General features: G+C 35.2%; 2 protein-coding genes and 1 long non-coding RNA gene across 5 annotated transcripts in view; all 3 read left to right on the top strand.

Annotated features, from left to right (window-relative positions):
- The window catches only part of LOC144956693 (uncharacterized), an 18,274-nt gene extending 3,044 nt beyond the window's left edge, over positions 1-15,230 (top strand). The window contains exons 2-6 of the mRNA XM_078887349.1: positions 1,155-1,374; positions 7,315-7,432; positions 8,175-8,326; positions 10,661-10,761; positions 12,969-15,230. Coding sequence (XP_078743475.1) covers positions 1,178-1,374; positions 7,315-7,432; positions 8,175-8,326; positions 10,661-10,761; positions 12,969-15,097 — 2,697 coding nt within the window. The 5' untranslated portion in view covers positions 1,155-1,177 and the 3' untranslated portion in view covers positions 15,098-15,230. The remainder of the gene's footprint in view (positions 1-1,154; positions 1,375-7,314; positions 7,433-8,174; positions 8,327-10,660; positions 10,762-12,968) is intronic.
- An 11,259-nt stretch (positions 15,231-26,489) lies between these two features.
- Positions 26,490-59,295, top strand: LOC144957250 (uncharacterized). Of its 3 annotated transcripts, XR_013642103.1 has the most exons (9): positions 26,490-26,666; positions 38,023-38,227; positions 38,618-38,727; positions 43,150-43,206; positions 43,599-43,709; positions 44,847-45,020; positions 52,787-53,339; positions 54,148-56,971; positions 57,522-59,295. XR_013642103.1 is itself a non-coding variant. In XM_078888332.1 (7 exons), the coding sequence occupies exons 2-7, from the start codon at positions 38,059-38,061 to the stop codon at positions 52,853-52,855; spliced, it is 690 nt and encodes a 229-aa protein (XP_078744458.1). In that variant the 5' UTR covers positions 26,518-26,537; positions 38,023-38,058; the 3' UTR covers positions 52,856-53,304. The 3 variants fall into 3 exon arrangements, 2 of the variants coding, with proteins under 2 accessions (XP_078744458.1, XP_078744457.1); XM_078888332.1 differs by lacking the exons at positions 54,148-56,971; positions 57,522-59,295 and having other exon boundaries at positions 26,518-26,537; positions 52,787-53,304; XM_078888331.1 differs by lacking the exons at positions 54,148-56,971; positions 57,522-59,295 and having other exon boundaries at positions 26,518-26,540; positions 52,787-53,304.
- A 3,557-nt stretch (positions 59,296-62,852) lies between these two features.
- Positions 62,853-72,089, top strand: part of LOC144956713 (uncharacterized) — a 224,672-nt gene continuing 215,435 nt past the window's right edge. Inside the window, exon 1 of the long non-coding RNA XR_013642003.1 lies at positions 62,853-63,063. This is a non-coding gene — a long non-coding RNA (uncharacterized LOC144956713). The remainder of the gene's footprint in view (positions 63,064-72,089) is intronic.

The following is a 72,089-nucleotide window of genomic DNA, read 5'->3' as shown; positions in this document are numbered from 1 at the left end:
TATACTTATAGGAAAAACAAACGACCTCTTGCTATCCCTAATACAACCCTAGGACTTCTTTGCACTGCCTTTCATTACCTCACAAATCAAAATGGCGGCCGAGAATCAAAATAATGGTCAAATTAGGAAATTTTAAACTTTCACAAATCTATCAAGGTTTGTTCTATATGATGACAAATTGAATAAATAAACGTCTGACTAAAGGTCCAAAGTGAAAATACAAATTAAAAGAAATGCTATAACGAGGAGCTTTCGGGAGGCCTCCCTAGCTTTTGTTCTCGGCAAACTTTGTCTTATTTTTAACTCGTCTGCACGCAGGAAGAAAATTAATATCGGATCGAATTCTAATGGTCCGGATGCTGAGGCTACTACATCACAGTTCGTTTCCTGGCTTCTGATTGGCTAATACATACGGTGAAAATTGTCTGTCAGGCTATTATCGCCGTACAGTGAAAATAGCCTGAGACACTATTTTCACCGTACGGTGAAAATAGTCAGTCAGATATATAGTAAAAAAAACAAACCGAAAAGAATATTCGCAGTAGTCATAGCATATTTATAGAAAATTGTCAGATGGATATCAACTGCCGTATTGCTATTGTCCATTTCATGTTGTAGAAACATTGATAAACTCAAGCACCTTGGGCCCATTAGCTCTTTAAGGACTAGACTATCAAAAAAGTTCCATAATTTTTCTTGGATAATTTCGTCTGTTACTGTTACATCATTTGATGGAGTTTGTCAGTTTATTTGAAGAAGAAAAAGAAGAAGAAGAAGATTCGTTTATTTTGGTTTTGTTCTTTTTTTTATTTTAAAAATTTTTTGGCTATGTGGTCTTGTGGTATGACACTTGCTTTTGGATCGGTAGGTCCTGGGTTCGAGCGTCGCTCGGCGCATAGTTGAGTCCTTGGAAAATGCTCTTTACTCACACTCTCTCACCGTACTCGGGTGTAAAATGAGCACCTGGCTGTCAACAGCGTTGTCTCTGTCCAAAAAAATTATAATATTGCCTACAGTCATCATGTCTTGTCCTAAATGTTAAATGTTGCTGTTGGACTGGGACCATTTGTAAAGCACTTTGAGCATGTTTAGTGGATATTGCGCAATATAAAAGCTAATTTTTTTTTTCTCATTTTCTTTTTGTTATCCTACAGGGTCATAGCATGTTTGTGGGAAAATGTCAGATGGATACCAACTCCCGTTTTCATTCAATGGGACATCCACTATGGATGATCCTAAAGAAGTCAAAAGAATGAAAGGAGAAAACAAACACCTGATGCAGGAAGTGATCTGGTTTTTAAAAAGGCAAGATCAGTTGTCGAAGAAATTGAAGGGTTTAGAAGATAAGGTTGAAAAACTGAAGAATGACCAAGAGTGAGTTAATTTTTTTTCTTCTCCTTTATTTGTTGTTGTCCTTTTTAGTGATTGTGATAATGATAATCTTTACATGGTTATGAATGTTTATAATAGTAATAATAATGATAATAATAATAATAATAATAATAATAATAATAATAATAATAATAATAAATAATAATAATAATAACTATATTGATGCTAATAATGATAATAACTATATTGATATTAATAATGATAATAACAACAATATAATTGATAATGATAATAGTGGTGATGATGATGTTGTTGATGATGATAATAATAATAGTAATAATAATAATGATAATAATGATAATAATAATAATAATAATAATAATAATAAAATAATAATAATAATAATAATATAATAATATAATAATAATAATAAATAATAATAATAATAATAATAATAATAATAATAAAAGTAAAAATAATGATATTGATAATTGTTGATTGTTTTTAGGATTGCTGTTGTAATTGTTTTCCCAAGACTTAGTTGTAACTGTTACTACCGTTTGGGACCAATTGTCCTCAGAGGAAACTATTTTAGTCACTTAAAAAAACAACAAAACACTGTTGTTGTTTTTTCATTATTATTATTATTATTATTATTATTATATTATTATTATTATTATTATTATTATTATTATTATTATTATATTATTATTTATTATTATTATTATTATTATTATTATTATTATTATTATTATTATTATTATTTATTATTATTATATTATTATTATTATTATTATTATTATTATTATTATTATTAATATTATTATTATTATTATTATTATTATTATTATTATTATTATTATTATTATTATTATTATTATTAATTATATTATATATTATTATTATTATTATTATTATTATTATTATATTATTATTATTATTATTATTATTATTATTATTATTATTATTATTATTATTATTATTATTATTATTATTATTATTATTATATTATTATTATTATATTATTTATTATTATTATTATTTATTATTATTATTATTATTATTATTATTATTATTATTTTTATTGGGCATGTCCATTGTCACTGACGTGGCATTCAGAGACATTAAAAGGCCCGTAGATTTACTTTGTAGGAAACCATAAAGAAAAGAATGATGGTCTGCAAAGCCACTCCACACTAATAACAAGTTCCCCTGGAATAAATTTGCTTTTACTCAGTAACAAGAAAATGCTGGATCAAAATCACTCTATCACTGACGTGGCCATTTTTGTATGCCATACTTTGGATCACTTGCTTCTCTTGTAAATTTCTCTGATTTATATAAAGCTAGGAGCTTGGATTTAACTGAGTAAGTCCATTAAATCATATTGATTGAGTTGATAACAAATGAACGATGCTGCCTACATGTTAGAAGTTTGGTCTGGCTTTGTTCTATCACGGATATGTGGCAAAAATGAAAATCCAATTTTTAACACATTTCTTTTGAAATATTAACATAATTTTCAGTTTCACAATTGAATAAAGCAATACCAACAGTTTATTATTCCTTCAGGTTCAATTTCAAGAACAAAAAATGTAATTTTTAACAAAAAAGATATTACAAACATTTTTCAATAAATCTATACATAGCATATAATTATAATAGATTCGTACTCTGTCCAAAACAAATGGCAAAAAGCATAAAATTAACCTTAATTAATTTCCAAAGCCTGTTATGAAATTAATACTAAATACTCTCTTTCCCTGTACTGTAAATATTAAAGTCGATGAGCTTTAGGAAAAATATAAGTGATTTGTTTTGGACAGAGATCTTTGTCATTAACATGGCACAATTAATTCTTCCTCCTCCTCCACCTATCAGCAACTAGTTTGTTTTCATTAAAGATTTCCTACATTGCCAATGGAGATAGTAAGATTGTTTTTGAACTGTCTTTTAGCTACGTCAGAATAGAAATACACTTCATAAATGCCATTTGCATCACCTTTCACACAAAATTCCTTAAATTAAGAATCAATTGGTTGTCTCAAACCACAGCTCCATTGTCGTGTGTATTACATCATCTGACATAGGACGTTGAATTTTGCTCTTGTTATCAAAGCTGTTAAGACTGTTATCCTGCCTGCTCCTTATGTGTCATCATAATTTCATTTTGGTATTTCACTGCATAATTCTCCAAAAAAAACCTTCATGAAGAATAATTTATCCAGAGCTCAAATTTGCCTGAAGTTTAATTCTTTTGTGAATGCTGTGTGATTGAAATGAATTCTTGTTTTCTTGAGAGCTTAAGTAACGTTTTGCGTTGCAAATTCTTTATAAGCATCATCCTCTCTTTCTTCCTCCTTGGCTTTATTTCCCCATTAAAAGAAAATGACAGAAACATAATAGTCTTCAGGAATCAGTGCATCAGCAACAAGAGACGATGGTTTTTCTGAGCAAGCACTACAACTGTCTAAAGAACAGGATGATGAATTTGGCTTGCAGATAGAGTCACACAACAATTGTTTGCTGTTGATGTTCCTTGAAAGAATTTTCTTGATTCCACTGAAATGTTTGAAGTTTTCATGATACACACAGCAGCAAACATTTTGAGCTAACTATGTGCTAGACACTGGGCAGCAAATTTTGATTTGCCTATCTTGAAATCAGGTTTTAGGTTTTACACTGAGCACGAACTTCTTTCACAGTTGAAAGCAACAGCTTCTTTTTCTTCCATTATTTACCATCTTTAGTTCTATCTATCGTGACATTTTTCACCAGTCTCCAGGAGATCATATCTGATTCACCGAACTTCAATGTCTAGGGTCTATCCACGTGTCTTAGTCTAAGTGGCTGAACTGTCTGCTTTTAGACATTTATCAGCAAGAGCAAAAACAATGGGTAGTAGCTGGGTCTGTTAGATCTGTCAGAAAGTACTTTACAATAGATAGACTAGCATCCTATCCAAAGGGTATTGCTATTGTTTTGCTATTAACGATTTTCTACATGAATTGCTTGGTAAACTGGATTGAGCTTTTGATAAAGCACGTTCAAATGCTTGTTCAGAGTTGAAAGCTTTTTTTTGAGAGTCGGTGATTTTTAATTTTTTTTTTCTTCTCTTGTTGCTCTGTGTGCCATTTCTTTTTCTTTTCACTACTTTGCTTAATTCTTTATTTTTAAAAAATCAGTCTGATTTAATCTGGAGTTTCTCTGCTGCTGTTAATTCGTTTCCCTCATTCTGAATTTCTCCTCCTCCATCATGCTCATTCTATTTTGTCTCATTCTTACTGTTGAGGTAGTTGGAGTCATAGTTCGGTTGAAATCTGGGAAAGAGGGGCAGACACACATTTTATACTTCAATAACTAGCAGAAACCCAACAATTATCAATACTTTTAAAATTTCAATGACTCCCATGCATTGTTGTTAATATCTTATGCATACTTGTTAACAAACCAGATGTTTCGTTATACAGTGCCATATCAGTGACGGTCCCATTTATTTTTCAGATCACTTTCTTCTTATCATTTACTGGTAATCAAATAGTAAGATCGATAAATTAAGGGTACACAAAAAGATAAATCAATAAAACCATTTCATCAATATGAAAAAAAAATGATGTTCTTTTTTTGTCATTGACGTGGCATTCATATCTAGGGTAAGTTGTCTAGACTGATAAACCAGGAACATAATAAAATCTCAATCTTTTGTAAAGCTGTTACCAGACCAATTACCAGCAATAGGAAAACAAAATCAATAGAAATTCACTTAATTTAATGTCTGCCATATCTGCTTCACGTTCATTGAGTTTTGGAGATGAAAACGGTAGGACAGCTCCATTGTTTTTTAGAAAATTAAAAATTCAACTATCATGGATGGTAAAAAGTACAATTACGATCACCAGTGAACAGATTTATTTTTTGACATTAGTGATGATTTTTTTTGGACTTTCCCTATTATTATTATTATTATTATTATTATTATTATTATTATTATTATTATTATTATTATTATTATTATTATTATTATTATTATTATTATTATTATTATTATTAATATTATTATATTATTATTATTAATATTGTATTATTATTATTATTATTATTATTATTATTATTATTATTATTATTATTATTATTATTATTATTATTATTATTATTATTATTATTATTATTATTATTATTATATATTATTAGTTATTATTATTATTTATTATATCATCATCATCATCATCATCATCGTCATCATTATTATTATTATTATTATTGTGCGGCTTTATGGTCTTCTGGTATTGGACGGTCCTGGGTTTGAGCCTTGCTCGACACATAGTTGAGTCCTTGGAAAAAGCTCTTTAGTTACACATTCTCTCACCATACTCAGGTGTAAAATGAGTAACTGGCTGTTAACAGCGTTGCCTCTGTTGGGGAAAAAAATATAATATTGCCTATCAGGCGCCATGTCTCGTTCTACATGTTATGTTTTACTGTTGGCCTGGGACCCTTTGTAAAGCGCTTTGAGCATGTTTAATGGATATTGCGCTATATAAAAGCTCAAGGTTTTTTGTTTTTGTTTTTGTTTTTTTATTCTTATTAATATTTTTTGTGAAAGACTTTATAATTTAAAAAAAAAATAGTAGTTCTTCTGAGCCACTGGGCCCATGGAGCCGGAGTTTATCCCAGTTTCTGTAGCTTGAAACGGATAATATCCAATACCTTTGGATAGGACGCTAGTCTATCGTAAAGCAGTTTCTGTCAGATCTAACAGACCCAGCTACCCAATCACTACTGGGTGGACAGGGGGATCCAAAAATTTGTAAAAATTTGACTGTACACGGGGTCGATCTTGGTCCCTTTGCTTGTGAAGCGAGTGCTCTACCAACCGAGCTCTTGGGATCCCTAAAAGAAATTATATATATATATTTAGAGAGAGAGAGAGAAAGAGAAAGAGAGAGAGAGAGAGAGAGAGAGAGAGAGAGAGAGAGAGAGAGAGAGAGAGAGAGAGAGAGAGAGAGAGAGAGAGAGAGAGAGCAGATGTTTGTTCCCACCTGTTTCAGATTTGAATTTTGAGAGGTTTTGATGTAGTTACAAATTTTCTGTCTTTAAATCATGCAATACAGTAGTCAGTGCATGACATAATCAGTCGGATTTTGGATTGTTTTGCATTTTCTGAAAGAAGTTTGAAGTGAATCGGGTGATTTTTCATGAAGTTATGGTCAGATGTATGGAAAAGGTCTCCAGCTACTTTTTTCAAATTTCATATTTTTTCAACTTGACTAGCTGTAAAAAAATATTTAGAAGTGAAATTAATCTTAGATATTTCCCAAAGAAGTACAAAAAGGGTTGATTTAATCATTTATGACAAGAACTCATTTTTTATCAAAACTGACCTTCTAATTAATTTTAGCAATATCTCAGTCAAAGTCTTTTCACCATCGCACTGATCATGTCATTCACTGTAACAAATGTTTTGTTTCTTCTTTAATAAAAAAATAAAAATAATAAGAGATGAAGTCAATCCAGAGCTGCCAACCTACTGCAAAAAATGCGGAATTGTACGCATTTTTAGTGATTGTACGCTTGGACACATTTCCCCCAAGTTTGTACCCATTTTCAGTGTTCAGAGTCACTTCAGTTTTCTTTAGTTGTAATTCATATTATTACTAGCCTATTGAGAAACCTTGGTGACCAAGTGGATATTCATATATTTTTTGACCAATTATGATCTTCATGCTGGGAGGTAGAATTCTGAAAGGATTGGATTATAGTCTTGGGAACATCATTGTTGCTGCAATTGAGCTTGTGTGGTGTGACTTTATGTAATTATACCTTCCTCTTAGTTTCACAATGGTTATTTTCCGTCGATTTCAGGATTGTACCCATTTTTATGAAATCTCCCCCATTTTGAGGTCCCATTGTACACATTCTCTTCAGATGGGGTTGGCAGCTCTGTCAATCATTGACTATTATTATTTTTCTATATTTTCATAGTTACAAGGTAGATGCCGGTGTGCTGAAGAAATGCTTGACCATCAGAAAATACAGGAAAGCTTCTCCGGAGATAAAGAAGACCTTTTCTCTTCTCGGAGCCCTCACAGAAATAACTGAGGTGGGGATTTTAACCCTTAAAAAGACTGGCCAGGCTCAGTTTTTTCTCGTTATGTAATCTTTATAAATATAATAATGTGAGGCTAATGTGGTCATGTGGTATGACACTCGCTTTCGGATCGGAAGGTCCTGGGTTCGAGCCTGGCTCAGCGCATAGTTGAGTCCTTGGAAAAGGGTCTTTACTCACATTCTCTCAACATACTCGGGTATAAAATGAGCACCTGGTTGTTAACAGCATTGTCTCTGTCTGACAAAAAAAATTGTGATATCGCTAACATGCATCATATTTCGTTCTACATGTTATGTGCTGCTGTTGGTCAGTGACTCCTTGTAAAGCGCTTTGAGCACATTTAGTGGATATTGCACTATATAAAAGCTCAATTAAAAATAAAAACATTTGAAAAATGTAATTTTAAATTATTTATTATTTATTTGATTTTAATCATATGTGTCACTGGGTAGATAATTTGAAAATGGTATGAGACCAATTGGCTTGTCTTTCGTCCAACTGTTGTTGCCGAGGTCTTTCAAGTCTGGGCTTGCTTAATTATGTTTGGTATACTTTTTGAGACTGGGCTGGCATCTTGTGCACGGTCAACAAGTTCAAGGGTTGGTTCTGGTTCTGCCAGACCTTCTTTCAATTATATCATCATCATCATCATCATCATCATCATCATGATATTTATAGTTTGTCATTATTTTCATCATCATCATATCATATATCTTCATAATTGCCTTTTCAGGAGTCTGATTCAGAAGTGAAAGCAGAAAATGCAGAGGAGAATGATGTCACAGATTCAGAATGGAATGATGATAGGAGCTGTGATGAATGGCTATCAGCTTCTGTTGATGAAAGTAGTTCACGTGTTACTATGGCTATGAACAATTCTTCAAGGTCAGTAATACATACCTGCCAACCCATAGTGATAAAAAATAGGATGCTTCTTCAAAAAAAATAGGATGCTTCTTAAAAAAAAATAGGTTTCTTCTTTAAAAAAAATAGGATGCTTCTTCAAAAAGAATAGGGTGCTTCTTCAAAAAAAATAGGAGTCTGGGGAAAAATATAGGGGTAAGCAATGTCCCTACAGAAACGGAAACTACTAATTATCGATACTGACTTTTTAGTTCGCCTATCTGCAATATGATTACTACCTTCCCGCATAGAAAAGTAACGCTCATCGTAAAAATTCATTTTCGCCATTATTTTTTTTTTTGCAAAAATAAAAATTTTGAAAAAAAAAAAACAAAAAAAAAAACATTTTAAAAATTAATTAATAAAAAAATCGGAGTTACCCAAAATTCGGTGGGGTGAGGTAAAATCAAGAAAAAATCGGGGTAAATCCGATTTTATCGGGGTACTTGGCAGGTATGGTAATGATAGTTTGCTTATCTAACAATTTTTGTGCAATGATTGCCATGTCCTATTGGCACTTGATTGGGTGATGAAAGAATCGATGAATGGGACATAAACAGGAATCAGACTTTTTCAGAGATGTTGGAAGATCTGAATTTTGCAGATGACATTGTTCTCTTGTCCCAAAAATTTCAGGACATGGAAACAAAGACATAGAAGATCGCTATTTTTGCCCTGAAAGTAGGCTTAAAGATAAACATAGCCAAAACAAAAAATCTGAGAATAAACGCAAAACAAAAAGAACCCATCAAACTATTGGGAGATGAGATAGAAAACGTGGACGAATTTTGCGATCTTGAAGTTTAAAATGTCCGAAGATGGGGCCTCAGTATAGGAAATAAATGAAAGGTTAAAAAAAACAAAACTTTTGACACTCTAACAACCTTTGCAATGCTAAGAAAATTTCGACACAAACAAAAATGCGCATATTCAAGATTAATGTGTTATCAGTTCAGCAGAATCTTGGAAATCAACAAAAACCGTTTGTTGCATAGATATTTTCCAAAACAAATGTCTACAAAAAATCTTCCACATTTTTTGGCTCGACAAAATAACAACTAAATATCTTTTACAAAAAGCTGGCATGACCCCCCCTTTCTGGAACAGTCAAATAAAGAAGATGGAGGTGGATTGGCCATGTTTGTCGGATGAAGGAGGGAGCAATCCCAAAAACAGCGCTCAGCTGGATTCTGCAGGGTAACCACAATAGGGGCAGACCACTGGAGACTTTGAGATGATCGGTGGTTAGAAAGTAACTCATTCTCACTGTTTAGAAGTTTAGCCACACAAACCTTGTATCTCCACCCCTAAAGAAGTTTAGCCACACAAACCTTATTAACTCCACCCCTAAAAATCTGTTGGTAGCATGCGTGACTTTTAATCAGAGGGTTGAGGTTTGATCTCCAGTCCGACCCCTTGTAAAGCAGTTTAGCACATTTCGCAGAGATTGTACCAAAAAGAAAAAAAATTTGAGCTTTTATATTGCTCAATATCCACTAGACGTGCTCAAAGCGCTTTACAAGGGGTCCCTGGCCAACAGCAACATTTAACGTGAAGGACAGGATATGATGCCTATTAGGCAATATTTCAATTTTTTTTCGGACAGAGACAACACTGTTAACGGCCAAGTACTCATTTTACACCTGAGTATGGTGAGAGAATATGAGTAAAGAGATTCTCGGGGGACTCAACTATGCGCCAAGCAAGGCTCGAGGTTCGCACCCAGGACCTTCTGATCCAAAAGCGAGTGTCATACCACTAGACCACATAGCCATACTATATACAGTGCAGCATGTATTCCTCATCGGTGCTCGGAAAAAAATTTTTAAGATGAGGTCCGTGTGACATTTATACAAAGAAAAAGTAAGATATTAAGATTTATACAAGGAATCCATGAAAATAAAGAATGCCTACGGTACTGCACTGTGCAAGCTCAAGTTTTCATTGTTTTTTTTTTATGATTAGGCTATGTGGTCTAGTGGTATGACACTTGGTTTCGGAACGGAAGGTCCTTGGTTCGAACCTCGCTTGGCACATAGTTGAGTCCTTGGAGAAGGCTCTTTACTCACATTCTCTCACCGTACTCAGGTGTAAAATTGGTACCTGGCTGTTAACAACGCTGTGTCTGTCCAAAAATTTTTTGATATTGCCTAACAGGCGCCATGTAACGTCCTACATGTTAAATGTTACTGTTAGCTAGGGACCCCTTGTAAAGCGCTTTGAGCATGTTTAGTGGATATTGTGCTATATAAAAGCTCAATTTTTTTTGTTTTTGTTTTTTTTAAATGAATTTTCATTGTTTTTTTCAATTATCAGGAAAAAGTCAACTTTTGTGAAAGAAGGAAAGGCTAGGCAGGTCAAGAATACAAGGAGGGAACCATCTCTGAAAAATTCCAAGAAGAATATCTCAACATCTGGTGAGACTGTTGTAATGGTTGTTGTTGTTGTTTTTAGTGTTGTTTTTTTTTTTTTTTTTTTTTTTTGGGGGGGGGGGGGGGGTTTGGTATTGTTGGTATTACATGTCAATATTTGCCTTTGTTGAGGTTTGTAATTTAAAAAATAATTTCATTTTATTTTCATTTTCCTTGTTTGTTTGTTTGATAATGATGCACTGCAGTCTGCTTGATAAGATAAACTCCTGGGAACCAGAATTTTTTTTTAATCTTCTCCAAGGTTTATCTTATCCAGAACTCAAGGTGAACAACTCTTCAGTGGCCCAAACATGTTTTTAATCTATTTGTTACCTCCCCTTAATGACTACCCGGAAAGAAAGTCCACATTTCTGTTCACTGTTATGCTTTGCTAATTTAAGTGTGACTTTTTTATTCCTATTATTGTTTGTCTTTAGTCATCTTTCACAATGTAACTGGCAAACTATGATCTAAACGATCTGAAAGATAGAGTGAGAATGGAGTTGAGTTGAGACGCTGTGAGCACAAGCCCCCTAGTCTAGGCTAATTGTGCGTTGAGTGCCAGTCTTGATTGGCTAGCTCTTGAACTAGCTTTGTGAGGGTTAAGTAGGGGGGGGGTGGAGGAGAGGGAACAGTTGACAACTACTAAGATGCCTATTTCACAGTGGAACATGGTGTGGATGAGTCAATGGGGAGGGGTGATAGACAAAGTCCTTGGCTCCCATATCCATGATTTCATGTGTGCTGTGATGAAGGCACAAACCCACATGTTCACGTGTGTGTGTGTGTAAGGGTCATGTAGTGACATTTTTGTGTATTTCAGTGAATCTTTGCACACACACATAATACACACTCGATTGATATTGATATAGCCCATAGTGTTTCTTAATTGCGGAAAGTGAATATTAATATTGCCCGATGAGGAGACTAAAAGATGGGAGAAAAGGGTGAGGGGGGTGGGAGTGGTGGAGTGATTGAAAGATTGACTTTCATTTCCCTGTCTACCCCAGTCGTGCAAATCCAGATTGATAAGTTTATCTTATCTGTACTAACTCACCTATGGAGTTTATCTTATCTGTACTAACTCACCTATGGAGTTTATCTTATCTGTACTAACTCACCTATGGAGTTTATCTTATCTGTACTAGCTCACCTATGGAGTTTATCTTATCTGTACTAACTCACCTATGGAGTTTATCTTATCTGTACTAACTCACCTATGGAGTTTATCTTATCTGTACTAACTCACCTATGGAGTTTATCTTATCTGTACTAACTCACCTATGGAGTTTATATTATCTGTACTAACTCACCTATGGAGTTTATCTTATTTGTACTAACTCTCCTATGGAGTTTATCTTATCTGTACTAACTCACCTATGGAGTTTATCTTATATGTACTAACTCACCTATGGAGTTTATCTTATCTGTACTAACTCACCTTTGGAGTTTATCTTATCTGTACTAACTCACCTATGGAGTTTATCTTATCTGTACTAACTCACCTATGGAGTGTATCTTATCCGTACTAACTCACCTATGGAGTTTATCTTATCCGTACTAACTCACCTATGGAGTTTATCTTATCTGTACTAACTCACCTATGGAGTTTATCTTAAACGCTTTAAATAACTAATGGTTTAGAGACGAAGAATCAGGACCAGTCTCAGAGTTTATTTTAAGCGAGATTTTATCTTAAGCAGACTGCAGTGTATTTAGAGTCTTTTCTTATTTTATTTCCTTCATTCCCCAAGAGATAATTAGGTAACTGAGTCTTATCAGATTGGGTGAACGTAAATTTCGGTTAAGACCAATATCGAGTGCTGGATGGGGTCTTCTGCTCTTCCATGGTGGGCAGGAGGTCGCTTGCCATAGACTTGAATAGCACTCACTCAACTCTCTCTAACGAACTACCTATCAACAATGGTTACACAAACTTTTGTGTGTTGGTCTTGAAGGACGAATAGACACTCCATTAACTCATATACATGCATAGCATGAATAGCACTCACTCAGTTCTCTCTAACTACCTATCAACAATGGTTACACAAACTTTCGTGTGTTGGGTCTTTATTATTGGTTACTATTAAGGTTGAGCTTTACTCATACACAATGCAGTCCATGTATATGGACTTGCGCAATACAAAGTCATTTGCACCCGACCAATTTTTAATTTTCTATTATTATTTATTTTTTTATTTTTTTTATTTTAGGCTCATCAGTCACAAAAAAGAGAGGAAAAGGGAAAAAGGCATCAATTGGTTCACCAAAAAATAAATCAACCGGTGAGTTAAAGCAGGAAGGTGATATCAATCTTGCCAGTGACGAGGATGTGAAGTTGGAGAATGACTCGGATAGTAAAACAAATTCTAAGAGGAAGAAAACAACTTCACGATCCTCACTAATGCAGCGGGAATTTATTTGCGATCAGTGCGGGAAAGTGTTCACTGGACCGAAGGCAAGAGGCCAGTTGAACTCGCACGTCAGATACCATAATACACCCCGTCTGATGGAGGAGTGTGAGATCTGCGGTAAAAAAGTGAAAGGAAAGTACAAATTAGTCCAACACATCAAAGATCACTCGCGGGAGAAGAAATTCAAGTGCTCCATTTGTAATAAGGCTTTTCTCTACAAGTATAATCTAGGCCGGCACATGCTGCTTCATTCCGGTGAGAAGCCTTACAAGTGTCAGATCTGTCACAGAACATTCCGTCAGAAAAACCAAGCGGAGCAGCACATGGAGAGGATCCATGTGAAAAAGAGAATACCTAGGCTGAAGGGGTCTCAGAGTAGGATTTTCTTGTGTTTGGATTGTAACGCTTCCTTTAAATATTTTAATTGTCTAGTTTTTCATCTCAAGAAATCTCATGTCGAAACAAATTTGGAGGGTGGTGAAGGAGAAGGGGAGGTAATTCTACTCAGCAGTATCGTCCAACGACATCTGCTCCACTACATGAAGGAACTTCCTTTGCTTAAGGGCTTTGCGAATTTGCCTTTTGAAAAGCAGCTGAAATGCTTCGAACATCCGAATCACAGAGGCGACTGCTGCGCGGGGGATAAGAAATTTGAAAAGCATTATGGTTTTAAATGCAGGAAGAACTTTCTATGTACCATCTGCGGACAGGTGTACGCCCATCAGGCTGCGCTGCAAGTTCATATGAGGATACACACCGACGAGAGACCGTACCAGTGTATGGTCTGCTCCAAGAGGTTTCGACAACAGACCCATTTGGCAACTCACACGCGGCATCACATGGGAATCAAGCGGTACAAATGTCCCCTGTGCGGCAAGGATTACAGTGGGAAACCCGATCTGGTGAAGCATTTAGGGAAAATTCATAACAGTAGGCAAGTTACCTCCGCCATCTCTAATATCTCTTCCGTAGCAGACCCTAACAGCGTTGTTAAAAATGGAGGAGGTCTCCTTCACCAACAAGGAGAACAACAACGGAATGATCAACAGCCTGGAGAGCATCATCAACAACAAGAACAATGCCAACAACAACAACATCATCATCATCAGCAGCAGCAGCTACAACAGCAGCAGCAGCAGCAGCAGTTTCAGCAACAACAACAGCAACAACAACAACAACATCACCAACAACAAATACAACAACAACAACAGCAGCAGCAGCAAGAACATCATCATCATGAACAACAGCAACATCATCATCTACATCAACAACATCATCATCATCAACAACAACAGCAGCAGCAACAACAACAACAACAACATCATCAATTTAAACAACACATTATTCTGCCTCTTATTCCCACAGCAGTGTCTGCCACTGCATCACCATCGTTACCATTACCATCATCAATGACACTAACACCATCTTTATCATTGTCCCCTTCTAAATTCCAGCACCACACATCTACCTCTTCCTTGTTAAGCCTCATGCACAAACCCTTAGTAGAAGTAGGAAAGCTAGTCCCTAACCAAAGCGAAATGCTAGGTCACCAACAAGACAATCATCACCACAACTTGATTCCGGTTAGTAACACAGTTACAATGGTCAGTCCAGAAAACAACACAATCACAATGGTAAATCCGGAGAGCAACACGGTTACAATGGTAAACTTACAGTGTGATAACAACAACCTCACCATCAACAATACAATGACAACCACCACCACCATTGCCACAACACTAGCTCAACAACCACAACAACCACTACCACCACCACTACCAATACCGGAACGACAGCCTCCCAAGCCCAATGAGGCTTATGCCCCTACAGATTTCCTCTCGGAAGAGTACAACAATCAGAGATACCACACCATCGTCACGCCTGTATATAACCTAGATGAAAGAATTCATCCTGCTCAAGGGACGTAACCTACTTTAAATCTAATGAAATTGATTCTGCTCGAAGCTCGAAGAAATAAATAACAATGTTAAATTGAATGTAAGCTTCAATTTAATATTCGAAAACAGATAAAATGGACATTTCCGGTTTCCCCTTCATCAACAAAACAGGATGAACGAAACACTACAGACGAATGAGATAATGTGGTAGTGGCGTTGTTAACAACACTTTGGTTAGGGACTAGCTTTCCTACTTCTACTAAGGGTTTGTGCGTTGTTAACAACACCACTACCACATTATCCATTCGTCTGTAGTGTTTCATTCATCTTGTTTTGATGATGAAGGGGAATCCCAAAACGTCCATTTTATCTGTTTTCGTATATTAAATTGAAGCTTACATTCAATTTCACACTTTAATCTGGCACTCTGGTCAACTCCCTGTATTTTTTCATTCCCCTACAGGGAATCCCCATCAATGGCAACGCTCATAAAATCAACTTCTGCTTAAAGTCAACACTTTTAGTCGGTCCCAAACTTTCTATTCTTTATCTAAGTGTTTTCCGTTGATAATGGATTTTTTTTAAAAATTGAGATTTTATATAGCGCAATATCCACTAACATGCTCAAAGCACTTTACAAGGGCCAACAGCAACACTTAACATATAGGACAGCAAATGACGCCTGTTAGGCGATATTATAATTTTTTCGGACAGAGACAATGCTGTTAACATCCAGGTACTCATTTTACACCTGAGTACGACGAGAGAATGTGAGTAAAGAGTCTTTTCCAAGAATTGAACTATGCGCCGAGCGAGGCTTGAACCCAGGACCTTCCGATCCGAAAGCGAGTGTCATACCACAAGACCACATAGCCGCATAAAGTCAATCTTTCTGGTCCGGCAGTGTTGGCATTATCAAGATTCATTGTATTTTTGTTTTTGGTCAAGGTGGTGGTGGGGCGTGTGTAGTTTTTTTTAAATAAAAGAAATCCTGATGGTTTTGGGTTCTTTTTAATTTTTTGTCTATTTTCCTTGATAGTGTAATGTTTTACGATTTTGACACCTGATATATAATAATAATCTTTATTGTCCAAATTAAAGGCAATTCATGTGAGGTAAACAATGCTCAGTTTGGTTCATGGTATGAACATCAACACATTTACAAATACAGACACAGCCATACTCGAACATACACGCTTGCACATTGTTTCTACACATGTATACAAAAGAAATGAGCGTACAGTGCACTCTGGATACGTCGAGTCGACGTTGCCTAAGTCGATTTTTACCCAAGTCGATTTTTTTTCTTGGTTCCTCCCCCTTCTTCCTTTATAACATTAGTAAAAAAAAAAACAAAAAAACTCCACATTAGTCGATGTCGATGTCGCTTAAGTCCATGTTCTTATCACTCATGACTACAATAAAATCACAAATAAACAAGTATTTCCATTGGTTAAAAAAGAGCTACCAGTAAGAATTTTCAGTGGTTAAGAATATCCGCGAACGATTGGCGCACATCGATGTGATGTAGGTGCTTTGCCTGACGTCCGTGTTCAATGTACATGAGCAGTATTGGAATTATTTTAATTTCTCCATCTCAAATTTGACTTTGTCGCAACTTCAAGTTCAAGAAATTTTTTTTTGTTCTAATCCCAGGCCATCCTATGTAATGGCCCTCTTAATTAGTATCAATTTTATCAAGAATTCAAGTCAAGTCTACAACTACAATGGCAGACCTATCGCGGAAAAGGAAGAATCAATGCATTTGGAAAGTCTGGCATGCGACAGAAAATCAGCGCATAGGAAATTGGCATACCAGCTATTTCTGTCTCGACGATTTACAAGAAGCATGACCTTGACATAAAGGCTCCTACCCTTCCGCTTTTCGCGGAATAATTTCACTTAATTGGTATCCATTCCGCATTCAAAGCAAAAATTCCGCTTTTCACCTTTCCAATCGATGAAAATTAAAAAAAAAGAATCTCTAGTGAAAAAAAAAAGTGAGCGATGGCTTATTTCGTCAGCATCTCCTACTCCTATGGTCAATCAGCACACATTTTGTGTGTCTGATTAGTCCCTTCAAAGTATGTGCTGCTGATGTCGGATAATATTATATGTTTGGGAGGGGGGTTGACCGAAGTATTATTATTATTATGGTGTCTCCAATTTGTGATGTCAATGACCTTGGTAATATTATATGTTGGCTTCAATCGGTAATATTATTGAGTACGGTCAGCTTCTTTCCCGATTTAATTTTATTAATTTTAACCCTGTGTAGTGTGTGTGTGTGTGTGTGTACCGGCACGCGCGTTTGTTTGATTAGGCGTGTGTGTGTGTGTGTGTGGGTTGGGGGGGGGGAGGAGGGTCCTGACAAGGTTAAATCCATCCATTCAATGCTTTGCTCTCAGACGGCCAGGACCTGTGTGTTCTCTATTATTATTTGACCCCATTCTTAGTCTTACACAATCTGTACATTTTTACACATTTTATATTTTATCATTTGAGTACTTTTGGATTGTCTATTACATTTTCTGTTGCAAAACATGTCATAGTCAATAACAGTAAGTTGATTCCGCTTTTTTATCTCAAATTTCGATTTTTATGTATTCTGATTCCTCTATGGGGCTATTGGGGGTAGGAGCCTCTGATGAACACTACAGAGACCGCGCGACATGAAGGGCCATACTTATTCTAGATTGGTTTGCTTTGTTCACATGCGTTTTTGCTCATTTGGTTACACTCCGGTTAAGTTGATTTTCGGATAAGTCGATTTTTTTCTCGGTTCCCCTGGGCATCGTCTTATCCAGAGTCCACTGTATATACATACACACAGTGTATACAGTGTCTGCAAAGCCTGGGATCTGCATAGAATGCATAGAGGTGGGAGTTGGGGTGAGAGGAGGTAGAGGAGAATAGAGAGGGAGAGTGATAGTTGAAGATAGAGAGGGATTAGAAGAAAGAGAGACGGGAGGAGGGTCTGAGATGGAAAGAGGAGGGTAGAGAGTAGAAGTCCAGAGGGGGAAGAGAGAGCGAGAGACTCAATATGTCTTTAAATGCTATTTATTGACGATTTTCAAAGATTGTATTACCAATGTTAAATCTTTGTCATTATTTACTCTCAAGCTCTCATTTTCTTGACATACATATTTACAGAAAGCTTTTTTTCCATCTTCCTCTTCTTCTTCTTCCCTGGCCTCCCATAGTGGGCAGGGGGGTACATACTGTGTCTTCTATCCACTTATATCTGTTTTCCAACATGCTTTCCGTCTTTGTCTTGGAATGAGATTACTTGGTTTTGTCCTGGCCCTGGCCGGAGTCCTAGCTGGGAGGGAAACAGTCAAATGCATAATTCTTGTTTTGGGAGATGATATTTTTTTCCTTGTAAATCATCTCTCTGTTATGTATTATTATATTAGTTATTTTGAAATTATAATGTAAGCATTTGAGTGTATTCCTCTTTGTTGGATTTTGTGCTTGTGTCATGATGAGACTTGTAGGTGGTCTCAAACTAAGTACTTTGATAGTGTGCTATTGGAATCTACATCTGATTCCTAGTTGTTCCCAGTTCCCCTATGTCTTACCTTTTTCTTGGGTGCTTTATGTGTAACTCTTGAACTTTTTACTATCCCATTTTCTTCCTTTTTACTGGTGCTGATATGACCTTAATGTGTTGCAAGCGCCGTAAAACCCTTACAAACAAACAAAAAACAAACTTCTTCTTCTTCCTCTTCTTCTTCTTCTTCTTCTTCTTCTTCTTCTTCTTCTTCTTCTTCTTCTTCTTCTTCTTCTTCTTCTTCTTCTTCTTCTTCTTCTTCTTCTTCTTCTTCTTCTTCTTCTTCTTCTTCTTCTTCTTCTTCTTCTTCTTCTTCTTCTTCTTCTTCTTCTACTTCTTCTTCTTCCTCCTCCTCTTCCCCCGGACATAATGCCAATTTGAGACGTTGGGTCATATATGATCAGGTATTAACCCTCCTTACCAACTATAGGAAAATCGTAACATTCGTTACTATACAACAACAAAATTTTATGATTCAAATTTCTCTTTTACATCATAAGATTAAAAGAAAATGAACAGAGTGATGTAGAGCATGTTTTGCTAAAGAAACTTTATCGCAAGAAGTTACTAGTATTGTGTTTGAGTGATAAAAAATATATTTTTATGTTAGTTAGGTGTGAAGTTTTGGGGGAAGTCCTGAAAATTGCTGGTAAGGAGAGAGTTAAATATACCAGAATAATGAGTTTGATTCTGAATATCATATTTGAAATCAAAATTATGAAAGCTTCAGCAAAATCAGATATTACTATTTAAGGGGCAGCATGGCTCAGCAGTGCAGTCTTTGCTTTATACCCGAAAGGTACCGAGTTCGATCACCCGCCACTGTGCTGTGTGGCCTTGAGCAATTCACCTCACCCTGACTCAATTTACAGCCCTGCACTGTGGCTGACGCCTGGGTTATTCCCGTCTTCCCTTGGAATGGACCCTAAAGACAAATTTCCTCTATGGGATGAATAAAGGGAATTTTATTTTTTATTGTTTATTTTAATTTTAATGTACTTCTGTTTTTAATTTAAAGTAAACTCTCTTTAACGGGTTCAAACTGACATTTCACCATACAGGATGGTAAAATCAGAGAAGTGAGTGGAGCAGGCATTTGTGTTAATTGTCGGTAGTATATTTTATTATCGTGAAATGAAATGAGTATAGATGTGTCAGACGACAATAGTGGATAAAAAACTTTTTGCAGTGTTGGGAATGGAAGTCAGGTGTAAAATGAGTACCTGAGCGTTGTCCCTGTCTGAAAAAAATTGCAATATTGCCTAAAAGGCGTCATCTCTCGTTCTACATGTTATGAGTAGCTGTTGGTCAGGGACCCCTTGTAAAGTGCTTTGAGCACGTTTAGTGGATATTACGCTATATAACTCCTGGATTGATGGATGGCATTGTTTGTAGAGCATTCCACTGGCTGCAGAGGGTTGCCCCTATCTGGTCCAGACATGGACAGCGTAGATTGTAGGGCATTCCACTGGTTGCAGAGGGTTACCCCTATCTGGTCCAGACATGGACAGCGTAGATTGTAGGGCATTCCACTGGCTGCAGAGGGTTACCCCTATCTGGTCCAGACATGGACAGCGTAGATTGCAGGGCATTCCACTGGCTGCAGAGGGTTACCCCTATCTGGTCCAGACATGGACAGCGTAGATTGTAGGGCATTCCACTGGCTGCAGAGGGTTACCCCTATCTGGTCCAGACATGGAAAGCGTAGATTGTAGTTGTAGGGCATTCCACTGGCTGCAAGGTAGAGGGTTCTGGATCTCTGTCTGGTCCAGACATGGATGGTGTGGATTGTAGAACATCCCACTGGTTGCAAGGCAGAGGGTGCCATACTAGTCAGGACCTGAATTTGATTCCCATCTTTGCAAAAAAAAGTTTTTATTTATCAGCTATTGACGTCTGACTCAACTTTTTTCATATTTCAAGTTAATATTTCCAGGTTTTGACATCTAGTCAAAAAATGGAGTTTGTGGGGAGAGGTGCCCACTCATTACAAATTGAATTCCCATAGTCACAGAATATTTGATTAACCGTTTTCAAACGTATTTTATATTATTATATACAATATATTTTAATTGAATTTTATTTTCATGATACAGACTATTTACTTGTCAAGTTGATGGAAATATGCCATAGAAATGCAATTCATTAATATCATCATCATCATCGTCGTCGTCATCACCATCGTTATCATTATTGAAATATTTTAACATTATTAAATGAAACTTAATAAACCTCTGGTAGGTCAATTGTCATTGTATTATTTATCACAAATAATAACAATAAATATACTGTTGATGTTCAGTTGCTAGAAGTCCTTATTAAATCATTCAGTACTTACCTGATACTGAGTTTCTACATATTATGTGACCTGCGGTATTATGTTGGGATGAACTAGGTTATGGAAATTGAAATAATAGCTACAAATGTGTCAGTGCATGACATAATCCGTTGGAAGGTGAACATTTTGGATTTGCATTTTTTGTGTATGTTTTTTGTTGTTCTGAAAGATTATGCTCCCCAGATCATTTTAATCTTTATTTGAAGTAAATCGGGTGATTTTTCATGAAGTTATGGTCAGATGTATATGAGAAAGGTATCCAGCAACTTTTCTCAAATTTCATACTTTTTCAACTTGACTAGCTGTAAAAAAAAAATATTTAGAAGTGAAATTAAGCTTTGATATTTTCCGAAGAGGTACAAAAATGGTTGACAAGAACTCATTTTGGATTAAATTGACCTTCTAACTAAACTTGGCAATATCTCAGTTCAAACCTTTTCACCGTCCGACTGATTCTGTCATTCACTGTAACTTTAATATGAAACTTTGGGTTGATTTCTATACGTTATGGTGGGGACTAAATTAATAAATATAATTTCTTACATTGCAAAATCACTGGAAGTTGGTATTTCTTATCATTTCAATGATCTGTGCAGCTATGTGGTCTTGTGGTATGACACTCGCTTTCGGATCGGAGTGTCCTGGGTTCGAGCCTCGCTCTGCGCATAGTTGAGTCCTTGGAAAAGGCTCTTTACTCACATTCTCTCACCTTACTCAGGTGTAAAATGAGTACCTGGCCGTTAACTGCATTGTCTTTGTCCGAAAAAATTATGATATCGCCAAACAGGTGTCATGTCCCGTCCTACATGTTAAGTATTGTTGTTGGCCAGGGACCCCTTGTAAAGCGCTTTGAGTGGATATTGCGCTATATAAAAGCTCATTCTGAACAAGTGTGTATGAAAGGTGTTAGTGAGACAAAGCAGGAAATAAAAATACAAGAAAAAAAAAAAACATCCCAAAAAAATCAGTCTACCTTGAATGGGGATCGAACCTCAGACCTTCTGATTACTTGTTATCACACTCGTTCAGATCTTTATCTTACACCAGTGCCTGCTCCTTAGTTTCTTATAATTTCAATGCTAAATTCTCTTTTTGGGCCCCTATTCATCGCGACATAATACCATGTTGAGATGGAGTTGTCACATACGGTAGGTAATATATATTGCAGTGAGTTTTGTTCATATACTTACTCTCCTATCCTGGGTGGGGTTCCTGACCTCCCATAGTTGGCAGGGAGGTACACACTGTGTCTTCTATCCCCTGTATATGTTTTCCAACATGCTTTCTGTCTTTGTCTTGGAATGAGATTATGTTTTGTTTATGTATATGATTTGTAAACATTTGAGTGTATTCCTTTTGGTAGGGACATGTGCTTGTCTCTGGATAAGACTTTTAGGTGATCTCAAACTAAGTATACACTGATATTGTGCTCTTTGAATCTAGATCTGTTTCCTATTTGAAACAATTCCCCTTTGTCTTGCCCTTTCTAGGATGCTTTAACCCTATTTTCATACTTGGGAGCCAAAAAGACCCCAGGGGTGTGTTTTTTATTCACAAAACAGTCAATTTTTGACGCAGAGACCTGAAATTTGGTGACTTTTCCTAAAATGAAGAGGTCCATGACCATGTCAAGTTTCATGCTTGTCACGTGCATAGTTTACTCACACTGAGCATGCTCGTCTGGAATTTGAGATTTTCCTATCTGGGGGCCAAATGGCCCCCATGACTTTCAAAGAGATAAATACAGAAAGTACGATTTCCTGATTTGGGGGTCATTTGGTCCCCATTACTTTATAGAGAAAACGGAGTGATATTGGTCAGTACTGACTCACGAGCGCTGGCACTTGTGGGTGGTTTTCCCATGCCAGGGACGAGCATTAGACCGATGCACATTTGACCCGCGATTCCTCGAAATCTTGGGCTAGGGACTTGAAGTTTATCTATGGTTGTCATTGGTATTATAGGGTGGGAAGAGAGGCGGGGGGGGGGGGGGGGGGGGTCAATCTTGCACGTTTTTAATAGTAAATCTTTTTTTTTTTTTTACTATTTCATTTTCTTCCTTATTACTGGCGCTGAAATGACCCGAATGTTTCGCAAGCGCCGTAAAACCCCTCATAACAAAAACAAACAAACAAACATACGGCTTCTAACTCTATCTAATTCTGCGTTGACCACTCTTTCCAGTTTCTATTGTTGCCGTTTTTGCTTGATTCCTGTCATCCATCCAACAGCATTTTATCTCTCCTTTTCAAACAGTCCGTTTCAATAAGGTTTTCAACTTCGCTTTCTTTTTCTTTACCACCCTTCGAGGGCGCATGTGATTGACTGGTTTTTTTTGGGTATATATTATATAAAGCGACCAACCATTTAAAAACGATTTTGTGTTGGGATGAACATACCTAAAATTGAATTTTAAGCTTGACCCAAAAGTGACTTCGTTGAATGGAGAGAATTTAATTTTTCATGCCAGATCATTTAATATAAACTCCAATTTTTCACGGAGTTCAATCCGACGTGTATCAGATTGGGGTATTGAGTTCATCAAGATGTGTTCTTTCAGTTCTCTGATCTTCAACAGTCCATCATCATCATTATCATCATCATCACCGTCATCATCTTTTTAAAAAGTTATTTATTTATTTATTTATTTATTTATTTATTATTATTATTATTATTATTATTATTATTATTATTATTATTATTATTATTATTATTATTATTATTATTATTATTATTATTATTATTAATATTATTATTATTATTTTTAAATTGTTGTTGTTGTTGTAGTAGTAGTAGTAGTAGTAGTAGTAGTAGTAGTAGTAGTAGTAGTAGTAGTAGTAGTAGTAGTAGTAGTAGTAGTAGTAGTAGTAGTTGTTGTTGTTGTAGTAGTAGTAGTAGGAGCAGCAGCAGCAATAGTAGTAGTAGAAGTGGTAATAGTAGCTGTTGTTGTAGTAGTAATAGCAGTAGTAGGTGGCTTTAAACTTGATGTATCCAAAAATGATAGACGTATCCAAGATACAAATAAGGAAGAATTATTGGCCACTTGCTGCGTGTTATAGTTGAGATAAATAAATTCAGACAATTCCTTTGACAGAATCCAAGGCTTTATAATAGAACGATTGCGTCAGTGATGTTCTCAATTTATGTATAAATACAACAATACAACACATGGTTTAATGAACCCAATCGAAATTCTGGTATAGATCTAGATCCAACCGGATTGGGTTGACCTCTTACGTTGTAAATGATAATATGACTGAGCATTTTTTTAAAAATCGGCCAGAAAACGTTTACTCTTTGTGTCAATAGATTCAAATGATACTGAATTATCAAAAAGTCCGAAATATGGGAGTCCAAAAGAAGTCTTGGGTTCGTCACATGTAATTTAGACATGTTGAGAGAGTTATCTTTATTGGTATATAAAGTGATTTGTATTATTATGACGTCCCTGTTTTCTGGCCAAAATAAATGAAAAAAAAAGGCGTTTTAGCATTGTAGGACTGTGTTGATATCGGTGATTTTTTAACCATGACGACATAAACATGGAAATGATGTACGTGCTCTTGCATAGATTTAACGTTTTAGCTTATCTTAAATGCAGAATTTTATAGAGAGTCCGTATTTCATAACTAATAAAACATTACTAAATCACAATCATAGAATAACTCTGTCATGCCCTGAATGTCTGTATTATTATTATCATTATCATCATCATCATCATCATCATCATCATCATCATCATCATCATCATCAATTATTATTATTATTATTTATTATTATTATTATTATTATTATTATTATTTATTATTATTATTATTATTATTATTATTATAATTATTATTATTATTATTATATTTGTTTTTAAGTTATACCCAGAAAAAGTTTACTTGGAATACCGAAATCTATTAAAATTATGACCTTCAACTTGTCAAAAAGTCTGAAACCTGAGAATTTTAATAAGTGTCTTGGGCTTTGAGTGTTTACGAGACGTGGATGATCATTCTAATCCATTGATGTTTGAAGCAAACGTTTGCTGGCTAACATGAAAAAAAAAACAAAACAAAACAAACAAAACAAACTTGAGTTTTTATAAAGAGCAATATTCACTTAATGTGCTCAATGCGCTTTACAAAGGGCCCATGACCAACAGCAACATGTAATATGTAGAACGAGACATGACGCCTGTTAGGCGATATTGCAATTTTTTCGAGACAACGCTGTTGACGGCCAGATACTCATTTTACATGGAGATAAAGATAAATGAGTCATTTTACACCTGAGTACGATGAGAGAATGTGAGTAAAGATCCTTTTTCAAGGACTCAACTATGCGCCGAGCGAGGCTCGAACTCAGGACCTTCCGAGTATCATACCACAATACCACATAGCCGCACAAGTAGGGATTAAAAAAAAAAAATGAATATCAGAGTAAATCATGGCTTGCCTGCTCTTGTAAAATTCATGATGAAAGCTGAGGATGTACTAAAGAGCAACATCATTACCCAAGAGTCCAATCGGATTTGCCTGACTTTTTCCGTCCCGACGTGTACTTTTTTTTCAGATCTGATAACCCAAATTATTATGGGCTGATTGTTGTAATGGAAATACTCTCAAACCAACACAAATAATGTCCATGAACTGCTAACATAATGTTTTTCGCTTTAGTGTGATAATTTATTTTTTTAGCAAGCCCTTTTAAATTACTGCCCGGTAACGAATTACGTTATCTCAATGACATAATAATAAAGATGGAAAGACCAAACTTTACTTTTCCTTCTTTTAAAAATCATACCGATTTAAAAAGTGCTATATTATTTATTTTATTATTATGTTGGTAAGGATTCATGACTGGCCAAGTGTTTTAAACTGTGTGATTCCAAGTCCATAGTGTTACCAAAAAAAAATATATATTTCTTTTTTTTAAAAAACACACATACACAACACAAGAGAGAGAGAGAGAGAGAGAGAGAGAGAGAGAGAGAGAGAGAGAGAGAGAGAGAGAGAGAGAGAGAGAGAGAGAGAGAGAGAGAGGAAATCACATGACTTTTTGGTTGATCTAAAAATAACAACTTGACTCAGTCGTCAATCTATAACTACCAGATTGGTTTTGTTTACCTATGATGACAAAATTGTAATTGGTTCACTCAACATAAATAAAGTAATCTTTTTATTCGATCCTGTCTTAAACGACATGTAAATCATTGAACATTTTTGCTCAAAAACCGTAGTTCAATGAAAACTTCGGGCTTTAACATCAAAAGACCCATATTACACATTTCCCTATAAATAACTAATTTGTGGGCCATAAGCCTTCCACTTACCTAGTTATTTTAATGTTACAAATATTTTTATTGATATTTGGATTCTTAATAATGAGCAGAAGTTTTTGATGTTTTCAATGCTATTCGGTTTGAGTCAAATATTACAAAAAAAAAAAAAAAAAAAGGCTTAAAGAAAGAGAACCAGACATGACTTATATACAAGATATTTTAGCACCTTTCTTCAAGTTCTTTGTTATTTTTATCTGGCATCACAGCCGATCGGGCGAGACGGCGAGATACACGGCACGAAGAAGCTATGGTGGTGAATATAAGTAGAATGTGTTAATTTAGATTAGAAGAAGTTATCTCGTGTTCATGCTTTGGAACTATTCTTTGGATGAAAAGGTTAATCATTGAGTGACGTAATAGTTTGTGTCAGAACAATCAAGTGAGTGACTAGGGTCGACGCACTAGAAGTCAATTACTCGCAGTCAAATTGACGGACACCAGTTATTTTTCATTATATTTTATTTGTTTTCCACGTTTATTTGTGTATTGTTGTGCTGACGAAGGGTTTGTACCCGAAACGTCCATTGTCTGTTTTGTTCCCATACGAAGCCTTTCCATTTTCACTCTTTCGTTAGTATTTTACGATCACCGGCTTCAGGCAGCCCTTACCGTTTTCTACTTTTTACTGTCTACTGATACTGATAGGTACACTCCTTAGTTTTTATTCATACGAGCTGCGTGCCTGTGTGCTTTCATCCACATCCTCACAACAAACGCCTCGATGTTTATATTTACTCAGTTATAAGGACGTCTGCTGAGTTAAAGTCAGAGTTAAAGGTAACACTCCAACAATCACGTCCCAGGCCCAGTCCCAGTTCTAGATAAGGCGGAAAACAGACAAGATCTGAAATTATCTACTTTGACAGGCCCATTTTTGTCAATTTCCATCTTTTATCTACAAATAAGTGTCATATGTCATTTTAAAGCTTGAAATATGAGGATTCTGAATTTGTAAAAGTTATGAGCAGGAGACGATTATGTAACTTTAAAAAGTAGGTCAATCAACGGTGACCCCGGTTTATTTTTTTGTTTGTTTGTTTGTTTGTTGCTTTAGGTCTCTTCCAACACAATTGAGGTTATATGAGAGACCGCTGAAACAAAAAAACAAGCAATCTAACACTAACAAAAATAGTACAAATGTAAATCAAAATCATAACCTAAAGATATCATAAGCTAAATTATAAATAACAAAGAACAAACAGGCAGAAGATTTACAGAAAAAAAAATATCCCCTGTCAAAAAAACAATCACAAACCAAAGAAGCAGGATAGGCTAGTAAAGAGAAGAAGAAACGACATCACTATCGGATCGTACACCCATGCGAACATCATAGGTATATGATTCAAGGGTGATGCTCCCATCCAACCACCCGTGACCCCGGTTTACACGGAAAGGCAAAATGAAAAGAAATTTTAACAACCTGAAGTGACAAATGACTCAAAATACATGTACACAGGTCCAATTGTTTCAAATAAATAACAAACAGAATATCTTTTGTATTTTGTATTGAGAAACTAACTTTATTATACAACAAGGGGGATAATTACATGAGACAAATAACGAAAAAAAATTTTTTGTAATATTTTAAACTTTCATTTCAACATTGAAAAAAAAATGGGTCCTTGTTTTCAATTGTATTGACAAGACGGGTGACAACAACCCAGGAATAGATGTCTGGAGGGTCCTTTTTTACCAATCACACTCTGCTCTGCACATATGCATAATAAATTGTACCGCTATTCCTTGGGAGAACTGCACGGTGAAACTCCCTCTCCTCCAGTACCTGGTATAAAAGCAATATATAAAGACATAGTTGATGACAAGAGCACTACTTACTTTAAGCATATTTGATTTCCACTGCTTTAAATAGATTGGATTACTCTGTTGAGAAAATAAGGCTTATAATTGCGCATAAGAAAGGCGTTCTTAAGAACAACTACTCACACTTACAGCTGTTGTTTGCTACATCACAGAGGTTCAAGTGTAAGGATATGAAATAATTTAGCATATGAATCTAATAAAGCGATATATATATAAATAAGTCTATAATCGCATTACAAATTTTTTCTAGAACATTTTGGCAAGTCGTACGGAATGTTTTCCTTTCAACATGTAATTCAGTACATAGGTGCTATTACGGATTTTATCCCTATCGGTTAGCAAACTCACAGTTCTGGAGTAAAATCTCTCAAGCCTGTGTATCTTGTACTGCAGCTAATCAAAATTTTCATACTGGATAAAATTCTTTTAGATCAGATGTCCAGATCCCATCGCTGCATCCTACCGGAAAGCAGAGTGAATGTTGTGGTGACACAAAAATTATGAGATAAGAGAGCGAATCAATATATTTAATATAAATTGTTTACAAAATTCAATTGATTAGCAATTTGTGTTCTTAAACAGCTAGAAATGTTCATATTTGTACTTACATTGAAATATTCAGCATATGTTACCAAAGTTTACATTTATAAACTGTATATTCATCACCAATGTCCAAGTTTACACATTTCAGAATTTCTGGTGCCCATGCAGATGGTGCCCACGCAGGTGACACCAAACTTTATTTTGCTAAAAAAAAACTTTTTCTAAACTTTCAAGTCAAAAATCAAAGTTTAAAACACAAAACCAGAACAAGATTAATGTCTCCAATCAATTTTCAAACACTTTCTTTCATAATTAATTATAAAATAGGATATTGAAATTTGGTGCACGGGCAGAAAATTGAAGACACGAAATCTCCCATACCCGATTATTCACTCTAAAAACAACTAAAAATGTAAATTTTTTATTTTTTGTTAATTTTACAAGTTTCCTAGACCTAGTTTTAGTCACTTGAACAAATTTGTAGTTAAAAATTTCAAAGATTGCCTGATATATAGAAATAAGTTTCCTTTGTCACATCGGAGACACGAAAATAACACGATTACATAATATGCAGAAAATAACTTATAAACAAAGATGGAGATAATTTTTTTAACTTTTTAAATCATACAAATTGTAGTTAATACATCTAACTTTTGTTAAAAACAAAACATAAAGTTAACTTTAAATGGAAACTGTTGATTCACTTACCTCATTTGATCCATTCTAAAAACGAAAGTAAAACCTTCGTGTCTTCAAAACGCCACTTATGCTCGGTAAAAAATCCTTACAAAATATATAGGAGCAAAATTTCGCCACCATTTTGCTACCACAGCTCCAGGAAGAGTTGATCTATCAAAAACAGCAACTATAGTCACCAAATCTCAATTAGATTTTGATTTATTATGTTGCCCATGCAGAAAATGCTTTTCCTGTCATTATTGTGTTTTCCGCCATAATTCTTCTTCTTTTTCTTCTTCTTCTTCTTCATCTTCTTCTTCTTCTTCTTCTTCTTCTTCTTCTTCTTCTTCTTCTTCTTCTTCTTCTTCTTCTTCTTCTTCTTCTTCTTCTTCTTCTTCTTCTTCTTCTTCTTCTTATTGTTATTATTATTATTATTATTATTATTATTATTATTATTATTATTATTATTATTATAGGTGTCATTGTTGTCCAGGTTAGATAATCTTATACTTATATCTCCTCTAGTAGAGGAGATATAAGTATAAATATATCTAACCTGGACAACAATGACACTTATAATAATAATAATAATAAGAAGAAGAAGAAGAAGAAGAAGAAGAAGAAGAAGAAGAAGAAGAAGAAGAAGAAGAAGCAGAAGAAGAAGATAATTTGATATTTTATTAAAACATTATTCGGTTTTTATATTCATTGTGAAAGATGCTCGTTGCTGTGTGTACTGTAACTATTTATTGTAATTTAAAATCTACACGTAATTATGTTTGATGAACCTACTACTAACTACTACTATACTACTAGTTAGTACTACTATACTACTACCACTAGGGCCTACTACTACTACTACTACTACTACTACTTCTACCAGGGCTGGCGAGTCGGAGTCGGTTGTTTGAGGGTGGAGTCGGAGTCGGAGTCGGTTTTAGAAGTCCCGACTCCGACTCCTTACCACTTTCAGACATTGCATTTTTATATCATTCAATGTGTAATATTTTAGATACTAGATATAGATAGTATCCAGGCCTATAGAATTTGAAAAAAATTACATTGGTATTAGCTAAAGGTGAACTATGCTTCCAAAACCCCCTTTCCTACCCAACCTTCATAATATTATTTAATGTGTTTATTCGAAATGAGCTAATCAGTCTGTAGCCAAAAAATGATGAAGAGCTTTTACTTTTAATGATGCAATATCAAATATGAAGCGGCTTGTATTGTAATACATATACTGGGGAAAAGCTAAAAGTAGCTGCGAGTGTTGGTTGCATATTATTACCTATTAATACTATGCTTGAGGAGTCGGGAGTCGGAGTCGGAGTCGGTTTCAAGGCTGGAGTCGGAGTCGGTTTTAAAATAACTGACTCCGCCAGCCCTGACTACTACTACTACTACTACTACTACTACTACTACTACTACTACTACTACTACTACTACTACTACTACTACACTACTACTACTACTACTACTACTACTACTACTACTACTACTACTACTACTACTACTACATATATCCAGATACATTTTTAAAATTTATATAATAATATAGTCTGTCACAGGTGTCTGGGGATAACCAAATTTCGTTATCCCCAGACACATATTTGCAACTCCGCTCTTTTAAACAATTATCCACATTCCAGAATATGGAATGTTTCCGAATGCACATAGAAATAAGGAAAGTTAATAAAATATCTATAAAAACATAACATTAACCAACATTAAATCAGTTGTTACTACATATGCACAATATACGTCAACTTCGAAGTGGGTGTCATGGCCGAATGGTTTAGTTGTCTGCCCTGGAAGTTTTACCAGAATCGAAGTTGTGGGTTCGAATCCTGGTTCCGCCACTTGTTTTTTTTTTTTGTGCGAGTCTATTCTTTTCCCATTTTTGTTTGGCCTTTTGTTCCGTTTCTGAGCATGAATTTCTAAAAATTGTTTAAAGGAGCGGAGTTTCAAATATATGTCTGGGGATAACGAATTTTCATTCTCCCCAGACAAGTGTCTGGAGATAATCACAGCGAATACTATAACCCTTTGCCAATGAGTCTCATATAAACCATCTTTTCCACGACCACAATCATCATAATACAAGTAAAAGGAGGTCTCTCATAATCACATAAAAACTCCCTAATGATAAGACTATTATTAATAGTATTAAGACGGTTACACTCTCATCCACACTATAATATTAAATGTCTCTTCTCTTAGTATGTGCCTAAAAACAGTTTGCAAATTTATATAATAATATTAGATGGAATATGAATCTCATTCTCATTCATATACACCAATCTTTCCCAGTTTCTATCCTGTACATCATTAGATAGTATCACTATCACCACATCTACTCACCACAGCATATGTCATCTACACTACAAGCAGATGTCACTCATCCCTTATGATCCAAATGAATTGGACACCAAAGTTGATTCAGACTAGTATTGTCACTTGTTCAACATAAAAAATCAAGGACAGCAAAAATATCCGAAGCTGAGCAAGCTGTCTGTTTTTGTTTCAGCGGATTAGTTGTTGAAGGGACATTCAATCTTATGGATAACATTCTAGAGAAGAACAAGAACCAGGATGACTGCTCAATTCTTTGAATCAAGGCTCTTCTCTCTCTGAAGCAATCATTAAAAGCCTCTGGGTGTACTGCAACAAAGTATCCAATATCTGTAGGCATGAGAAGTATGACCTCACAAGCATTCGCAATGTCCAAAGATCTGACCGAAACCCCATTAGTAAGACCCTGGAAAAGAAAAGCTTCTTTTACTGACCAACTTCTCCCTTCAACTTCAGTCTCAGACAAATTGCTCCCTTCATCATTTGTCTCAAACCAATGTCTTGATTCCTCGACACCTAGTTCAACAGTCAGTCAATCTCCAAGAACATTCAAAAACACTAACTAACATGCCCAAATAACTGTCTTCTTAAAAAAAATGTGGTCATGGAATTGGCTCCTTCTGGATAAGAACTAAAAATGGTATCCACTTCTGGACTCTGGCATGCATCGTAAAAGGCGACTAAATGGGTCATTAAGCAACATAAAGACGGCAAGGAAGGAATTTTCATCTTTTAAAAAAAATTTAGGGTTCTGGGCTTTCAGGGCTGGAATTTTTTTCACTGGCACCCGTGAACCTGGTTGTTAACATATGTTAAAATATCGTAATATCACCTAACAAACAGTCATGTCTCGTTCTACATGTTACATGATGCTGTTAGTAAGGGACCCTTTGTAAAGCGCTTTGAGCATATTTAGTGGATATTGCGTTATCTAATAAAACTCAAGTTTTTATAATCAGTTTGTGCAGACTTGCCACAGACAGATTTAATTGGTGAGTCCAACATACACTGATTTTTTCAGAGTCAAATTTGGTCAAAGTTTGAATTTTTTGTTCCAGAGTAGGATTTTTAAAATATTAATGATAATGATAGTGATAATAATAATAATAATAATAATGGTAATAAAATAATAATAATGATAATAATAATAATAATAATGATAATAATAATAATAATAATAATAATAATAATAATAATAATATATAAATAATAAGATATTATTATTTTTTAAAAATAGGGTTGGGGATCAACATTGTTTCGAACAGCCTTGTAAAATTTTTATCATCGAGCTCAGAATTACTGCAAATTTAAACATTATAAATTTATTTGTACAGACTGATATACAAGTAAAACTTGTAAACCATCTTTTCATTTCAGGCTAATTCTATCATCCCCTTGACTCAAATGAATACGAAGAAAATCTGTTAAGTCGTTATACTCAGTCCTTTTTGATATTTGACTTTCATTGCAAGTATAATTTATTCTCTATGCAATTCTAGCATATCCACAACAAATGTTTATGACGTAATTGTAAATCTCTCTTGATACTACTGAGTAATAATAATCTCATCCTCAACAAAAAATGATGACTCAATTTTAAATCTCTCTTGATACTATCAAGTAATGATAATCTTTCTAATCTATTCTTTGAAAAAATAGTGTCAACATTGATACATAAACCCAATGTTAAACTTTTATCATCGAGCACAGAATTACAGCAATTCTAAAGATGCTAGTATGATAGATGACTGCCTGTTCAAACTAGCCTTTTTTTCTCTGCAAATATTGCGGGTTCTCCATTATTACTAATGATGCTGATAATAAATAATAATAATAATAATAATAATAATAATAATAATAATAATAATAATAATAATAATGATGATGATGATGATGATGATGATGACATTTATTTCTTATATCAGGTTTATTGCCAAAACCTGTAAAAGCGCTCCTCACAAACATATAATGCACACAATTTGACAGACAAAAAGCAGTCCGGATGAAAACACAAATTAAATAGTTTGAGAAAAGATTGGTCTTACTTATGAAAACCCTAAGACTTGAAAAGAACCTCACTGATGGAATAAGTGAGTTCCAAAAAGTAGGGCCAGTTATATGTTATATCACCAAAACTGTTAAGCTTGGTTCTTGGTGTTCTCAAAAAAAATATGATACTACTGAAATCTACAGCATTGCTTGTGAACTTTTTATATTTAGTTATTTTTGTTTGTTTGTGTGTTTTATTTATTTTTTTTATTTTTGAGATTGTACATACTTTTCAACTTTTGCTTGAAAGCTTGTACCCTAGTCATCACAGTTACAACACACTGAAATTACATCGATTTTAATTGGAATATAAAGCACCAGTAAAGGAATGTTGCTGAGTGGGGTTCCTGGTGTCTTCTATCTCCCTATATCTGTTTTCCAACATGTTTTCTGTCTTTGTCTTGGAATGAGATTACTTGGTTTTGTCCTGGCCCTGGCCAGATACCCTTGCTGGGAGGGAAACAGTCAAGTTTATAGTTAGGGTTTTGGGAGATTTTATTTTTTTTCTTGTAAATCATCTCTCTGTTATGCATTGTATTATTTTGTTTTACATATGATTTGTAAACATTTGAGTGTATTCCTCTTAGCAGGGACCTGTGCTTGTGTCAGGATGAGACATTTAGATGATCTCAAACTAAGTACATTGATTCATTGATAATGATAGTGTGCTCTTGGAATCTACATCTGTTTCCTATTTGAGCTAATCCCTCTTTGTCTTCCTTTTTCTTGGGTGCTTTAATTGTAATTCTAGAACTTTTAACTATCCCGTTTTCTTCCTTTTTACTGGCGCTAATATGACCTACATGTGTTGCAAGCACCGTTAAACCCTTAAAAACAAACAAATAAAGGAATGTTGTTTACCTATATATAGCAATATAGCATTTGAACAAACTTTTTTATTTATCGTGTGGAGTAATAGCTATTACACACACACACACACGCACACACAAAAAAAAGGCGTGCTGAAATGACCTGAAAGTAAAAGAATAGAAATACAGAAGTCACAAAAGGTAATAAATAAATCATGCATTTTGGTCTTGAAATGATTTTGTTTTCTCCTTCAAATTCAAATAAAACGATTTTTTGTTTGCTGTGTGTGGCAGCGCAACTAACAATGATTGTGGTCAAACATATTGTGCTTCTCAGCTCAGTAGAAATGCTGATAATGATAATATAGTACATATATCAAAAACATGAATGCTTTAAGTGGTCAAGACCCAGATATGACCAATAAGTAGACAGATTAAATAGGTCATGACTCACTATTGTTGTTATAAAAATTGCTGTAATACACTGATTGTGTTATCATTTCATCACTGTGTTACTGTTGAAGTATTAGGTGGTGGGTACTGTGTAGATAACAGAAATAAGCTATGAATAGCTTGAACTAGAAACGTGTCAGACAGTAGAATTAAAAATAAAATATCGCAAGTGGGAAGAAAATTTAAGTTGTTTTGTTTTTTTTCTATCTGCCTTTTATATTTATTCCCCCGACCTATGATGATGATTTTTCTTAAAAACACAAATGCTTTATACACAGTTAATCAAACATTTTTTTTTAGAGTACTTAAAAGAAGTAAAAGATATCATTTGTGTAGCACCCTTCCTCAAATAAATAGGACCAAGGCGGATTACATAACAAATGTGTAGAACACATTATAAGAATACTATAAATGTATAAGCACATGCACACTCACACATACGAAGACCAAACCAGTGTCGATAACCCTGGTGAAATATTTATATCAAGTATTTAGCTACTTCATGATAAAAAGGTAGTGAGGAAAAGCATCCCTATCAGATTACCCTCTGATTTTGACGATACCACAGCCAGCATTTTGAAAATTGGCATTACATTTACATGTATCAGTGGTAAATTGATAATTGATAAATTAGGGAATAGGCACTGGTATAACATATAGATCTGAAAAAGTGTATATGAAACCTTGCCAGGGAGAAAAATACAAGAAAGAAAGAAAAAAAAAACATCCCAAAAAATTTGCAGGCCTCGACTGGGATCAAACCGTAGACCTCCTGATTACCTGTCAGACATGCCACCATTACATCACAGAGGTTACCTGATGATTTAATATCTATATTCTTCACAGAGGTACACATTTCTGTGCGGCTATGTGGTCTAGTGGTATGACACTCGCTTTAGGATCCGAAGGTCATGGGTTCGAGCCTCGCGCTTGGTGCATAGTTTTGTCCTTGGAAAATGCTCTTTACTCACATTCTCTCACCGTACTCAGGTGTAAAATGAGTATCTGGTCGTTAACAGCGATGTCTTTGTCCGAAAAATTGTAATATCGCCTAACAGGCGGCATGTCGCGTCCGACATATTAAATGTTGCTGTTGACCAGGGACACCTTGTAAAGCACTTTGAGCACATTTAGTGGATATTGCGCTATATAAAACTCAATTAAAAAAAAAAAAAAGTGAACCTGACTGCATCACAAAACACAAACATTGAACAGGAGAGGACGAGGACAAACTCACTTAGGTTGGCTCCATTTTTGTGTTGAAAATATGAAAGATATCAATAAAGTAGCAGGCACTGGTATAAGTTAAGCAAGATAAAGATATGAAAAAGTTTGCATGAGACAGTGACTGACAAAGCAGAGAGAAAAATGGAATTTTTTTCTTTTTTGAAGCTTTTATATAACACAATATCCACTAAACGTGCTCAACAAAGCGCTTTAATAATAATAATAATAAATCTTTATTGTCCTAAAAAAGTGGCAATTTATCATTTCGTTACAGATTTATAACAATACAATATCGACATAGACATACTCACACAGATGCTCACTAGTAACATAGTAGTCATAGAGAAAAAAAAAAACCAAAAAAAAAACCCGGCATCAACAACATCATCATCATCATTTACAAGGGGTCCCTGACCAACAGCAACACATAATAACATGTAGAACGAGACATGAAGCCTTTTAGTGTTAGGCAACATTACAATATTTTTTCCGACATAAACTTAACGCTGTTAACGGTCAGGCCCTCATTTTACACCTCGGTGCGATGAGAGAATGTGAATGTGAGTAAAGAGCCTTTTATAAGGACTCAACTATGAGCCGAGCGAGGGAGGCTCGAACCCAGGACCTTCGGATTCGAAAGCGAGTGTCATACCACAAGACCACAAAGCAGAGAGAAAAATACAAGAAATAAAACCATCCCTAAATATTCAGCCTGTCTCAACTGGGGATTGGACTGATTACAGGTAATTAATCGGTAGATAGCCAGGCCTCTCGGACAATCGTCATAATGTAAACAATGGCAGTGATTGGTAGACACAGCAAACTACACAGGTTTTACTATAGATAGTATGTGTTACGTAAAATATCCACTGCTCTACCTCTTGATCAGTAGAATCATTACAGAAAACTATGTGTAAACTTAAATGTTTATAATATGATCGAGAAAATTGTGTGATAACTAGTCACCCGTTTGTCAATATAAAAACAATAACAGTAACAGCGATCAGATGGAGGTCGAATTAGTTCACGTTATTGTTTATAAACAACCAACTATGTTTGTCCGAGCATGTGTGAAGGTGTGTCACAAATTCTATGTTTTGATTGGTCAAAAATATACTGGTTAATTGTCCACTCGTGTTCAATGTTTGTGTTTTATGGTGCATATTATTTCAATCCTGAGCACAAACATTAAACCATATTTTTTGTTTTTCCAGCTGTATTGAAGCTATCATTTTTATACGTTATATACATTAATGAACCTGTATAGCTTTATATAAAGGTATTGACTTGACTTGACATATATGCCTCTTGGCTCCTGGTGAAGCATAGGGCCTCAGCAGCACTTTTCCATCTTCTTCTGTCCTTGGCACAGACCTTTGCCGCACTCCAGGTAAGATTGGAGATGCACAAATCTTGGTGAAGGCTTCTCCTCCAAGTCTGTTTTGGACGACTCTAATAAAGAAATTGCGATGGAATAGATAACACAAGCACACATGTACATAGGCACTGAAGAAGGCACGCTCATTACAACAATCCCTTGTTTAAATATTAACATTTTAAACAAGTTACAGTTTGACTGGATTTTTTTTTTTTTCCGATGACAATGACTACTATGTTACTAGTGTGCATCTGTGTGAGTGTGTCTATGTCAATATTGTATTGTTATAAATGTGTAACCAAATGACAAATTGCCACTTTTTTTAGGACAATAAAGATATATTATTATTATTCTTATTATTTGTTTTCAGATGAAATCTTAAAATTGTTAAGATCATCTATTACCTTATTTATTTATTTCAGTCATCGTAGTGACATATTCATATAATAACCAAGACAATGCCAGGCTTTCAATATCGACGATACATCAATGGTGAAGATGATGCAGAACTAGATGAGATGACGAGGTCAGAGATCGTCTTTGCCCAGATGACAGCCCGAGGTCGTCATTGGCCCAAGACAATTGGTGTAGTGGAGATTGTAGTTGGCATGATTATTACTTTATTAGGTATGTTGTATGTATGGGCAGACACCTGGAACGAAATTCTACTGAATAGAAATACTTTATTCATTTAGGGTAAAAATTGTGCATCTCTCTAATTTTTTCGTAAGCGATGCTTTCACTTTTTTATTTTGCTGAATTTATTGATCGTTAATGTTATTTTCCAGTTGGTATTATTTGGCTTTTAGCACATATAAGTGATGTAGAAACAGTTTCTTATCTGTGTGTGTGTGAGAGAGAGAGAGAGAGAGAAAGAGAGAGAGAGAGAGAGAGTTTCTCCACTCCATTTTTTGCTAATTTTATAGTGCACTTCATGACACTATTTAAATAATCAATATAAAACTAAACCTAAATCAAAGCTATTATTTCCTTCTGTTCTGTTTTCATGACCACCAGGTGTTATGGAGGTGTTCATTATTCCCATGATTGAGAGTGAGGATGGGAAGAATACAATAGTCTTTGACAAGAGAAACTGTTACGGCTGTGGATTATTGGCTGGTCTAGTGGTTCGTATTTTATCTCTCTACTCTTTCAAGTATGAATATATATATATATATATATATATATATATATATATATATATATATATATATATATATATATATATATATATATATATATATATATATATATATATATATATGAGCCAAGGTCAAAAGGTGCCCGCCTGATACCAGTGTTAAGAAAATTTGATTTTTACTTAATTATGGGCTGTTTTCATTGGGTTAATGCTTGTAATCAATTGATAATATGAAGAAGAGATAAAATGAGATAGCTCAACATACTCTGTTCAACAGAATATGAAATAAACAACTTGAAAGTGAAATTTGAATGCTGTTTGGCATGTGCTTAAAACGAGGTCAACGCATCACCTTTTTAGAAATCATGTAGAAATTAAATGTGATGTTTTACCCCCCTTGATTGAAATTTGACTAATTGTATAAAGTCAAAATTTACTTTTAAACGCAATTGCAGTATATTACATATCTGATTAAGTTTCATATAGAGTTCTTAAAAAGTTGGTGTTGCTTGTGACCTTTGGTGTCATCAAACACAGCACAATACTAAGACTCGACACGAAACTTTAAAGCTCATGTTTAATGTTTATAAAATGTTTTATTATGAGAAAAAAGCATAGATTTACTATCTTAACTCAAATCTGGGAGTAAATGTATACCGTTTTGCCGGTATTGAGGCTTATTGGTTTTGGTGTCATTTGTCACAAGCAACACGGCATGCGTGAACACGTGGAAGTTTTTTTCGTTAAATGGCGATTCGCAATTTGGATCCACCCTTCTTACCAGTCTTTGAAGTGCAGCACGTTCATTTGCCTTTCCAGCGTGGCTACATGCAGAAAAGGTAAGTTGAACTTTGGTGTCATCGCTATTTTACATTGTCACAAGCAACACTCGCTATTGGATATTACAAAGTGCCACCAAAAAATTATGTTTTCAGCTGTTATTCTATTTACAAATATGATATTATGACATCTCATATAAGACTGTGATTTTGACACAATTAATTATTTCCTTGTAATTCTAATTTTTTATATTTCAGGGTTGTATCAATCAAGAAAAAGACAAAACTCAAGCTTTTGACGAATCCAGATAAAAGAAGGGTTGTCAAGAAATTTGATTTGATTTACTATTAACACACTAAATTACTACAAACTAGCAGATTTGAGCAGTATGGTGATGGTTACCGTATGGTTACATGAATTCATTACCATGGCTGATATTTATCTAGTGTTTGTGTGGCTTCTGGTACTTTTTGTGACCATTGGTGTCATTGGTTAAAATGTCACAGGTGACACTTAAGTTTGAAGTTTCTAATGTATTTCTGTTTTCATGTTCTTCAAAGCTTGAAATGTCATTGAATTACATTTTAACAGGCTATATTGCATGTGTTCAGTTGCTATTTTTGATTTATTGAGGCAAAATTGCGTTCTAGTGCCGATTTTGACCAAAGTAATAGCAACAATGGTATTACTAATTTCTAAGTATATTTCCAATTTGAAAGTATTTAGTCTCTTAAAATATTATTGAATTTCATTTTAGAGTAGGTTATTGTGCTTTTTTGACTGAAAATAATGATATATTATGGACGAAAGTGTGATTTGGTGTTGCTTGTGACATAAGTAATGGTGTCACCGGTCTTATGTCACAAGTCACATTCAGATGCTCTAATTTCCATGTATATTTCTATTTTTGAAGTCTTTGGTTTCTGAAATATTATTAAATTCCATATTTAACTGTGGTTATTACACTGGTTTGACTGAAATTAATGACATATTGTCGAAATTGCAATTTGGTATTGCTTGTGACATAAGTAATGGTGTCATCGGTCTAATGTCACAAGTGACACAATGCCGCTAAATAAGATATGCTTTGGTCACATTATTTCCCAACATTTTATTCCAAAAGTTTCTGAACATTGCTGGTAATAAACATATGCAATATTGTTGTTTTTGTTAATGTACAAACATTTTTATGAAAAAATATTTGCATTCTATGTTGCTTGTGACCGATGACACCAAAAAGCAACATTTTCTCCAATAGTTGGTAATATTATTGTACTATGATTGTTGTTGATTGTGTCTTTTTGTCCATAACTTACTAAATAAAGTTTGATACTCAAAAAAAATCATTTGGTTATAGAGTTTTTTGTCTCATTTTGGTGTCACCGGTCACAGGTGACACCAGCAACCTATAGGTATTGTTGACGATATTATGCTGCGTTAGACCTTAAAGTTATCTAAAGGGCGTTTGATTCATGAAGTACAGGGTTTTTGCTACACATATAGAAACATGAATGGACTATTATGTCACTTTTATTTTGGAGAAAAAAAATTGGCACCTTTTGACCTTGGCTCATATATATATATATATATATATATATATATATATATATATATATATATATATATATATATATATATATATATATATATATATATATATATATATATATATATATATATGAACAAGCACATGTTTAATTGACCACCCAAAAGCTTAAATTTTGACTGCTTCATTTTCTGCAGATTGATAGAACTACTAAAAGATTGAAATGTTATAAAATTGTCAATCTGATAATTAGTTTCTGCAAAGAACAAACAAATGGCTGCAGAAAAACTCAAAAGTGGAAAAAGTAAACATTTTTCTTGGCGAGGTGTCAGACAAGGTTGCTCACTATCACCATCAGTATTTAGCAGAAACATATGAGTTAAGCATGGGAAAGGTACTGATGGACAAGAGCTTGACTTTGATGATGATATCCAGATCCACGGCACTTACATATTATATGAACTGTGCAATACAGATGGCACTGTTCTAATGACCCAATCCTTTTGACATATCTTACTCAGCAACATGGAAAATTCTGTCAAGAAACACAAAGAAGACAGAGGACTACACTTCAATGTGGTGAACCCAAATTCATGGACCTGGACAAGAACCTGAGCTCAACATTATATATTGGCAGGGAACAACTGGAAAATGTTGGAAACTTTATTTATTTTGGCTCAAGAATTGGGGCAGATGGCAAGTCACGTCCAGATAAGAAACATACTGGCACTTACATCAGTTACTTATTGCCGTGTCCTCTGTGTTAAAGTGCCATGGAGAGCTCCTTAACAGAAGAGCCATAGAAATAGAAACCTACATCTTCCACATAACAATATATAGCTGTTAATCATGGCAGACGAAAAGAGAATAAATGCATTTAATATGAAGTTCTACAGAAGGGTCCAACGAATCCCATGGTCAGCCAAGACACCGAACATCTGAGTTTTGGGGAGAATAGACCTTTAAAGACTGCCAGCTCATGTCAAAGGGCAAGTGTAGCAGTGAAGGGCCTTGGAGAAGCTGGTCTCAAGATTTAGTGTAAATGTTGCTGCTCGAAGCTCGAAGAAATAAATAATAGCGTGAAGTTGAATGTAAGCTTCAATTTAATTACAAAAACAGATCAAATGAACATTTTGGGTTTCCCCTTTATCAACAAAACAGGGTGATTGAAACACCACAGATGAATGAGATGATGTGGTAGTGGCGTAGTTAAGATGAATACATTTTGTAATTAAATTGAAGTTTACATTCAACTTCACGTTATTATTTATGTCTCAAGATTTAGCATACTGGATGGTGAGAACAACTACAAAGGCAGGACGCATGGCACAGTTAGAATCCCAGGAAGGAGTTCCATCAGGTTATTTGGGGGGCTACGTCCAACAAGGATCCATATGCCTTCGAGAAAAAGACTCTTTTACATTTTTTCCCTTTAGCTCATCTCTGCTTTATATAGTTAATTGTGTAAAAATAGCTCTAAGTCTTCACCTTTAGATCATCTCTGCTTTCTATAGTTAATTGTGTAAAAATAGCTCTAAGTCTTCACCTTTAGATCATCTCTGCTTTCTATAGTTAATTGTGTAAAAATAGCTCTAAGTCTTCACCTTTAGATCATCTCTGCTTTCTATAGTTAATCGTGTAAAAGTGACTCTACGTCTTCAAAGTATCTATGCGAATTAATAACCAACACCAAACCCCAATCCACAAGATGTAAACAAATTCACACGCTTAGGCAGTAAAGTTAGTGAAGCAGAAGGTACAGAGGAAGATATTAAGCCCAGCAGACTTTTGCTTCCTTGATATTTTTATGACCTTCATGAACACAACTTGGTATTGCTAAGGGAATCATAATGACCTAGTTATGGTTATATGTTATATAATTGATTATTATTATTATTATTATTATTATTATTATTATTATTATTATTATTATTATTATTATTATTATTATTATTATTATTATTTTTATTATTATTACCTTTTTTTATATCTTCATTTATTTACTGAGATACAATTAGGTCGAGATTAAGGAACGATTCTATTACTAGTTTTTCTAACAACCATTTGTCTTTCACCCAACAGATGGTTGTAACTGGCAGTACAGCCATCCGAGCATCTTTGAGTCAAAGAAATACAACAGTAAGTGCCCCAAGTTGTTTTCTCTCTTTATCCAATTTCTTACTTTATTTCTGTTTTCAAATGTTTCTGTGTCTCATTCCCTATCGTGTTTTGTTTTGTTAATTTATTTTGATTTATTTTATTTTTCAATTTGTTTTGGTCTTTATATATAAAGCTTGTAATATGTTTTTTTCTTACTTAAACGTAACTTACATTAACTTAAATTATCACATGCTTAATTTTCTTCTCACAATTATAGCTCATTGAGAAATTGCAGTTGGTTAGAAACTAGAATACAGCAGCAATTGTTCCAAGTTCTTCTCTTTATTTACCTTTTCTTTGCTTTATTTCTCTCTTATGTCTCAATGCCAATTGATTTATTTCACTTTTTTTTTCCGCCATTCTCCCTGTAGGTTTATCGGTTCTTTAATTTGACCATCGCCTGTCTCATCATTTACTCTATCCTCACCCTTCTCCTGATTGTGGCTTATTCTAAGGGATGGACTTCATCAGATGCTTATAAGGTAGGTGGGGGGATTATTGTCTATGCATACATGCCGAATCTTACGAATTTTTTGTAATTTTACGAATTTTAGACATATTTCATGGCCAAATACGAAATTTTATGGAAAATTACGAATTTTTAATTCTTAGTTATACTTAAATGATATTAAAAATAGTAATAATAATAATAATGATAAGAAGAAGAAGAAGAAGAAGAAGAAGAAGAAGAAGAAGAAGAAGCTGAAGAAGAAGAAGAACAACTACTACTACTACTACTACAACTACTACTACTACTACTACTACTACTACTACTACTACTACTATAATGATGATAATAATAATAATAGTAATAATAATATTGTGGTTGTTCATACACAATTTCAGAAATTACGAATTTCCTTGTCAAATTACTAAATTTGAAGTTATCAATTTGTTAAGTCTGTCTATGTCTCCATCAATGTCATCCATCATCATTATTTTATTATCATTGTTTTGATAAATAATAATAGGAAAAATGATGATAATAATAATAGTAATAATCTATTCTTTAAAAAAAAGGGTAAGGGATCATCGTTGTACCGTAACGCCAAGGTTAAAATTATAACATAAAGCCAAGGGTAAAATTATAACAACATCGCGCAGAGAATTACTGGCAAATTACAAAATTATGAAACTATTCACAGAATGCTATACGAGTAACTTTCAAACCTTTTTTTAATTAAGGATAATAGGATTCAATAATCTGATGTCACGTCCGTCTAGCAACGAGCAGCTTGGTTCTAAACAAAGAAAATCGGTACTTTTTATTCTTCATGCTGGCTAGAACTTTTTCACTTGTCATGTGATCAGAATGTATAAAAGTTAAAACATGATCATATTTTAAATGTTTTTCTCCGCGAGATACACTTTTATAGCTCGTAGGATAAGTATTTCATAAGGACGTTCGCCATTGTTCTGATAGTTTAGAACCAGTTACTAAGTTACTATGCATAACTGATCATCATCATCATCATCATCATTATCATCATCATCATCTGTATAGTAGTTATAATTTTTATCATCTGAATTTTTAGATGTTAACTCACTTAAAAAGTTGATTCAATGTTTTAAAAAAACAACAAATATTGTCTATAATCTCTCTATCTCTGTTCTCCTAGAATAACTCTCACATTCAAGAAGCTCACGTGTTCTTGACGATATTCACTGTGCTGGGTCTCCTGTTTGCCGTGACTGGATTCGTCCAATACTTTGACGTCATCTGCTGCGGGGAGTACCCGCTCTGGGTTCAGTGGACCAAATGCTTCGAACCGTGTTGCTGTTGCTTCACACAGGTAAAAGGCATAGAGATTAGAGCTTGTTGTGGCTGTGGGGAGGATGTGCTGGTGGAAGACGATGTTCCTGTCGTGGCAGGTGTTAGGGGATTGGTGGCCGAGTCATTAGTCTCATCACAGTCTGCGACAAATCATGTACAGATCCAGCAGCAACAGCAGCAGCAGTTGCCTCGGTGTTTGTCCAATGGTGGGGCAGTGCTGGAGAATGAGGAGGTCACGCGTAGAGGCACTTTGGAGGTTGAGACGGATACACAGGATGCATTGTGATTTTTAATTGTAGTGCTCTTTTGTTTGAGGAAGTTGATAAGGAACTTTCAATATATTGGGATAGGTTGTTTGCGAACATTAAAAAGAAATATAGTGGATTGAGATGAATCACAACAAATGGAAGAAAAAAACGACATCTGGATGTCGGGGGTTTTTTTTTGCATTTCTTTTTGTGGTCATAAAGTGATAATGTGGCATTAAATAAATAAAATAAAGTAAAATTCCCTTTATTAATCCCCTTGGGGGCTTTTGTCTTTAGAGTCTATTCCAAGCGAAGACTGGAATAACCCAGGCGTCAGCCGTAGTGCAGCGCTGCAACATGAGCTGGGGTGATGTGGCCTGCTCAAGGCCACACAGCGCGCCAGGTAGTCAAACTCTGTACCTTTCGGGTATGGAGCAAATACCATACCACTGAGCCACACTGCCCCCCACCAATAATTAAATCATTAATAACTTTCATGTATTATTAAGACTTCCTCCTCTCTACAATCCTGTAATTGGATTGTCATAAAATTGTCTTGTAATCTCTTTCTTAGAGAACATTATGTGCTCTTTGATTTTAACTATAGGAACTTTTTACACTTTTGACAAATCTTTGTCTATAAATGTTTCTGCATAAAATTTTTTTTACTAGTCGACCAATTTTACAATAATGTGTGTACAATAGGAAGAATTTATTAATTTTGATACGGTTGATTATGGTCAATTTATGATATTAACTCAATACTTCACATAGTGACTCCGTCTTCCACTGAAAAGATTAGTCTTGTTATTTAAGCTTGTAGGGACCATTTTCATTTTGTCTCTTCAATATAACTATATCCGTATTATAGCAGGTTGTGTGAGAATATCATTTGGTTTGGAATCTATGTAGTGCTAGCGTTTACTTTGGTCTTCTTGAAGTTTTGAAAAGCAGGGATTAACGATGGCTTTTGTTTAGCTATTATTGGAGCTTTCAGCCTTTTTTTTTTCTCCTGTTTTTGTTTTTTATTTGGTCTTTTGAGTTTATTTGATAGCTTTATTTGCTTTGCTATTATTCACTTGTGCTTTTGTCTGTTCAAAAACATTTTATTGCATGGCATGTGGCATAAAACCAATTTTCCTTCCCTCCAAGTTGTTGAGTGAAGTGTGGAGTTGTTTTATTTTCTGTTCGAATTTGTAATGGATTTGAAGGTCCGTCAGCCTATAAGATACAATAGATGATGATAAGAAGTCTCTAGTAAAGGAAATCATGCTCTTTTCTTGTTTCATTTGCACATATCATGTTTGTTAGATATTTAAACAATAACAATAGGCTTCAACAGTCATGCATCACTTCCCTCGTAATGACGCATAGTAACTTAGTAACTGGCTCTAAACTATCGGTACAATGGCGGATGCCCTTATGAAGCATAAAAGTGTATCCAGAAGAGAAAAACACTATAAATATGATCATGTTTTGACTTTTATTTTCTTTGTTTAGAACCAAGCTGCTCGTTGCTGGGCGGACGTGACATCAGATTGTTGAATCCAATTGGAATTGACAAAATATATATTTTAAATAGGTTTGCCGATTCTTAGACAATTGATTATCATTATAAATGACTTCATTTAAAATCCCCAAATATGAGAAATATAAACGCACTAAATCGAGCAGGAAGTGGTATCCGTTCTTTGAATTGTTTTACATAGATTCTTGTATTTGGACTAATCCAGTAGATGATATATGATGCGGTTTTATGTAAATGTTGCTGCTCGAAGTTCGAAGAAATAAATAATAATGTGAAATTGAATGTAAGCTTCAATTTAATATGTGAAAACTGATAAATGGACTTTTCGGGTTTCCCCTTTATCAGCAAAACAGTTTCGTTGATTTGTTGATAAAGGGGAAACCCGAAACATCCATTAAATTGAAGCTTACATTCAATTTCTCATTGTTATTTATTTGATGCGGTTTTATGTGCATTACTGCCATATAATGGGGGTCCCAGTAGCTCAATTGGTAGACCCCTCGCTTCACAGGCAAAGGGACCAGAATCCATCCCAGGTGCAGTTGAAGTTTTTTTTTCTCTGACCCTCTGCTCACCCAGCAGTGATTGGGTAGCTGGGTCTTTTAGATCTGGTGAAAAAGTACTTTGCGATAGACTATTATCCTATCTAAAGAATAGCAAGCATTTACTGTTGTCCACACTATAGAAACTGGGATAAACTCTGGTTTCCATTGGCCTAATAATGGCTTTGAAGTTAGGGACTGTCAGATAACACATTGAGGAAATCCAACTCTAAGCATGTAATGGTAGCACGTCTGACCAGTAATCAGAAGGTCTGAGGTTCGATCCCCAATTTTAAAGAATAAAAAAAAGAAGAAAAAACCCCCATTAAAACACACACAAAAATCCACCCCCAAAAATGTCACTTTCACAAAGAGATTGAGAAAAGAAAGAAAGAAATAACAGGAACAGAGAAATAAGTAAGGTAAGATAGAAAGAAAAAAACGTAAGAATGGATGAAAAAAAGAAAGAATGGAATGTTCATATATGAATCATCAATCAAGTTTATCTGATTTTTATACCAGATATAGTATCTTATCAAGGCTATGCTAGTGTTTCACTGATAACGCCTATAGATAATACAGTGAAAATGATAACCAAAGAGCATGATCACTTTATCGTTTATTCTTTCTTTTTTTCTTTAATTCTTTTTATCTTTCCTTCTTTATCTTCATTTTCTTTCTTCTCTCTCTCTTTCTTTCTTTCATTCTTTCTTATGTTTTTTTTCTCTTTCTGTCTTACCGTATTTCTCTGTTCCTGTTATTTATTTATTTATTTCTTTTCTCAATCTCTTCTTTTCTTTTCTCTTTCTATTTTTTTTTTTTTTTTAATCTCTCAACTTCCTCGTCATATATTTTTCAAATCTATTGACATTTATATACTATGCATGTTAGTGTTCACAAAATAAATATCAGATGACAGAATATCCTTCTTTAAACCGTCAGTCCTTTGAAATAGTCTTTATAAATGATTGAACCTTTGGGTTGCGTGCCTGTTTCTGTAGTGTAGAACGACAATATTGTTTGTTTTTTATAGGTGAGGGAAGGGGGGGGGGGGGGGGTCTTCTCTCTCTCTCTTTCTCTCTCTTTCTCTCTCTCTCTCTCTCTGTCTCTCTCTCTCTCTCTCCTCTCTCTCTCTCTCTCTCTCTCTCCTCTCCTCTCTCTCTCTCTCTCTCTCTCTCTCTTTCTCTCTATCTCTCTTTCTCTCTCTTTTTTTTTTTTTTTTCAAAATAATTGAAATTTGATTTTTAAAAAAAAATTAATTCTCTACTATTCTGTCATGCCCATATATATCGAGTCTTTTCTTACTTTTACAAATTCAGGTGTTTTCGTTTAGCTATTAGGATTTTTTCTTTCAGGTGAAACTAGATCATTCTTCTTCTACCCGCAAAGAAAATATGTTAAATAGTTGTACGTTATCTAGACACATGGACGAAACCTCATGCTCCTGTCTAGATATTCGAACAAGGTACCAAAAAAAAAAAAAAAAAGTAAATAATTGAGTCTGCAGTGTCATCCAATTTAAACAATTTTTTTTCAAAGCTTTTTCACCGGCTTGACGTTCATCTTGATGTAAATTTCATGAGAATATCGGGATCTGAAATGAATAACCACGCTTTTATTTTGCTTCATAATAACAGTTTAAGAATGTACAAAAATGAATCTACCAGCTTAACAAAAAAAGAACAGATCCCAAGCACTGAACGTTTTGGGCTCAAAACCCTTTTTGAGTCAATAACAACGACAGTAAAAAATGTCCAGATTTAACTTGAAATATTAATCTTTTTATTGTTTTTGTTATTGGATGAAGGAGGGTTTTGAGTCGGAATTATTCCATGTTTGTTTTTTTTGTTTTCTTTTTTTTTTAATGTATTTTTTTTTTTTAAAGCTGTTATAATTTTTCTATATTACATTTTATAGTCCAAAGCTTCAAGCAGCTCAGGATTCATAATGACATTTTTTCAATTTGATTCCATTTTGTCAGTTTACATTATATAACCCTCGATTTATAAAAGAGGCTGTGCCTAAATTAATGTCATTTTCGTAAAGCCTTGATGCAAAGCTTCACCGCTACTAAATTATTATGTTATACGATTTCGTTGTATTTTTTTGTGGCAAATATTACAGTGACGGATGAAACATATTCATAAGCCTCTCAAAGTGTCACTTTTACATTATTTTTAAAAGCTTTGCCTGCTATTCACTTATTTTTCGCTGGGGGGGGGGGGGGGGGGGGGGGGGATCGAATTTTTTCATTTTTTGTTGTTGTTGAGAATAAAGGATGAAAGCTAAATCATTTCTACACTTCTTCAAATTACTTACATTTTATTTCTTCTTTTTTTAAATGACCACAATCTTATCTCCACTAAAGAAATAGGTACTAAGGTTTAAGGGGTTTTCGGAAATAATATCTTTAAAATATGTTTATTGTTTTAGAAAAGAAAAACAACCCAAAAAAACCCTGATTCCCTTTCAAATGAAATAGTAATATCTTAAAAATGTGTTTATTTTAGGAAGGAAAAAAATCTATTTCCCTTTCAATCAAAAAACTATATCATGTCGTTTATAAATTCTTTCTCATATTGTCAATCATTCTTAGACAATCTCAAAATACCTTTACCAAATTTCTTTTTTGATGTCATGCTTTTTAAATATTTTTTTGTTTGTTGCTGTCTCACCTGAGTTTTATGTGAGTTGACATCCGATGTGACATCACAGTGTGTTGCATCAAGTTGAGTTGAGTTGTGTGTGTCATTCAAGCTTGCTTCATATAGGGCATCATCGCTGTTAGTGAGTCAAGAGGAATTTTATCCAATACCTTGCCACTTCCCTCCCTTTATTGCAATCCCTTTCTCATCTTTTGAAAATTAAAACGAAATATAGCTTTAAGTTAGAAGGAATCAAACGAAACATAGCTAAACCTAAATAGCAGTGGTTAATTAAATAATCTTCAAAATTTCTTTTTTTTTTTAATTAATGATTAATAATCTGATTTTTTAAAAAAAGTGATATGTATTTTTTATTCTACGTGATGTTTGTTTTGAACACAAAAGTTGATATTTTGGTGTAAGTTGTAAAGAGAAAAAAAAAATTGACTTCATACTGCGATCAGATGAGTTTGTTTCATGGGTTAATCAATATTTTCTTCCACCTCTTTTTCTGTATATTTTTTATCACCTTTGTTTTGAACCCATCCTTCCCGTAATCCATTTTCCAAGATTCATCACATTTTCTATCGATAAGACACATTATGTGTGATTTGCACATGCACATCACCCGAAGGTACCTCCCAACATATATTTTGTGCAGTGTTATTTTTGGGGAATTGAATTTAAAGTGAAAACGATGAGCGCAGAGGCCATTCCATCCAGAAAGTCAAACTTCGATTTAAAAAAAAAAAGATTCTATGGATAATGGTTCTTAAAATGTTTTTATAATGATGGAGAATGTCTTAACTTCATAAATCAAGGGAGTTAATTATCATTTCCTTATTTTTATATTGATTCACAGGTCCCTAAAATTACTATAAAAAATATTTGATACACATAAAATAAATACAATATATTGTTTAAAAATCTTTGTAATATTATGTGACTTTCCATAATAAGCTATAGGGAGTTGGTTTTTTTTTTTTTGTTTTGGGGGATGGGGGTTTTCATCGGTACACAAATATCAAACATCTGCTATAACAATTTATAGGCCTCTGAGTTAAGCCCATTACCCGTTTACTTTTTCTTCTTTTTTAAAATTTATTTACATTTACTTCACATTTACTCCCATTGTTAATCACAAATTAGAACTTTATTCATTTTTGCGACTTGTTTATTAATGGCACTTTAAATTTGTAGAATGGTTTTTCTATCTTGCCAAGTTTCTGTCTTAAGAGAAAATGTTTCCTCTCTGATATTATGAGTTTTTTTTTTACAACAGTGCACATCAGAGTAAGGAAGAAAAATATAATGAATAGATTCTGTACTTTAATTTGTAAGGAATTTATAATGTCACATTGATCATTTATAAGATGACATAACCTATAGCAAGTTGCTGACGGAAGTGAGAGAGGATGGTTTTATCTTTTTCTATTTCACTTTTTTTTTTTTCAATATTATTCTTGGTTCAGTCCCTTTTTTTAAGATATTAAAACTTTTTCAACTGCATTGTACCCAGAAGAAAATAGATTTATCTACATAACTACATCAACAATCAGGATTCGGGATTTGAGCTTTTGTTATGACTTTCGTGTGGTTCATAAATGGCCATCACACAAATATGATGATGTCTTAATGTTACCATCCCCCCATTCTTTACAACTCAGAAGATAGACCCTTATAACCTGTGGCAATATTGCCTTGGACGACTGTATTAGTTAGTTCTCTTGTATCTTTTAATCTGGTCCAGAATTTAACTCACTCAATCCTAGAGATTTTTGCTACTTTTCAAATTGGAAAAAATGTATTAAGAATCAGCAAGTACATAGATAGTTTTATTCAACTACCATTCACATGCAAAAAAACTAAAAACATTAACTTTGATACTTCGGCTATAATTTGTCTCATAAAAATGTAATAAGTAGGCATTGGGTAAAAATAGCCTGGGTTAACTACGGATATAGTCGGTGTTCGGGTTGAGTCAGTTAAGCAATAAATATTATTCAAATTCATTAGTATGGTTAAAACCAAACATTAGATTTATTTAATCTAAACAGATTAGGCCAACTAAACCACTCAGTTCTGATCTTCTCACAACTTGTTTTACAGTCGTCATAATCATAGTTATACACACAATTAGGTTATTTGATATTCAGTACAACACGTGTATTCTTCTGAATACTTTTTTGTATGGATAAAACTGTTGTTGTCATTTTAAAAATGTAAGTTGTATCTAGTAAAGGGTGTTTAGTCTAAGTGTTCAAATGAAAGGAGTAAAAGATTCATGGAAGACAATGACGGATTTGACACAGGTTCGTGATTAACTACCCAATTTGAAAAGGAAACTTCTTTTTATTCTTATTGGTCAGATTTACCTTACTGTTTACCTCAACAATCTGTTAAAATCTTAGCTTTTTCAGTGCTGAGGTTATATTCGCATTTCCGTCACAAAATGGCTGACACCTGATTGAGGCAGCTTGAGAATGACAAGCTAAGACCAAAGCGTCATTTTAATTTGGTGCAAAATGTAAATTAATATACCCCCCCCCCCCCACCCCCTAGGGCCAATTCTGGTGAAAGAAATGATACCATTGGCTTAATTTATAGTACTTTTGTAGAAAGTAGGATTGGATTACATTATTATTTTTGCCTTTCAAGACCAGCCATTGGCCAGTAGAACAGATTCTGCTCTGGCCGCACAGTGCGGCCAATGGCGCTGAAAGAGTTAAGGTTTTGTTTGTGAGTTACAAAATAGAAAAAAAGTTCTTGCATGCAATTCATTTATTAATTTATTTTTATTTATTTTTCTCTTTCATCATCAGAGAAATCGCACCCTGCACCACGAGTCAGGATTGAGAGAAAACCCATTCACACATAACAACCCCATATAAATCCATATATCAACGAGACTTTGTTTCAACGCCCTAACACACTCCCCGTCAATTTCATTCCTGCCAAATCTCCCCCGTCGTCGTCTTGATAAAGACACATCCTAGACTCCCTACTCAACATGTGGATTGACTCAACTACCCATCAGACTTATTGACATATCACTGATTGTTTTGCACTTTATATATATTGTTTATATTTAATCCTTTTTGTCCCAAAATGGTGTGTAGCGGGTGGTTGGATGGGAGCATCACCCTTGAATCATATACCTATGATGTTCGCATGGGTGTACGATCCGATAGTGATGTCATTTCTTCTTCTCTTTACTAGCCTATCCTGCTTCTTTGGTATTCTCTATTGTCTTCTGGCACTTTTCTATTCACTTCATATCTTGTTGTTACCAACATAAGTGCCTGCTCCACTCACTTTTCTGAATTAAAATTCACCCCATACACCGAGCATACTCAATGTCTCAATCGTTTCTATGTTAAGTTGTGTGAGAATATTGGCTATTAAGCTTAACTGCTGTCAAAATTATTCGCGATGGTGGTGTACGACGAATCGGCGTCTCAAAAGTGGTGGAGAGGGATCTAGTAATGACTTTGAGTTTGAAACGAATATTTTTGTGTTCGTGATAAGCTCACACGGTAGAGCACGCTCTCACCTGCCAGCGGAGTTGTCGTACCAATAAGTCGCAGGTTCAACCCCACACCGCCGCGAAAAATTTTTTATTCTCTATTGTCTTCTGCACTTTTCTATTCACTTCATATCTTGTTGGTATGTGATTGTATTTTTGACAGGGGATATTTTTTTTTCTGTAAATCTTCTGCCTGTTTGTTCTTGGTTATTTATAATTTACTTATGATATCTTAGGTTATGATTTGATTACATTTGTTTGTACTATTTTTGTTAGATTGCTTGTTTTTTTGTTTCAGCGGTCTCTCATATAACCTCAATTGTGTTGGAAGAGACCTAAAGCAACAAACAACAAACAAAACAAAATGGTGTTAGTGTTATGCCGATCTGCCTACAACTACGAAAATTCCGTAGAACTTTTAATTTTCGGCTCCATTGTGGGTAATGTAAATGGTGCTGCTGGAAGTTCGAAGAAATAAATAGCAATGTGAAATGGAATGTAAGCTTCAATTTAATAAACGGAAACAGTTAAAATGGACGTTTCGGGTTTCCCCTTTATCAATAAAACAGGATGAATGAAACACTACAGACGAATGAGATAATGTGGTAGTGACTCATCTTATAAACGCCACTATTTTATTATCTCATTCGTCTGTAGTATTTCATTCATCCTGTTTTGTTGATAAAGGAGAAACTGGAAACATCCATTTTATCTGTTTTCGTTTATTAAATTGAAGCTTACATTCAATTTCACATTGTTGATTATTTCGACTCCATTCTGAGGACTTTTAAAAGATTTCTAATTCAATAAAACCTCGTGAAAACGAATTTCTGGTGCCAGAGCTAGCCTATACAGGAGTTAAAAGCATAATTTTCACTTATCATGGACAGGTTGGTGAATTTTAAAGGCAGTGATAATGTCTACTGTAATGTCTACCCATGAAAACTACGATTTTTTCATATTTCTGGTAGGCAGAACTGGTTATGTCTGTGTCAACAAGAATGCCAAATGATCATTTTAGCTCACTCAATCCTAAAGATTTTTGCTACTTTTCAAAATTGGAAAAAAATGTATTAATAACGAGCATGTGCATATATATTTTTATTCAACTACCACTACCATTTACATGTAAAAATGAAAAACATTAGCTTTAATACTATGCCTATAATTTGTGTCTCTATGTAATAAATAGGCATGGGGTAAAAGTAACCCAGGTAAACTACGGATATAGTCGGTGTTAGGGATGAGTGAGTTAAAGTTTTTACGACATTGAATGTAAGATTTTACCTATTCTCATATGTTTGGCTATAAGTTCAGTCTCGAGCATCTTGATCACATGGAAATAATTGCCGTTTTAAGGTAGGGGGTTCCTGTTTATGTATTTTTGTGTGTTTGTCATTAAGAGGGGCTTTGCCAACCGTTATGAAATTATGTACTGTAATATAAGCAATTTTTGTGTGGAATACGTAAATATGAGAGCATTTACAAGAGTATGAAATTTGGTACCAAGTACCATCAGATATTGGAATTGTTGTTGATTCCCATGTACTATGACACATTCAGTAAATAAAACATGGCATATTTTAAGTAGCAGTAGGATAGGTCCTTAGCTGTCAAATGACACAATCATTTCCTCTTGCCTGGGTAGGGTCTTATGACCTCCCATGGCGGGCAGGAGGTCGCTTGCTGTGTCTTCTATCCCCTTATATATATATATATATGTTGTCGGAGTTGCTTTCTGTATTTGTTTTGAAAAGGATCGCTCGGTTTTGTCCTGACCCTACCAGAGTCCTTGGCTGAGAGGGAAACAGTCAAATGTGTAGAATTAGTTTTTGGAGATGATATTTTTTCCTTGTTATCATCTCTCTGATATATATTATATTTTTTTGTTGTTTTTTTTTGTTTGAATATATTATTGGTTTGTAAACATTTGAGTGTATTCTTTATAGTGGAACCCTGTGCTTATGTCTGGATAAGACTTTTAGGTGATCTTAAACTAAGTACTTTAATTGTGTACTCTTGGAATCTACATCTGTTTCCTATGTGAACCAATTCCCCTTTGTCTCTTCTTGGGTACTTTAATTGTAATTCTAGAACTTTTTACTATCCCATTTCCTTCTTTTTTACTGGTGCTGACATGACCTTAATGTGTTGCAAACGCCGTAAAATCCTTAAAAACAAACAAAATCAAACTAAGTACATTTATGGTATGCTCTTGGAATCTACATCTGATCCCTGTTTGTTTCATTCCCCTTTGTCTTACTTTTTCTTGGGTGTTTTAATTGTAATTCTAGAAATTTGACAATCCCATTTTTTCTGACTTTTATTTGCGCTGATACCTCAATGTGTTGCAAGCGCCGTAAAACCCTTAAAATCAAAAACAAACATTTCCCAATTATTTATTCGTGTAAATAAGTTGTTACATTTACCAACCATGTTGAAATAATTCTAATTAAATTACAGGTACATTTCACCAAAGGCATTTGGTTACACATTCAATGTTTTTTCATGACATTGTTGCATTAAAGAAAAAATGCTTTAAACACAATTTACTCTAATTAATATTTGCATTTCCAAAATAATTTTTTTTTCTTCAACAGTTTTATTTATTCACATTTGCAAAATAATCATTACGTTTTCATTCACACCTTCTCCAATACATTCACACTTTATATTATTTTGTATCACCGTGGATAAAAAAAAAAGTAACCAAAATTCCACTGAACCTTCATCTGTGTGATTAACTTGACATCATGAATGCAGGGAATTCTTATGGGGTTTTTTCTTTCTTTTAAAAAAAAAAAACCCAACAATATTTTTTTTTTTATTTTTTTTTTTGGGCGGAGGGGGGGGGGGGGGGGGGGGGGGGGGGGTATTATCGCTCCCTCCTCTTCTTGAGACATACATATAATCTAGGGGAGGTACATTATTCTTCTTCCTTTTCTTTTTCCCTATAGTCATTGCCTCTTCCCTGGCCATGTTCAGGAATTTGCTTATATGGTTTGTCCTAGGCCTTGAGTCTTCTCAGTAAAAGGAGAAAGTCCAACGTTTCTAACCGCTTCTCTAACTTTCTAAATTTCGTAGTCATCTCAAACTATGCTCTTTTTGAATCCTCTCCTGCTCTGTTTGAATTTGAATACGCCTTTTCCAGGACATTTTCTTTTTCTCAAAGAGAATGTGTTAAATAGATTTACTTTTCTGTTTGAACTCGCATTCTTTCCTTTTCCTGGCTCTGTTATGCCATGAAACTTCCATATCAAACTATAACGGAGCAATAGGCCATCATCATCATCATCATCATCATCATCATCACCCTTACCATCACTGTCATCATCATCATCATCACCACCACCACCTCAATCATCAACACACACATCTTTACAATTCGTTTCTGTGCCTTCCTCAGTCATCTCACCCCATTCATCAATCCTATTTGTCACCACTATACATACATATTTATATTTCGCTACTTTTCACTCAAGTGAACTGGGTGGGGATCCTGACCTCCCATAGTGGGCAGGGAGGTACATGCTCTGTCTTCTATCCCCCCATACCCATTTCCCAATTGTTTCCTGTCATTGTCTTGGAATGAGATTACTTAGTTTTGTCCTGATCCTTGCCGGAGCTCCTTGGCTGGGAGGGAAACAGTCGAATGTATAGTTATAGTTTTGGGAGATGATATTGTTTTCCTTGTAAATCATCTCTGTTATACATTGTATTATGTTTAGTTTACATATTATATTATATAATTGGTAAACATTTGAGTGTATTCCTCTTAGTTGGGACCTGTGCTTGTGTCTGGATGAGACTTTTAGGTGATCTCAAACTAAGTACATTGGTGGTGTGCTCTTGGAATCTACATCTGATCCCTATTTGTTCCCAGTTCCCCTATGTCTTACTTTTTCTTGGGTGCTTTAATTGTAATTCTATAACTTTTTACTATCCCATTTTCTTCCTTTTTACTGGCGCTGATATAACCTAAATGTGTTGCAAGCGCCGTAAAACCCTTAAAAACAAAAACAAAACTCAAGTGAAAATTTCCAAGATGGTGAATAATACGTGACTCGTCATCTCAATCTGGTACTATGTCTGGATGAAGTGGATTCCAAAGAGAGATTTTGATGTTCATATCATCATATATTACACATTTTGGGGTTTGATTTGGGAGGGGGGGGGGGGGGGGGGGTTGTTTTGTTTGTTTAAAAATTATTTTTTTTCAAATAAATATATTTATTCTAGCCATTAAAAAAAACCCATTAATCCCAACTCTCATATATTTGACTGTAGATTCAATTTCAACATATGGGTGGGGTTCCTGACCTCCCATAGTGGGAAGGGAGGTACTTACTGTGTGTTCTATCCCCTTATATCTGTTTTCCAACATGCTTTCTGTCTTTGTCTTGGAGTGAGATTACTTGGGGGAGGGAAACAAGTCAAATGCATAGTTATTGTTTTGGGAGATGATAGTTTTTTTCCTTGTAAATCATCTCTCTGTTATGTATTATTATTATATTTATTTTGAATGTGTAATGTAAGCATTTGAGTGTATTCCTCTCTGTTGGATTTGTGCTTGTGTTCGGATGAGACTTATAGGTGATCTCAAACTTAGTACATTGGTGGTATGCTCTTGGAATCAACATCTGATCCCTATTTGTTCCCAGTCCCCCTATGTCTTACTTTTTCTTATCCTGACCTCCCATAGTGGGCAGGGAGGTACATGCTGTGTCTTCTATCCCCCCATGCCCATTTTCCAATTGTCTCTTGTCATTGTCTTGGTATGAGATTACTTAGTTTTGTCATGATCCTTGCCGGAGTTGCTGGGCTGGGAGGGAAACAGTCGAATATATAGTTATTCTTTTGGGAGATGATATTTTTTTCCTTGTAAATCATCTCTCTGTTATGCATTGTATTATGTTTAGTTTGCATATTATATTATATGATTGGTTAACATTTGAGTGTATTCCTCTTAGTTGGTACATGTGCTTGTGTCTGGATACGACTTTTAGGTGATCTCAAACGAAGTACTTTGACTGTGTGCTCTTGGAATCTACATCTGTTCCCTATTTGAACCTATTCCCCTTTGTCTTGCCTTTTCTTTTGTGCTTTAACTGTAATTCTAGAACTTTTTACTATCCCGTTTTCTTCCTTTTTACTGGCGCTGATATGACCTTAATGTGTTGCAAGTGCCGTAAAACCCTTAAAAACAAAAAAAAAAACAATCTTACTTTTTCTTGGGTGCTTAAATTGTAATTCTAGAGCTTTTTACTATCCCATTTTCCTCCTGATATAACCTGAATGTGTTGCAAGCACCGTAAAACCCTTAAAAACAAACAAAACAATTTCAACATCTAAACTACCTCAACGTAATACTGTTTTGAGGTGATGGGTCACATAATATACGCCACTGTTCAGAGATTACGATGAGTCTTTAATTACGTTGAATGATATCAAAATTTATTTATGCTTTATTCCAAGATGTGTGGATATTGTATAAATTTAATAATAATAATAGTAATAATAATAATAATAATAATGTACTTTATTCATCCAAAAGGAAATTTTTGTACAGACGTATAAAATGCCGACAATGATACATACATAAACATAATATACGTAAATATAATGTGGTAAAGTAAAATTTGGTAATAGGTAGTATAATAATATTGTAGACTGTAAGAATAATTACATAGTGTAAATTAAGGGACATACAGATTATAAAAGTGTAAAGATATAAATATCTAGAAAAGGTATATTGATGTCAACATATAAGAAAAAAAATAGAATAAAATTATGTTATGTATACTTTTAAGTTGGTTTGTAAATTCTATGGGTTTCATATCGGTGTGTTGATTACATTGTGCATAAAGTATAAATATACATTATGTATACTTTCAGCTTAGTGGGTGGGGTTTCTGACCTCCCATAGTGGGCAGGGAGGCACTTACTGTGTCTTCTATCCCCCTCTATCTGTTTTCCAACATGCTTTCTGTCTTTGTCTTGAAATGAGATTACTTGGTTTTGTTCAGGCCTTAGCCAGATAACCTAGCCAAGAGGGAAACAGTCAAATGTAATAGTTTTGGGAGATGATATTTTTTTCCTTGTAAATCATCTCTCTGTTATGCACTGTATTGTTTTGTTTACATATTATATATTATTTGTAAACATTTGAGTGTATTCCTCTTAGTGGGACCTGTGTTTGTGTCCGGATGAGACTTTAGTTGATCTCAAACTAAGTACAAAGTGTGCTCTTGGAATCTACATCTGTTTCCTATTTGATCAAATTCCCTTTTGTCTTACATTTTCTCGGGTGCTTTAATTGTAATTCTAGACCTTTTTACTATCCCATTTTCTTCCTTTTTACTGGCGCTGATATGACCTCAGTGTGTTGCAAGCGCCGTAAAACCATAAAACTCTCAAAAACAATAAAAAACATACTTTCAGCTTAGCACGATGTTTGTATTTTATTAATTTACAATTGGTATACTTTAAGCTCGGCAAGTGCCTATCTTGCAAGATGTTTATTAAAATTTTTTTTTTTTTTTTTTTACTTACAGACTCTGTGAGTCCTCAAGTCAGTATTGGCATCTAGCATTGTTTGATTGCTTATAATATATATATATATATATATATATATATATAATATATATATTGGGATATTTTATAATATGGGACTAATCATCATACAGAGATACTCGTATAAAAGCCTGTTTTATTTTATTTTATTGATTTTTGTTTGTTTATATTTTTTTTCTCTCTGATTTCTGAATTTCCTATTTTTATAAAATTAATTATTTTATTTATTCATTTATTTTTTTATTTATTTAATTTACGTAACGGTTTTCCCCCAGCTTTCTTTTCTGTAGGCGTATGTAAAATGAATTTGCTTGGTTGGGTCTTCTGACCTCCCATGGAAGGACAGGGAATTTTTAAACTGTGTCAATTTCCCTTTGTTTTACTTTTTCTTGGGTGCTTTGATTGTAAATCTAGAAAATTGTTACTATTCCATTTTCTTCTGTTTACTGGCGCTGAAATGAGCTAAATGTGTTGCAAGCGCCGTAAAACTCTTAAAAACAAACAAATCTTAGTGAGACCCTGTGCTGGTGTCGGGACAAGACTTTTAAGTGATCTCAAATTCAGAACACTGATAGTGTGCTCTTGAAATCTGAAGCATTCTCCTTTGACTAACTTTTTCTTGGGTGCTTTAAAAAAAAAAATTGAACTTTTATACAGCGCAATATCCACTAAACGTGCTCAAAGCGCTTTAATTGTTAATTCCCTACTATTTTACTATTGTAAAATATGTTGCAGTCGCTGTAAAACTTGTAAAAGCAAACAAAGACTTTCCAGTGGTCTCAATCTAAGTACACTGGCATAAGCTCTTTGAATCTACTTCTAACTGTTCCCGATTTGAACCATTCCCATTTGTCTTACTTTTTCTCATATGCTTTTAATTGTAACTCTTAAATATTTTGACTTTTCCATTTTTTCATCCTTTGTTACTGGCGCTGAAATGACCTAAATGAGTTGCAAGCTCTTTAAAACAAACAAACAAACAACACACGCTTAAATGGCTCAAAAAGTATGGCAAGCTCTATATTATAGCATAACTTGTAAAAAAAACTTATGCTAAATTTGTAGTCTTTCACGTTTGTGATAGGCGTGGTTGACTGGCTGGAAATGGTTGCCAGGTTTACTCTTTTCAGTTATTGTTTTTTTGGGTTTGTTTATTTTTTTTCCTTTTTTTTTTTTATTTGTTTGTTTTTTTTTTAGGTTTTTTTGTGTGTTTTTTTTTAATAATAATAATTTTTTTTTTTAAATCTAGATTACTCTTGTCTAAAGACATTCAGAACGTGTATAAGATACAGTGATTTTGTTTAATTATTTTTATAAGAGGAACAAACTTGGAGAACACAACACTATAAGGTTTTGTGTAGTGAGTCGTATATGATATGGATTGGAGAAAACCAAAGTGATTGTAAAATTATATTATAATCATTGCTCATGCTATTATTATTATTATTATTATTATTATTATTATTATTATTATTATTATTATTATCATTATTATTATTATTATTATTATTATTATTATTATTATTATTATTATTATCATTATTATTATGATGATTATTATTATTATTATTATTATTATTATTATTATTATTATTATTATTATTATTATTATTATTATTATTATTATTGTTGTTACTGTTGTTATTCATTGATTGAAATTATTAATTGTAAAATACGTTAATATGCATGAAGGATTACTGCAATAAAGATATAAATTTAATCATTGAGACAAATTATTCGTTTCCTTATACATTTTTGGGCAGGGGTTGGAACATTTTCCTTATGGAAGGATAAGGTAGTCCTGTGGGTTTATATAGATCTACAGCTGGGTGGGGTTCCTACCTCCCATAGCTGTGTGGGGTTCCTGACCTCCCATAGTGGGCAGGGAGGCACTTACTGTGTCTTCTGTGTCCTATATTATGTTTTCCAACATGCTTTCTGTCTTTGTCTTGGAATGAGATCACTTGGTTTTGTCCAGGCCCTGGCCGAGTACCCTGGCTGAGAGGGAAACAGTCAAATGTATGGTTAGTTTTGATAGAGAGATGCTATTTTTTTCCCTTGTAAATCATCTCTCTGTTATGCACTGTATTATGTTTTGTTTGTTGATTAGATATACATATATGATTTGTAAAAATATGAGTGTTTTCCTCTTAGTGGGGACCTGTGCTACAGCGTGAAACTGACAAAAGTAATTGCTTGCTATCCTTGTGAAAGGACGCTAGTCTATCGCAAAGTACTGTCCGCCATATCTAACAAATTCACCTATCCAATCACCCGGGGGGGGGGGGGGGGGTGTCAGAAAAAGAAAATCAGTTTATAGATATTATAAACTCCGAGACCATAGGCCTAATGGGTCTGACGAACTACTTTACTGTATACATAAAATCTGTCTAGTTTGTCTACGTTCATCTCTCTCTTATATATTATTATATTTGTTGTGTTTAATGTATAATGAAATGTAAGTGTTTGAGTGTATTTCTCTTTGGTGGATAGGTGATCCCAGACTAAGTACATTGATGGTATGCTCTTGGAATCTACATCTGATCCCTATTTAATTGTTCCCAGTTCCCCTTTGTCTTCCTTTCTCTTGGGTGCTTTAATTGTAATTCTAGAAATTTTTACTATCCCATTTTCTTCCTTTTTACTGGCGCTGATATAACCTAAATGTGTTGCATTGCAAAGGGATTTTTCGACGCTTGTGGTATATATCATTTAGATAACATCAGTGCCAGGAAAAATGATATGGTCAAAAGATTATAATTGATTTAACAAATAAAGTAGTAGGTACCACAAGCGAAAATTTCAAAATTGAGCTATCATAAAAAGAGTTAAACCACTGTAAAGTGCTTTGAAATTAATGAACAACACAAAAAGAATTATGAAAATCCGTCAACAAATAAATGAAATATGATAAAATGAATTTTATTGAACTTACAATTTTTTCCCACATATTCCGGTTACGCATTTTTTGCCGACTTTATGACGCCATAAACAAAAAAGGTGGTTATATAACATTTAAAATAAACATTTTTTGCATAAACATGCAATCATAAAACAAAATAAAAGCAGATATTAAGATGAAAAAACAATGATACTTAAATGAAACCATCCTCAAATATGACAGAAACAGCATCAAAATATAAAAAAATGGGAAATATAGGCCCAGGGACCCATATTTGGAGCCTCATAGATAAAAAAAATGAACATGTATACTACTCAAACTCAATATCTTTGCAAAAAAGTATATAAATTCTTAGCCTAATTTTTTTTGTTAATGTGGAGAAAATAGTAATTGCTCTATATTGAGCCGAAGGTCACTGCCAAGCTCAAAATTACGGCATGGAAAAAATGGTGTCAATATACTGAAAATACACAAAATCAAAATATTAACAAAAAAATAACTAATAAAGATAGGATGACATACTTAACATCAAATTACTCGTCATTCTTATCTCTATCCAATAGAAGCAAAAGCATCTCAACATATTATCAATGGCATCCAAAAATTTTTAAGGATTTTGGATAGAAATTCAATATTAGGCATAACTAAAAATATTAGATACCTTTAAAAATTCATAGAAAATCGTCAACAAAAGACATACAAACATAACTTATACCAAATGAATTAACTTCTCAAGCTCTTTCAGACAAAGCCATATACAATCAATTTAACATAGAATCTGTCCGGTAAATACCTTGCATCCAGAAACTGATTAAACCACAAAACAATGAATGTAATTGAGAGGAGGGAAAGAAAGAGAAAATAAACCACCTCTGCAGCTCTCAATCTGTTTTTAAAAAATAAAGCAAGCCCCAGGTCAGGTATAGTATGATGCAATAAAAACAAATAAAGCCCAATCAACTTGTTTGATGATAAACTAATAAACGACCCCCCCCCCCCCCCCCCCCCCCCCCCCCCCCCCCCCCCCCCCACACTAGGTCAGGGTTGCCAGATTATTTTTCAACAAAATGCCAGGGGAAGACTCAAAAAATGCCAAAACACTCCAAAAAAAAAAAATGCCAAAGTCTGTTGACTCCCACCCCCACTAAGAAAACTAGTCACTTTTGATAGACAATTTACTATCATATCCTGGTGGCTTGCATGTTTTCTTTTCTTTTCTTTTTTTTGAATTATACTAAATTTCCTGTTGGGGTATTTTTTACCTACTGACTACTAAGTGGAGTGCTAAACCACTACACAACGGTTGAGAAAAGGTGTTATTTGAAGTATAATATACAAGAAAAGAAAATGCCAAATGCCAAATGATTTTTCTAATGCCAAACGGTTTTCAAAAATGCCAGATTTTTGGAATCTGGCATTTAAAATGCCAAACTGGCAACCCTGGACTAGGTTCTTTTCACCAGCGGGTTTATTTTTTTCATTGTGCCGTGAAAATTCATCCGATTTGGTTGTATTTGATATCAAAATAAAGCTGGAACATTAAGCTCTCTGCTTATTTAAACAGACGTGAGCGGACATCGCTAAAAGTATTAAAAAATGTTAAAAATAGCACGACAATGTGCTTTCCTCGCCACTCGCTCCGCCATTTTGAATCTGATATCGGGGCAGGAAGTGTCAAAAGTAGTGTTGGGCGTTGGGTTATTTGATCGCTTTTACTCGATCGACGACCGAGCGCCAAGCCACGAGTCAGTGCTCGATCTCAATGCCGGAAGAGCGAGTTAGTAAAACGATCACTCGATCGTAAAACGATCAGGCGGGTTGTGAGCTTGAGACGATCTTGACACGTGAGACGAGCTTGAGACGATCAGGATTCGAGCGAGCGGAGGGGTAACGAGTGTTTCGAATCATTTCAAATTCAAACGATCACAGTTTGCCATCCGATACCAATCGCCAATGTTTGCACACGGTAGTCTGTGGTTCTTCCACAGCCCTCACTCCTTGTCAGATGTTAGTGTGTCTGGGTGGCAGTGGCAGGGAAATTCGTATAGGTGTATCACGCGTGTGTGACAAGACTTCATTAAACCTACTAAAGTTTGACTATCACACACACACACATACACACACACACACACACACACACACACACTAAGGCTATTTCTATGACACACACGCATCCCTCTATCAATGAACACTCCTACAGTAGTGCGGCTATGTGGTCTAGTCATGACGTAACTATAGGTAGTACTCTAGTCGACCATGGGTCTCGTGCATTATAATGGTCTAGTGGTATGACACCCGCTTTGGGATCGGAAAGTCCTGGTTCAAGCCTCGCGCTCGGTGCATAGTTGAGTCTTTGGACAAGGCTCTTTACTCACATTCTCTCACCGTACTCAGGTGTAAAATGAGTACCTGGCCGTTAACAGCGTTGTCTTTGTCTGAAAAATTGTAATATCGCCTAACAGGCGGCATGTCCCGTCCTTCATATTAAATGTTGCTGTTGACCGGGGACCCCTTTACAAAGCGCTTTGATCACATTTAGTGGATATTGTAAAGCTCAATTTTTTAAAGTAAAACATTAGCTTTGAATATGGAATGTTTCAATTTTAGATGCCTGTGTATTCTTTGTTAGTTCCCATCATCATCATCATCATCATCATCATCATCATCATCATCATCATCATCATCATCATCATCATCATCATCAGGGGCAGCGGTACGGTCTTTGGTTGGCACCCGAAAGGTACCGAGTTCGATCACCCGCCGCTGAGTGGTCTTGAGCAAGTCACCTTGCCCTAACTAAATTTGCGGCGCTGCACTGCGGCTATCGCTTGGGTTATTCCAGTCTTCCCTTAGAATAGACCCGAAAGACGAATCTCCCCTATGGGATGAATAAAGGGAATTATGTTTAATTTATTTATCATCACCATCATATCAGCGGGATCATCATCATCACCACCACCACCCTAATAATAATGGATAAAATAAATATCAACACATTTCAATGTAATAATCAATCTAAAATCAATCAGTGCTCCTAAAAGACCCTTTGATTTCTTTGTCTAATTCGTTCCATACTTTTGGAGTCCCGACAAAGAAAGATTTTCAGCTAACTATAGTTTATATATGGGAATATTAATCAGTCGTTTATATTGGAATCGGAGTTGTCTAGCAGGTGTATTAGTTCAAAACGCATTTCCAAGGATTTACCATGCTCAATGAACTTCACAATATTTAATTTAATTTATTCCTCCGGCACGCCATATCGACCATACATCCATTTCGTACAGTAGGTACCGATCGCTGTTTGGAGTCTTTTTGTATTAAAGCTCTTTACAATACCCGTCATTGCTTATAAGATAAGAATACATTCACACCTGAGTCAAGTGCCTGACACACGGACTTAACGTCTGGATCACAATTTTTAACAATCACTGTCACTCATCCGGCCATTGACAAGGCTTGATTTTGTGACAAGAGACACCGTACCACTGAGCGACCGAACAAATAATCACCATCTGCGCCATCGTCATCATCATCATCATTATCATCATCCTCATCACAGCCGTAACAGCCAGCAAAACCACAATCATCATCTTCGGGTCCGGTCTATCCGTGTGGGGGGTGGGGGTGGAACCTGCTAAAGTATTTCATTTTTTAAACAGAAACACGAGAATCATCATCATCATCATCATCATCGTCATCCATTGTCGTCGGCATCGTTATCATCGTGTCCGGGCAATCCGTGGGTGTCTGGGTGTGGAACCTGCTAAATATTATTATTATCTACCTACCTAATAAAAACACACCATCCTTGTTCATTTATTTTTCAAATAATGAAATGAAAGGCACGACCTTTCCCGCACACACAAGAGGCGATGACGACCAGTGACAAATTATGGGAGGTGGGGGCGGCCGACAACTTTTGGCGCGACATATGTTAAGGTGACAGCGGGATGATGGTGGTGGGAGGGGGGGGGGGGTCTCAACCCTTCACTATCAACAACTGTTTGATGGCGTGTGTGTGTGTGTGTGTGTGTGTGTGTGTGTGTGTGTGTGTGTGTGTATGTGTGTGTGATGCGACGAACGATCATAATCAAGGCTGCCAGACAGCCAGATTTCTTCTTGCCCAAGTAGTCAAATAGACCCCAAATAGCCAAACACCACAAGCATTCTGACTCCCTTGAAAAACTCATTTGTTTTGATTAACAAAACAATCGACTACAGTTGGATAAACTTATCTTTTCATTTTTTTTAAATAAAAGATTTTTTTAAAAATGAATAATAATAGAAAAGCGTTTCTTAGTAACCAAATTTGAACTTGGCCATCTGGCAGCCCCCATCATAACCAGCTGCAGTCAAGCCAGCCACAGACATAAGAGAGGGAGGGGTATGTGAAGTTTCCTGTGGCAAACGAGTTACTCGTGTTTTGTTTTTTTTCAAACGAATCACTGCTCGATGACGTCACTGACTCGAAACCCGCCCGAAACCGACTCGATTTTAGAGGACTCGATCGAAAACCCGCTCGATTTGATCGTTTCAAACTCGACCCAGCACTAGTCAAAAGAAAGAGGAAGTTTTGCCCTTTCTAATGATACTATTCTTAGCATCATACGCCAATTCTCCGCGGCACAACCTTGATTTTCAACCAACATAAGTGCCTGCTCCACTCACTTTTCTGAATTAAAAATTCACCCCATACACCGGAGCATACTCAATGTCTCAATCGTTTCTATGTTATATGTTTGTGATGAGAATATTGGCTATTAAGCTTAACTGCTGGTCAAAATTACTTCGCGATAGTGGTGAACGAATCGGCGGTCTCAAGAAGTGGGTGAGAGAGGGATCTAGAAATGACTTTGGGTTTGAAACGAATATTTTTGTGTTCGTGGATAGCTCACACGGTAGAGCCACGCTCTCACCTGCCAGGCGGAGTTGTCGTACCAATAAGGTCGCAGGTTCAAACCCCACCACCAAACCCCACCACCGCCGCGAAAAAAAATTTTTTATTCTCTATTGTCTTCTAGCACTTTTCTACTCACTTCATATCTTGTTGTTAACCTTGATTTTCACAACGTGAATGAAAAGAGAAAATCGCGACCTCGAAATTTTCTCGCGATCCGCTAGGCAAAATTATCTAAAACCGGGTCTCGTTCGCGATTGATTATGAAACTCTTTTTAATCGCAAAAGTATGTTTTAAGATGCATTACAAAGATCAGAAGTTGATCTTTAAAATAAAACAAATTGTATTTTGTTTCGAGCATTAGAAGTTGAGATATTGTGAGGTAAAGTGGAGAGTTTTTCACGATCAACGCCATCGATAACAACTTTCCACCGATTCACGGCGCTCGCCTGTGGTACCTAAAAGTAGGCAAATTAATGCAACCTGTCCAACAGAGAGTAAAAGTCGATAGCAATGCTCAGACCTGTCAACCCTTCATATTCCAAAAGTGGAATCAGAACGTCAGAAAATAGGAATTTGAGACCAAAAAAATAGGAATCTTTTAACAATGGATAATTCTGTATCAAAATCGACACCAACTTTGTCACCAAACACATACAGACAATATTCCGGCACTGCTGGCAAAACTACACATCCCATGTATTAGGTAATGGGATGGGGAAAGGGGGGAAGGGGGTGCAATTCATTTTCCTATTAGCTCAGTTTTAACAATCATTAAATAGAAAATCTTGCAAGCGCCATAAAACCCTTAAATACATAAAAACAAAACTGGGTACAAAGGGGGGGGGGGGGGGGGGAGAGAGAGAGAGGTTGTTCAGAAAAAGAAAATCAGTTGATAGATATAAATTCCAGCACCATAGGTCCAATGGATCCGACGAACTACTTTACTACATAAAATCTGTCTTGTTTGTCTCCCGTCCTGCCTCTAGTCCACTCCTTACCAAATGAATACTTTACAGTAGTGTTGGGTTATTTGATCGCTTTTACTCGATCGACGATCGAGCGCCAAGCCACGAGTCAGTGCTCGATCTCAATGCCGGAAGAGCGAGTTAGTAAAACGATTACTCGATCGTAAAACGATCAGGCGGGTTGTGAGCTTGAGACGATCTTGACACGTGAGACGAGCTTGAGACGATCAGGATTCGAGCGAGCGGAGGGGTAACGAGTGTTTCGAATCATTTCAAATTCAAACGATCACAGTTTGCCATCCGATACCAATCGCCAATGTTTGCACACGGTAGTCTGTGGTTCTTCCACAGCCCTCACTCCTTGTCAGATGTTAGTGTGTCTGGGTGGCAGTGGCAGGGAAATTCGTATAGGTGTATCACGCGTGTGTGACAAGACTTCATTAAACCTACTAAAGTTTGACTATCACACACACACACACACATACACACACACACACACACACACACACACACTAAGGCTATTTCTATGACACACACGCATCCCTCTATCAATGAACACTCCTACAGTAGTGCGGCTATGTGGTCTAGTCATGACGTAACTATAGGTAGTACTCTAGTCGACCATGGGTCTCGTGCATTATAATGGTCTAGTGGTATGACACCCGCTTTGGGATCGGAAAGTCCTGGGTTCGAGCCTCGCGCTCGGTGCATAGTTGAGTCTTTGGACAAGGCTTTTTACTCACATTCTCTCACCGTACTCAGGTGTAAAATGAGTACCTGGCCGTTAACAGCGTTGTCTTTGTCTGAAAAATTGTAATATCGCCTAACAGGCGGCATGTCCCGTCCTACATATCAAATGTTGCTGTTGACCGGGGACCCCTTTACAAAGCGCTTTGATCACATTTAGTGGATATTGTAAAGCTCAATTTTTTAAAGTAAAACATTAGCTTTGAATATGGAATGTTTCAATTTTAGATGCCTGTGTATTCTTTGTTAGTTCCCATCATCATCATCATCATCATCATCATCATCATCATCATCATCATCATCATCATCAGGGGCAGCGGTACGGTCTTTGGTTGGCACCCGAAAGGTACCGAGTTCGATCACCCGCCGCTGAGTGGTCTTGAGCAAGTCACCTTGCCCTAACTAAATTTGCGGCGCTGCACTGCGGCTATCGCTTGGGTTATTCCAGTCTTCCCTTAGAATAGACCCAAAAGACGAATCTCCCCTATGGGATGAATAAAGGGAATTATGTTTAATTTATTTATCATCACCATCATATCAGCGGGATCATCATCATCACCACCACCCTAATAATAATGGATAAAATAAATATCAACACATTTCAATGTAATAATCAATCTAAAATCAATCAGTGCTCCTAAAAGACCCTTTGATTTCTTTGTCTAATTCGTTCCATACTTTTGGAGTCCCGACAAAGAAAGATTTTCAGCTAACTATAGTTTATATATGGGAATATTAATCAGTCGTTTATATTGGAATCGGAGTTGTCTAGCAGGTGTATTAGTTCAAAGCGCATTTCCAAGGATTTACCATGCTCAATGAACTTCACAATATTTTATTTAATTTATTCCTCCGGCACGCCATATCGACCATACATCCATTTCGTACAGTAGGTACCGATCGCTGTTTGGAGTCTTTTTGTATTAAAGCTCTTTACAATACCCGTCATTGCTTATAAGATAAGAATACATTCACACCTGAGTCAAGTGCCTGACACACGGACTTAACGTCTGGATCACAATTTTCAACAATCACTGTCACTCATCCGGCCATTGATAAGGCTTGATTTTGTGACAAGAGACACCGTACCACTGAGCGACCGAACAAATAATCACCATCTGCGCCATCGTCATCATCATCATCATCATTATCATCATCCTCATCACAGCCGTAACAGCCAGCAAAACCACAATCATCATCTTCGGGTCCGGTCTATCCGTGTGGGGGGTGGGGTGGAACCTGCTAAAGTATTTCATTTTTTAAACAGAAACACGATAATCATCATCATCATCATCATCGTCATCCATTGTCGTCGGCATCGTTATCATCGTGTCCGGGCAATCCGTGTGTGTCTGGGTGTGGAACCTGCTAAATATTATTATTATCTACCTACCTAATAAAAACACACCATTCTTGTTCATTTATTTTTCAAATAATGAAATGAAAGGCACGACCTTTCCCGCACACACAAGAGGCGATGACGACCAGTGACAAATTATGGGAGGTGGGGGCGGCCGACAACTTTTGGCGCGACATAAATATGAAATGTTAAGGTGACAGCGGGATGATGGTGGTGGGAGGGGGGGGGGGGGGGGGTCTCAACCCTTCACCATCAACAACTGTTTGATGGCGTGTGTGTGTGTGTGTGTGTGTGTGTGTGTGTGTGTGTGTGTGTGTGTGTGATGCGACGAACGATCATAATCAAGGCTGCCAGACAGCCAGATTTCTTCTTGCCCAAGTAGTCAAATAGACCCCAAATAGCCAAACACCACAAGCATTCTGACTCCCTTGAAAAACTCATTTGTTTTGATTAACAAAACAATCGACTACAGTTGGATAAACTTATCTTTTCATTTTTTTAAAATAAAATATTTTTTTTAAAATGAATAATAATAGAAAAGCGTTTCTTAGTAACCAATTTTGAACTTGGCCATCTGGCAGCCCCCATCATAACCAGCTGCAGTCAAGCCAGCCACAGACATAAGAGAGGGAGGGGTATGTGAAGTTTCCTGTGGCAAACGAGTTGCTCGTGTTTTTTTTTTTTCAAACGAATCACTGCTCGATGACGTCACTGACTCGAAACCCGCCCGAAACCGACTCGATTTTAGAGGACTCGATCGAAAACCCGCTCGATTTGATCGTTTCAAACTCGACCCAGCACTACTTTACAGTGGTGCGGGGCGGTCCTTGGCAAGCTTAAGGACCACGGTCCTACGGTCCTGGGGAAATGAAGACCGCAAGGACCGGTCCTAGGACCGGCGGTCCTTTTCGACATTGAACATTCCTGAGAGACCGTTTTGACCTTTGGGACCATGGGATCGTTCATTCTTGAACCGTTAAAGACCGCTACACGATGAAAACCGTGGTCTACAGGAGTAAAACACACGGAGTAGTCACACTCATTTCAAATTGTAACCTAATTAGAGAAGAGGGGTGATGCCTTCTTTATTTGATCACAGTACTTCATTGTTACTTCGATAATTTAGCGTGAATAAAATTTGAAATTTA

This window comes from Berghia stephanieae, chromosome 11 (assembly GCF_034508935.2).
Source record: "Berghia stephanieae isolate SIO BIC M18660-M18661 chromosome 11, UCSD_Bste_1.3, whole genome shotgun sequence".
Lineage (NCBI taxonomy): Eukaryota > Metazoa > Mollusca > Gastropoda > Nudibranchia > Aeolidiidae > Berghia > Berghia stephanieae.
The sequence above is the reverse complement of the archived record's forward strand: the minus strand, read 5'-3'. Positions and strand labels throughout refer to the sequence as shown.

Bases quoted from the DNA above. Each gene is read 5' to 3' on its own strand.
- LOC144957250 (XM_078888332.1), top strand. From the start codon at position 38,059: ATGCCAGGCTTTCAATATCGACGATACATCAATGGTGAAGATGATGCA. The intron at 43,710-44,846 runs GTAGGTGGGGGG...CTGTTCTCCTAG, and splicing joins CTTCATCAGATGCTTATAAG to AATAACTCTCACATTCAAGA. The intron at 45,021-52,786 runs GTAAAAGGCATA...TTTCATCATCAG, and splicing joins GTTGCTGTTGCTTCACACAG to AGAAATCGCACCCTGCACCA.